The 72,089-nt window shown below is 42.0% G+C and overlaps 1 protein-coding gene across 1 annotated transcript; it reads left to right on the forward strand.

Annotated features, from left to right (window-relative positions):
* Nucleotides 1–6,562: 6,562 nt before the first annotated feature.
* Nucleotides 6,563–59,347, forward strand: LOC126188838 (ras-related protein Rab-24-like). Its single transcript, XM_049930454.1, has 5 exons — nucleotides 6,563–6,779; nucleotides 8,146–8,234; nucleotides 20,910–21,036; nucleotides 54,345–54,492; nucleotides 58,370–59,347. The coding sequence occupies exons 1-5, from the start codon at nucleotides 6,666–6,668 to the stop codon at nucleotides 58,480–58,482; spliced, it is 591 nt and encodes a 196-aa protein (XP_049786411.1). The 5' UTR covers nucleotides 6,563–6,665; the 3' UTR covers nucleotides 58,483–59,347.
* Nucleotides 59,348–72,089: the final 12,742 nt, after the last annotated feature.

Here is a 72,089-nt window from a genome sequence, read left to right on the forward strand (position 1 = left end):
GAAACACATGTCGAAAAGCACTAATAAACACAACAGGGTTCATCTTCTTACCTTCACTTGTAAATGTTGGAAACTGACGGTGTCTTAATAGACCTTCATGCACAAATATAGTGGACAAGCTGTTTGCATTTTGAGCTGTGTTTACAGATCTGTCATAATTATTTACACTTCTTGCAAGTACTGATTCTGGTGTTATGCCATGTAAACTTACACTTTGTGGTCTGTCATTTCTATTGGCACTGTTTTTAGGGTTTGCGGCCAGCCGTTGTGGCCTTGCGGTTCTAGGCGCTTCAGTCTGGAACCGAGTGACCGCTACGGTCGCAGGTTCAAATCCTGCCTCAGGCATGGATGTGTGTGATGTCCATAGGTTAGTTAGGTTTAAGTAGTTCTACGTTCTAGGGGACTGATGACCACAGATGTTGAGTCTCATAGTACTCAGAGTCATTTTTGTAGGGTTTGCAATGATTACTTTCGTTTGCTGTGGCTGGCACTTTGTTTATGTGTACAACTGGTGTCTCTGTATCAGTTTCACCGAAGTAGTTGCGTATCCTGTGCTCTGTAGACTGCAAATTGGTGTTCATTTTGGCAGTAATGTCATTTTCCTTTTGTTGAATAACCTTTTCAACTGCGGTACTGGTTTTGTCTAAAGTACCTGCTTCAGCTTGTGAAATTACGTCACATAAATTTTCATTAATTTTGTCTCTTTCCTTTTTGGCACAGCCTGATTCGATTTCTAGTGATGCTACTTTTAAAGTGAGTTCATCTATTGCTGCTGGTATATTTTCGCAATCCTTGTGCAGTTTGTTTACTACAGTAGATATGTTCTTTACTGTCAAAGTTAATTGTGTTTGTGTAGCTTCCAGGTTCGAGTGTGTGTCTTTCATCGCTTTTATTTCCTGCTCTACTGTATCATTCTGCTCGTTAAAAGTGCCTATTCTCTGTTTTATACCTGTAATGTCATTGTTTACTTTGGAAAGGACATCTTGTTTTAGCTGTTTTTCCATGTCTTTAAATTTTACATTCATCTCCTCGCGAAAAGTCTTTGTCAAATCACTGATCTGCTGTGTGACTGTATCCTAAATATCTCTTAAAACTTGTTTTTGCTCTTGTTTTATGTGGTTTATGTCGTGTGTGACTATGGTAAGGTTTTGCGACAAACTGTCAAATTTTGTATTTATGTCCATTCGCAAATTGGTGTTTGTATTTTGTATTTCGGTGCTCAAGCTATCAAGTTTTTGAAGTATCGCGGCAAGTGTGCTATTTTGGCTGCCATTTAATGTACCTTGGTTGTTAACAACTGTACTTTGTAAATTGACATTTGGATTTCGTACGATAGGTGACGGTAATGTATCATCAAAAATAATGTTATCTTCGCTTTCCATGTTTTCCTGTGCGAGCAGAATGTTGCTTGCGGAGATACGTGATGTTGTTTCATCTATTGTCATCAATGTATCATCAAAGTTTGAGCTCTGTGTAAGCTCACTAGCACTTTTCATTTCGGTCATGTTCACCTTCCGCCAGTACCTCGTCTCCTACATTCCAAATTTGCCTGCAGAGTGAAAATCTCATTCTGGAAACATCCGCCAGACTGCGGCTAAGCCATTTCTCCACAATATCCTTTCTTTCAGGAGTGATAGTCCTGCAAGGTTTGCAGGAGAGCTTCTGTAAAGTTTGGAAGGCAGAAGACGAGGTATGGGTGGAAGTAAAGCTGTAAGGACGGGGTGTGAGTCGTGCTTGAGTAGCTCAGTTGTCAGAGCACTTGCTCGCGAAAGGCAAAGCTCCAGAGATCGAGCCTCAGTCCAGCACGCAGTTTTAATCTGCCTGGAAGTTTCATATCAGCGCACACACCGCTGCAGAGTGAAAATCTGATTCTGGAAACATTCCCCAGGCTGTGGCTAGCCACGTCTCCACAATACCCTTTCTTTCAGGAGTGCTAGTCCTGCAAGGTTCGCAGGAGAGCTTCTGTAAAGTTTGGAAGGTAGGAAACGACGTATTGGAGGAAGTAAAGCTGTGAGGATGGGACGTGAGTTGTCCTTGTTAGAGCACTTGCCCACGAAACTCAAAGGTCCCGAGTTCGAGTCTCTGACCAGCACACCGTTTTAATCTGACAGAGAGTTTCATATCAAAACACACTATGCCGCAGAGTGAAAATCTCATTCTGGAAACATCCCCCGGGCTGTGGCTAAGCCATGTCTCTGCAATAGCCTTTCTTTCAGAAGAGCTAGTCCTGCAAGGCTCGCAGGAGAGTTTCTGTAAGGTTTGGAAGGTAGGAGACGAGGTACTGGAGGAAGTTAAGCTGTGAGGATGGAGCGTGAGTCGTGCTTGGGTATTTCAGTTATTAGAGCACTTGCCTGTGAATGGCAAAGGTCCCGAGTTCGAGCCTCGGTCTATCACACAGTTTTAATCTGCCTGGAAGTTTCATATCAGCGCACACTCCGCTGCAGAGTGAAAATCTCGTTCTGGAAACATCCCCCAGGCTGTGGCTAAGCCATGTTTCCACAATATCCTTTCTTTCAGGAGTGCTAGTCCTGCAAGGTTCGCTGGAGAGCTTCTGTAAAGTTTGGAAGGTAGGAGACGAGATACTGGCAGAAGTAAACCTGTGAGGACCGGGCGTGAGTCGTGCTTGCGTAGTTCAGTTGTTAGAGCACTTGCCCGCGAAAGGCAAAGGTCCCGAGTTCGGGTCTCGGTCCGGCACACAGTTTTAATCTGCCTGGAAGTTTCAAGCTTTTAGTACCTTGTTGGAAATGCCATCAATTTCATGTGAGCTTTTACTTTTGGCTTAATTTATTATTTTCCTAATTTCAGTAGGAGAGATGTGTGGAGTCTCACTTTTATCAAATTGCATGGGTATTGCCTCTCCATATATAGCCTTGCATTTTATTATGAATAGTTGGATCGTATTTTCTCCACAACATTTAAAAAGCGAATATTAAAATATTTTCTACTTCTGACTTTCTGTTAACAAACTTTTCATTGAGTTTCATAGAAATAGTCTTCCTGTGCTTTCGATTGCTTGTTTCCCTTTTATCAATGTTACAAATTGTATTAATTTTATTATGAGTGGTGCTTGTCTCAGACATAACACACATACTTCTGGAGTTTTTAATAACTTTCCTTAATACGGTGCAGTAGTTTTTATAATGTTTGATGTTTCTGTATCATTACCTCTTCTGTTTACAAGATAGTTTTATCTCTTTAGTAAGCCATGGCTTTTTGGATGGTTTCTTACAATTATTATCCTATCATTAACGTCGACATGTAGCAGGATTTTGGAGCATATATTGTGTTCAGACATTATGAATGACCTTGAAGAGAATGGTCTGTTGACACACAGTCAGTACATATTTAGAAAGCATCGTTCTTGTGAAACACGACTCCTCTTTACACAAACGAAGTGTTGACTGCTACTGACAAGGGATTTCAAATTTATTACGTATTTCTGGATTTCTGAAAGGCTTTTGATACTATACCACACAAGTAGCTTGTAGTGAAATTGCGAGCTTATGGAATATGGCCTCAGTTATGTGTCTGGATTCGTGATTTCCTGTCAGAGAGGTCACAGTTCGTGGAAATTGTTGGAAAGCCATCGAGTAAAACAGAAGTGATTTTTGGTGTTCCCCAAGTTAGTGTTATAGGCCCTCTGCTGTTCTTTATCTACATGAACGATTTAGGAGACAATGTGAGCAGCCACCTTAGGTTGTTTGCAGATGTGCATCATCTAGTAAACTCATCAGAAAATCAAAACAAATTTGCAAGATGATTTAGAAAAGATATCTGAATGGTGCGAAAATTGCAGTTGACCCTAAATAATGAAAAGTGTGAGGTCATCCACATGAGTGCTAAAAGTAATCCGTTAAACTTCGGATACACGTTAAATCAGTCTAACCCAAAGGAAGTATATTTAACTAAATACCTAGGAATTACAATCACAAACAGTTTAAATTCGAAAGAACACGTAGGAAATGTTGTGGGGAAGGCAAACCATAGACTGCATTATACTGACATGACACTTAGACAATGTAACGGAACTACTAAAGAGACTGCCGACACTATACTTTTCCATACTCTTGGAATACTGCTGCACGATCTGGGATCATATAGGATTAACGGAATACGTCAAGAAAGTTCAACGACGAGCAGCACATTTTGTATTGTCTCGAAACAGGGGAGAGAGTGTCATGGACTTGATACTGGTCTTGGGATGGACACCATTAAAACAAAGGCGTGTTTCGTTATGGCAAAATCTTTTTACGAAATTTCAATCACCAACTTCCTCTTGAATGCGAAAATATTTTGTTGACGCCGACCTACACAGGGAGAAAGGATCATCATAATAAAATAAGGGAAATCACAGCTCACACAGAAAGATATAGGTGTTCGTTTTTTTTTTTGCATGCTGTTTAAGAGAGGAATAAAAGAAAATTATTGTGAAGATGGTTTGTTGAACCCCCTGCCAGGCACTTTGCAGTGATTTGCAAAGTTTCCATGTGGATGTAGATGTGGATATCTTTTACTGTATTCTTAGGGACACACTTTCCAAAATTCTCACAGAGGTATCACGACATACGTTAAATTTTAAATTAGCATCAAGTTTCCTATTCACCTCATCCCAGTCTAACTGTTGCAAGATTTCCCTTAAATTTGCAATTGTCATATCGTTAACTGAATGCACTATTTTGGATGATTGTTTTGCTTTACTGTATGGAGCTATGTCATATAGTGTAACTAACTGTCCATCATTATGAAACAGACAATTCTTATCTGGAAAAGTTTTTATTTGATTACATTTATCTTGGTCTATAAAAACATTATCTATCATTGTGCTTCTTTCCTGTACCACACGAGTAGGATCTCAATAACTGTTGTCAAATTGAAAGAACCAAGTAATACTTTAAGGTGAAGCTTGCTATTGGATTCTTTCAGAAAATCTATATTGAAATCCCGACAAATAATAATTTGCTTACGTCTGTCTGACAGACAATGCAACAAAGAATCCAAGCCTTTTTTTTCCAAAAATAGCTGAAAATTTCTCAGTGGGGCCCTATACATGGCTACAATTACAAAAGTATCATTATTTAGTTTAAGCTCACATGCACATGTTGCTCTACACAAAATTTTTTAGTTTCTAAATGTTTCACACTATGATAAATTGTAACATTATGGCAGCTTCTCCCCTCTCCATAGTGCTTCTACTTACATGTGCCGAAAGTTCTTATCCATCTACATTTATCTTTTCCATATCTGTGACCAAATCATGTTCAGGCAGGCAAGAAAAAGAAAATAAATGAAATAAAAAGAAATGGTATAAACCCATGGCTGAAGTGAGCAAACAGTAAGCTCTAAAATAGCCCGCTCTGCCCCCTCAGGGCAGAGGGGGGGGGGGGGGGGGGGAAGTCAGGAGCGCAGTTCGTCAGCGCATCTGACGATGGCGACTTGTCTGATCGCCGAAATATTGTACCCATTGGACACTATGTACCAACAATACATCCGTGAATTCTTTGATTAAGATTAGACTACCAACAGCACACACAAAAGCATTTTGGCAATCGTTCTTGCTGTGCTCTAAAGGTGAATAGAATGGGAAAAAATCCTAAATCCTAATAACTAATACAATGGAACATACCCTTTGACACGCACTGTGTGAATGTAAATAAAGAACTTTTGTGATGGCTAAAAAGTTTGTATGGTAGAAGCCAATTAAAAAACAAAAAAAAACAATAAAGAACTCCTCTGTAATGCCAGAGAATTAAACTCTTATAAAATTTGCAAATTTTTGAGGATTTTCTATTACTCTACCTCCATATTTGATTCATATATTATTGTTCTTGTGCCTACCTTTTCTAATTTCATATTTTATGACATACCATACAACTTTGCTTTTATTCTCTGCAGTGTGTATTATTTTGTCATTGAAAGGGTTTTTTGCAATATAAATTACCCTCCTGTAGGTCTTTTCGCACTACTGATAGCGATCTAGGAAGTGCAAATCAGTATGATGTTTTTGCAAAGAATTGAGGAAGTTAAGTGTTTGTGAGGCCTTTTCTAATGTCTGCATTTATCCATCTATTTTCCTTTCCTAGATAAATCTTGTATCAGTACGCCGGCGACATGGATGCAAAATAAATACAAATATAGATTCTGCAAAACCCGACAGGTTTTTCACCCATTTTCACTACTCGCCGTAATATGTTCTTCTTTTATTATTCACTGAATTTGGTAACTTGAATTTTGTGTAACTTAGCACTTAAACGATTTAAACCCTCGTTTACAATTCTATGTTAAATTTCTTGGACCATTACTGCTACCTTCATGGAAGAAATGGGAACAGCCGTTACAAATAATACAAATTAATCTGAACGTTTACTTTTATGCTTATTGCTTTCATTTGTGGTAGCGCATTATATCTGTAATTTTAATGAGACGCAGTAAGTTGCTCTTTGAGATACTGTATGTAACTGTTTACAGAAATTTTATAATTTCTCGTAGCATTTTTTTTTTTTTATCTGTGTGGAAAACTAGAGGGAGTTCGATGAAGTAATTTTATCTTCAACGTATACGCTTTGTAACGTAATGGTAGTTCTGTGAGGTAAAGCCTTAGCATGAAGTGATTGGTGTGACTCATGTAATAGCAGCAAATATGAAAAGGGAGGACCGGGGAAGTGACTATGAGTAAAGTGGACGTGAAAGTTGTTCTTTTGGGCAGTGAATATGTAGGTAAAACAAGTCTTCTTGAAAGATATGTCCACGACCGATTTAGGAGTAATCTCCCATATCAAAATGTACGTGTGTTTCAATTTATTGTTTATACACAAATGTCATTTTACTTTTGCGTATACAGTATATACGAATGATGTTTTATTAGGCATATTTACTTGGTATATTGTGTGTCATATGATGATTGTTCATAGCTTGAGATGACAAGATGACATGTTGATAAATTTGTTTTGTTTCAAAAAATTTCTGCTGTTAAAGCTCTCCATAATGTTCAACTTCCAGTCTGGGGGCGATCTGCAATGTATGATAACCGAAGAAAACTTCATAAGCCAAGATCGCTAAAAAAAGTTTTACTGGTTGACCGGTTTCGACAGAGCTATGCTGTCATAAACGTGTTTGAAAGCATAATCTTCTTGGTTATCCGTTGATAGCATTATATTTGAAACCGATCATCCAAAAAAATACTTTTCTAATTTTTCGACATAGGATCCAATACTTTGCTTACGTTCGTTACATAATGTCATACGGGATTGTTTTTTTGGGGATCTCAAAAGGCGAAGCTTAAGCGTAATAAGAATTACCTGCTGTGTGAACTCGGGAAGGAACGCCTGCAAAAGCCAGTTAAGAAACTGGAAATGTTAACTCTTGCTTCTCCCAGTATATTTATTCGCTAATGAAATATTCATCTTTTTCAGACCGATAGCTCAGATCATGGAATCAGTGCTAGAAATAGGAACAATCTTTGTACACTCAGTCACTCGCTTTAGTTCAAAATGGTTTTCGTTATTCAGAAACACGCACGTTCAGTAAGTCGCCAGGCCCATAAAAAGTGTAACTGCTAATCAACTTAAGTTTGAGGATCCTAAAAGATTTATTGGTAGCCAATTCCCATTACATTGATCAAATTCTTATCAGAATGGTCTTGTCTGTATATGTTACTAATAATATCAAATAACTCGAGTATTATCTGACCTGAACTAACTCATTGCAGTAATGGGATCATTGTAAATTTATTATAAAATGATTTTTCGACCTGATGATACATGGCTACGATAGCCAAAAAATTGTGTGCAGTTGAGGGTAATGAACATTTGTTTTGTGACTTGATATGTCAAAGATACATTACCATGCAGGTTTTTCTTATAAATATTTTTATTTTTATCTTTCTGACATGTTCTACATCCTGGAGAATCTTCTCCCTATGAATCTTTTGGTACGAAAATTACAGCTGATCTAAGCCTAATCTAATCTCTGTTGGGTCTGTATGGAATTATCGCGATAGGTTTCTGAAGGGTTACATGTACCTATCAGGATTTTATTCCGCTATGTATAATTACACATAGGAGAAAAACCTTATGCTTAGCATAGTCATGATTTTGTTTCTTGCTGGATTGAGGCAGCTAGTACTAAAAGTGTGGTGATCTGTTATAGACCATTGGCGCCGCCTTTGCAGCCAAGATAGTGACTTTACGAGGGAAAAAATTTACTATTGGAGTGTGGGACACAGCAGGCAGTGAACGGTATGCTATAATTGGAGCCTTTTCTTTCTGGTAGTCATTATGTTAATGTGTTTTGTTAATTGAATGAAAGTTATCAAAATACTTCAGCTTTTGTATGTTGTGGCAGTATCAGAACTAGCCTATATGGTAAATTCTGCATGTGAGAAGATTCCATTGGTACGGACATAATATATGTACAGTTGAAAATAAGTATTAACATGAAAATAATTCAAATGTTGGCAGTTCTTTTAAAACCTAGACCTTAAGGTGAACACCACACAGCCAAGCTTTTGTGAAGAAACCTGTGTAGTAATTCAGAATATCAAAAATAACACACATATGTATTTGAAATTCTTATATCTTTGAGATTCTTCTGTGCAAAGAAATTTGTGGTACTAGATAACTCCTTGTTCCGCAGATCATTTACCCAGTAAATCTTAATGGTGTCGAACAAGTCATATAAATATGAAATACAAGGAACAGCTTGTCTGAAAATACTAGATATTGAATAAGTTTAAAACATCTATTATAAAATAAGACTAATGCTACAGATGTTACATATTAGTGGTAGAGGTGTAACACATTAATTCAACTTAGTCTCAAATTATGTACCTAACAATGTTAAAATCATTGTGTATTGATATATTTATAAATAAATGAAGAGCATTTAGGTAACACACCTCGAATTTAGTTTAAAAGGTTTAATTTCATTTCAGCAAAAATTAACCTTTCTCGAAAATCTGTGATAGGTTCTTGATAAACCAGACACCACTTGGGAAATGTCAATTTCATTAGTATCATGCTTTTCTAGCCATACAAATTTAGTTCTTACACCCTTACATAATTTATCTAATACTTCCTCTCCTCCCACCCCCCCCCCACCCCCCCACGGGCAACTCCTCAAAGTAATTTTTGCAAATGCCCTCATTCAGATTCTAGTTTGAGTAACCCACCAAACAAGAAGACAAGGAAAAGGTTTTATCACTGAACTGATTGTAAAAGAATTAGTGTTTATTCATCAAAACTATATCCTGCAATAGATGTGATATGGAAGAGTGTACCATCTTTCCCAGACATCACATTTTAACTCGCATATTCCTGTATGGTGTGGACACTGGAGTAGTTGTTTTGGTTTGAAGAGATCTGATATCGCTCCAATGCTGCTGTAACTGGTCAGCATGGCTTTTAACCTTCTCTGCCGGAACTGCTGTAATACTTTTGAGTTATTGATTTTGCACAAAAGATTATTGATCTGTAATGAGAGCTTGTCTACCTGTCACACCCATGTTGCTTCTGCATTCCTCCAATACCATCAATAGTGCCTTTTGCATGGAATGTACAAATGAAATCCCAATTTACCCAAGACCACAGTCTTCTTTGCTGAAAAGCTGTATCGGCTAATTTGGAATGTTCACTAGTTCATGAATATTTAAATCACTTTATTTTTAGGAAATTTATTTCTTTGGCTCTGAAGTATTTTCTGTTTAAAAGCTTGAGCAGCTAATTTATTGTCTTGCAGAGAATCAAATATTATAGCATATGAAAGAACTGGTAAAGTGTGAGGCACAGCTGTGTAAATAGTGGTTTGTTAATTACTCCAGTGTGGGCTCTGGACTTCATGCTAATAAACAATAGTGAAGGTCCCACTGAAATCAATGTGAATAACACTCGTGCTAACTGAACCATCTTCAGCTTTTGTAAGCTTGAAGAAGGCACTTTATTTTTGTTACAACAGTGAATATGAAACTTGGTTAATTTGTTCTCGAATGTTTTGTAAACATCTATAGATCTTCCTGCATCACTTTACGCACTCTTCCTTCTCATTATTCCATCGATAAACCACCCCGCTCCGAGGAACTCCAAGTAAAGAGGCAGTGAGTTTCGGAATTTTTCACACTTCTTTGTTTCTACGTTTCTAGACTGTGTCAAATGTCTTTGACAGTTGTTTTGGAATTACTTGTTTTTATGGGAGAAAAATAGTGATGTGGTAACAGCATTTCTGGCAACTATGATGTATAAAATTTTTGCACTGGAATTTTGCCTTTCATGGGTAATAAAGAGCGTGATGATTTTTCTCTCATTAGGTCTAAATATACAAGGTGTACAACTTTGCTTCTGCCATTTTTTTGCCAACATTTGAGGCTTAAATGAAACAAATTGGTTACACATGTATCGTTCAAAGTATTTTCCATCACTACTTTCTCCCACCTTTCGGACAGTGTACGAATCCCGCATCGAAAAATTGTTTATCGTGTCAAGCGATCCATGAATCAATCCAATTTGTGACTTCTTCATGAGATTAGAAGTGTTGGTCAGCCAGACCATGAGCCATTGATCTAAACAGGTGATAGTCAGAGGTAGCAATGTCTGGAGAATACGGCAGGTGGGGTAGGACTTCCCATTTGAACATTTCCAAGTACGTTTTGACCTCTTTTGCAATGTGGTGTCGAGCATTGTCGTGCTGCAAAATCAATTTATCGTGCCTCTCACTGTATTGCGGCCGTTTGTCTTTTAATGCTTTGCTCAAATGCATTAATTGTGTTCGATAATGAGCACCTGTGATTGTTTCACTTGGTTTTAACACCTAATAGTACACGATGCCGAGCTGGTCCTACCAACTGCAGAGCATGATCTTGGAGCTGTGAATATTCGGTTTGGCCGTCGACGCAGATGCATGGCCGGGATATCCCCCTGATTTTTTGCGTTTAGGGTTATCGTAATGAACCCATTTTTCGTCCTCGGTCACAATGTGATGCAGAAACCCCTTCCATTTTTGCCTCTGAAGCAACTGTTCAAACACACAGATGCCGTTCAGTATCTCTTGGTTTCAGCTCACATGGGACCCAAGTTCCTTCTTTCTGAATCGTGCCCATTGCTTTGATACGTTTTGAATTGGCTTGCTGTGTCACTCCCACTAATTGTGCCAATTTTTCTTGAGTTTGATGCTGAGTCTTCACTGAGCAATGTCACCAGTTCTGCATCTTCGAAAACATTCTCTCTTCCACCACTATGCCGGTGTAAAACATTAAAATCTCCGTTCTTGAAGCATTGAAACCAATCGCGGCACGTTCTTTCACTAACAGTGTCCTTACCATACATACTTGAAATCATTCAATGAGACTCAGATGTTGTTTTCTTCATATTGAAACAAAACAGTAACACCTCCCACAAATGATGAGAATTAGGCTAGTAAACAGACATTTTCAATCAAGAACAACTTTATGATGCAGACACAAATCAACTGATGTTTGAATGAGGTTATGTTGACAGAGGTCCAAACTAACTGCCTGACATCTGCGATCTGTTTCTTTCCACTGCCACTTACCACTGTTGCCACCTATCGGCAAATGGTGGAAGCAAGACAAACTTTTCCATTTAATTTGTGACTGCTATGACAGTAAACAGGACTGAGGAGTTAGGCTGATGTGTGGATGCCCAGTGGAAGTAAGTTTTAAAGAACAGAAAAATCTTTTAAATACATTGCCTAGTTTATTGCATAATTGGAAGTATATAAGATGAATCTGGGAAAGACATAGTGTTCGCAGGGAGCTAATACAGCTAAAAGATGTAGTGGATCAAGAAGATTCAGGAAGGTGTGTGTTGTAGCTGGTTGCAGAGGGTGCAATACCAATCCAGCCCAGCATTCTGCTCCCATCTACTGCGGCCGCACTTTGTCATCCTCCCACACTTCCACTATTTGAGGGCTGTAAATGAATATTTGTTAGATGTCTGTCAGCAGGCTTCCAATGTGGAAGCTCTGTTAAGCCAACTACATTGACCTGTACAGGGCAGTGAGCAATGGAAGCAGTCTAGTAACAAGCAGAATCTTTCCAGCCAAAAATTTGGAAGTACTTATTCCCTTTAAACTGTGGCCTCAAGCACATTCCTTTTCCTTTCTGTAGGAATGACTTTACAATGTGTTTCTGTTGAACTGTCCCTTGGACAGGTAGTGCACACTAGTAGGGACCTTACAGACTAAATGATGTTAAATGATTGCAACTATTTTGGAGTGTTAAGGGATGTAAATTTACATTGCTGGGTAGCAGTGGGTGACAGGGCTATTAACATTGCGTCCTGCCTTTACAAGCAAAGTTGTGAAGATGAGTGGAGAGGTACTGTGAGGCGAGGTGAGGGGGGTCTTATCAGAATAACTAAAAAATTGGGGAAACTGAGCTTAAGATTTGCTTCTGAAGTCGTGCAAAAGGAGGTCCATGTCACATGAGACAGAAGGAATAGCATGACAGACCTTACGTTCAGTGTAATCTTAATGACCAATGCAGTAGAACATGAGTTCAGTTTGTTCCACAAAATACATTAATAAAATTATCAAGTAAGGCTGATGGCAATCTAGTCTAAACTCTATCCTGTGATGTCAATAGGCATTTTGCCCCACATAATTGTTCTGTGTAAAGTAATGTTAACACATTACTCAACATCTAATAAATTTTATTACATTAAAATAGGGGACTAGTGTGCTACTAAACTGCGCTGTCATTAACAGAATGATTTGAGATTCATCCCATTTGCTTGAACATGTAATCAGATGCAGAGATATTGCAGCTTTTAAGACAACCTTTAATTTCTAAATTCTAGATAAATGTATGTGTGAGGTATGTGCAAGATCTTTTCTTGCCCTCTAAGGTATTCCCTCAAGATTTATTTTCCTATGGTTTGCGACCGTAGCCTGGTTTTAATTTTCTCAGTTAGTACCTGCAGCTATTCCACGAAATACCTAAATGTTGGTAAACAAATACAAAAAGGTAGGCTAATTAATAAGTGTGTATATGAGCCATGTGGGTAGTCAAATGAAAAGCAGAGCTATAGTAGTACAGGTGGAACTAGGTAAGATTACTGCCACCATATACCTTTGGTGAAGCCAGTCATTTGCATGTGCTGCTGTGCGAGCCACACCAGTGCCCCCATTCATGGACTATGGGCTGCTCATTTGCTGGTAGCATGGTTAATACCATATATGCAGAAGCCTATAGTTAAATGATCTGTAAGATTACACTACAGTGGTAATTATTGAATAATAGACCACTGTTGTTAAAGGGAACCTTCTAAGACTGAGAAACAAGGTGGTCATTAAAACAAATTAAGCTAAAAGTTAATTGTGCGGGTATGGAGTACAGACAGCTGTTGCTAACTAGATTACAGAATCCTGGGCTGTAGTTATCACTCCCGGGGAGGAAAGTGTTACAGTTTGAACCAAGAAGAGACTGATTTTACAGCTGGAGATATTGGTTCGGAAAGTTAAGTCGGAACACAAATAATTCATAATTTGAACAGTGTTGAAGGTCAGATAGTGACAAAGTGGAATGTGTTAGGCAGTCTTTGCTAATGATGTAGAGCTCATTAGTGTGCCTAGTAATATACATCTGCAAAGCGTCCCTTGCAATGGGGAAGTTGTGCAGTTGCTAACACCCATTCACAGGTAGCGCAGGTGATCGGTAAGCACATCTTCATGCTAAGGATACCAGAAAGTCAAGACATTTATACCTGCAGAGCTGCATAATAGGAATGTAGGGAAAAATCTTGTATTGGATAAAGTGTTTGCAAAGGTCCCACTACTGTGGTTCTGAAACACTGGAATTACCTGGCAGAAGGACTCCACAACCTGTCAGGTTCGTCCTATAAACCCTGCCACAGTGACCCCATTCCAGAAATCCAGAAGGATCTCCAGTCTCTCATCAAACCTGTAGGACCATCCCCGAACTTCTCCCCTGAATCTAACTTTTCCTCACACATACCATTCCTCACTTTACCAACTTCTATATATGAAGTCCATGAACCCAACCGCTCAGGATGCTCTGTTGTGGATGGTTACTGTGTGCTCACTGAGAGAATTTCTGCTCTTGTAGACCAACACTCAGTGTCTTACTCATAGCCTACCCTCCTATCTAAAACCTCCTTCCAGGTCAACTTGCCCAACTGTATCCTCGACCATAATTACTTCACCTTTGGAAGCATCACCTAAAAATAAATTCATGGTGTGGTAATGGGGCACCCACATTGCACCATCCTGTGCCAGCCTATTCAAGGGTGATGTAGAGGAATCCTTCCTAACTTGCACGAATCCACATCCCTCACCTGGTTCCAGATCATTGATCTGGACTGAGGGTGAAGACATCTTGGCCACATTCCTACAGATCCCCAACACCTTCTCCCCTTTTCATGTCACCTGGTCCTCGTCAGCCCAACAAGCCACCTTCGTCAGTGTTGACCGCCACCTCAAAGATGGGTACATCAGTACCTCCATCCATATGAAACCTATGAACAACAGCAGTACCACCACTTAAACAGCTGTCTACCATACCAAGAAGTCACTTTTATATGGCCTAGCCACATGTGGCAGTTGCATCTAGTGATCAGCAATTCCTCTCCAAATATACCAAGGGTCTCACTGCGGCCTTCACAGATCAGTTACCCTCCCAACCTTTTACAGAAACAATCTCCCATGCTTTATCTGTCCAGTCATCCACCACCTTCCAAAGTCCCACTGTCGGCCACAAAGGAGCATTCCCCTCTGACTCAGTACCATCCACAACTGGAGCAACTGAACTGCATTCTTTGCCAGGATTTTGACTACCTTTTGTCATGCCCTGAAATAAGAAATGTCCAGATAAGACTCACAACCTGTCCTCACACCTTTACTTGTCCTAGTACATCATCTCTTACCTTCCAAACTTCACCTTTCATCCTTGCATCTTCCCCAATACAGTCACACTTGCCACCTGTTGTGACCAAAGAAAGTTAATGGGGTTAACAGCTCTTACTGGGAACTGGGACGGATGATCGCACCTGTCCAATTGTCTCGCTAGTTTATTCTCCCACTGCCTCTGTAGTTCAGGGATCCGCCAGGACCATGATTTGCTCTGCTCCAAGACTGAGGGCAGTTAATACCCAAATGTCAAATTTTTGTACCATTAAAATGAGGAGCGCTACATATGTCGACACTGTAACCTGTCTGCAATTTGTGTCATTAGTAACTTGTGACACAGATCACTATTGTGCGAAGGTGTGGAGACGAATTGCCAGCTTCCTCTCACAGTATCACTAAATGGACTGCTTTATGAGGACTATGACACCACCGTGACTTTACTGCTAGTTTGTGGATTGATACCATCAATAATTATATCCAGTGCTGAGACAGCATTACATGCCCTTCCCTTCCTGAATTATAAGTACCACACACAATCATTCACACTGTCAGCAAATGCCTCAGTCATCTCCTCGCCTTTACCAGAGTGTGGACACCTTATCACAATAACTACTAATTCTTCTTTTATCAGAGTATTGTTCTGCTAAGTCCTGTGTCATGGTTTCAGATCTTTGTGTTCTTCATTGTGTAGACTGATTCGATGTGAGTGCCTGTGCAACCTTGTAACTTCAAACATGCCACTTTCAACACAAAATTGTCTGCTTGCAAGCAAATCTGACCAACATAAAAAATATTTTGCAAGAAAATCAATGCCTTTACAGTAGATCTCTTCATGATAGAAGGGATGAATGTAACTGCTGGAAAGCTGCTAACAATAGTGGATTGTGAGGCTTCAGCTTTTCTAGACCCCTCAAGTGTGGCCTGTGTGAATGTTCTGCCTCAGTGTGCAGCTGCCTGCATGCCCTGATGGGATCATCGCTAATGCTTTCAGCAGGGCCTTCCTGCTGGATGCATATCTTAGGCATAGTTACAAGCAAGGGGACCCAAAACTTAATGGCTAACGGTAAAATAAAAAAATATATAAAAAAACAGATGAGGAACAGTGCCTTTAAATGAAAAGCTATCTCTTCTTCTGTGCTATTATGCTTGAGACCATGTGCTGGCAGGTTGGTGACAAGAGGCAAAATGGTGAAGACTAGCGACACAGTATGTGCGGTGCTTTCAGACAGTGGTGTGACGAAGCGGAGAACCCGTAATCCTAGGGTAGATGGTGGCACAGCAACAACTAAGATGGAGACTGCAATGTCAAGGTAGTGACTACCCTAGTGTCAATGTTCGGATCAGCACTGGAATGAGAGCAGCAGGAAGTGGCAGCAGCAAGGACAGGCTTCACTTTCTATGGTATTACATATGGATAGTTGAAATATGGCTAGAAACTGCGGGAACAAATATTGTTGGTTGGTTAATTGGTAATGAAGTGATTCACTGCCTTCTCACTTGCAGTGGAGTTGATTAGTGTCTAATGTGTATTTGATGCTTTAAATAGTGAGAGATAAAATAAATCAAAACAAATGCTTGAAAAAAAGCTGCACCATTTGTGTGATACTGTACAAAGCTTATTTTGGTTGTGTTATGATATTATTGTTGCAAAGATTTTAAACATTAAAAAGCAGACTTCTTTTTAATTGAATGAAAAGTGATCATTTAACTCCACAGAGAGTATAAATCATTAAAAGAATTATCCCTTGAGTTTAATGATGAATTCATGAATGTCAATCTGTGGTCTCATTATATATAAAACTTTAGTTGGTTGTCGTACATGTTCTTCAGTTTAAGTGCTTCCATGGGTATCTCGTTTCAATCATAAGAGATAAAATCTTTGAAATTCGTAAGTGACTAATATGTGATCAACTGTGAAAATTAAATTTTGAAAACTCAGTATTTCAGAATGTTGAAAGCTGTCACCTTAAAAATACAAGCTTCAGCTCTAGTGATAGGTATTAATGCAGTAGTTGAGAATATGTCTGTGTGCACCTAATTATTTTTGTAAGCTAGCCATTGTTTAGCATTATTTTTCCATTTTGTGAGAGACGGGCTCTGTTGCTTTTCTTTGCCCCTTGTCCTCGTTTCTCTCTTTTTTAAAGGATTTAGAAAAAATAAAGGGATATGTAAGCAAAAGAGAAGCAACAACTCTCTGAGACTTAATGTGCTCTACAGTAAACAAACATTCTACTGTCTAATATGAGGGTGATTCAAATGGAAACCTTAAAAGTGCTATTGGTAACAATGAACAAAAAAACTTACATGTCATTTTTTGACATAGACTCCCTGACATTGAAAGAACATTTTCCACCACTTTGGAAGTGCATAGATACTGTGATGAAAGAATTCATCTGGTCACATGTGTAGCCTGTTGCGCACCATGGTTTTCACATCTTTGCCACTTCTGAAATGCCTGCTTCCCGTTGCTTCTTTGAGAGTACCAAACAGATGAGTCTCTAGGAGCTAGGTTTGGCTAATGAGGATGATATGTGTCCTTCGTTAGTACAGCAAGTTGGAATGCTAATAAAACTAAGTGCTTCTCTCTTCTTTCCTTTCAATGAATGACACACACACTGAAGAGCGAAAGAAACTGCGACACCTGTCTAATATCATGTAGAGCCCCCATGAGTACACAGAAGTGCCACAACATGATGTGGCATGGACTTCACTAATGTTTGCAGTACTGCTGGATGAATTGACACCATGAATCCTGCAGGGCTGTTCACAAATCCATGAGAGTATGAGGGGGTGGAGATCTCTTCTGAACAGCACGTTGCAAGGCGTCCCAGATATGCTCAATAATGTTCATGTCTGGGGAGTTTGGTGGCCAGCGGAAGAATTTAAAATCAGAAGAGTGTTCCTGGAGCCACTCTGTAGCAATTCTGGGCATGTGGGGTGTCGCATTGTCCTGCTGGAATTGCCCAAGTGTGTCGGAATGCACAGTGGACAGAAATAGATGCAGGTGATCAGGCAGGACCCTTCAGTATGTGTCACTTGTCAGCCATATCGAGATGTATCAGGGGATCCATATCACTCCCAATTACACAGGCCCCGCACCATTACTGAACCTCCGCTAGCTTAAACAGTCCCTTGCTGACATGCAGGGTCCATGGAGTAATGAGATTGCCTCCATACCTGTACATGCCCATTGTTTGATACAGTTTGAAACGAGACTTCTCGACCAGGCAACATGTTTCCAGTCGTCAAGTTCAATGTTGGTGTTGACGGACCCAGGTGGGGCGTGAAGCTTTGTGTCCTGCAGTTAAGGGCAGCTCCAAAAGCCCATATTGATGATGTTGCATTGAATGTCTCACATGCTGACACCTTTTGATGGCCCAGTAATGAAATTGGCAGCAATTTGTGGAAGAGTTGGACTTCTGTCGCTTTGAACGTTTCTCTTCAGTTGTTGTTGGTCCCGTTCTTGCAGAATCTTTCTGGAAACAACGATGTCGCAGATTTGATTTTTCACTGGATTCCTGATATTCACGATACACTCGTTAAATGGTTGTATGGGAAAATTCCACTTCATTGCTACCTCAAAGATCCTGTACCCCATCGCTCGTATGCTGACTGTAACACCTCGTTCAAACTCGCTTCAATCTTGATAACCTTCCACTGTAGCAGCAGTAACTGATCTAACAACTGCGCCAGACAGTTATCTTATATAGGCATTGCCAACCACAGCACTGTGTTTTGGCAGTTTACATCTCTGTATTTGAATACACATAGCTATACCATTTTCTTTGGTACTTCAATGTAGATGTATAAATGTAAACATTTACTAACTTTCAATATCGGGACTATTGTCCCATCCATTATTTTAACTATTAAATTATGCATTTTAGCAGTAAAGACTTTAAAAAGTACATTTTCATAAATGCTCAAATTTTGGGCATTTAAAACTGCTTTGGAAATGTCCTGTCCACTGGGCATTAGCCCGGCCCACATAACTGTGGCACTGTTCCTTCTTTACCTTTTCGTTTCTGCTTTGTTATAGTGGACCCAAGTCTCATTGTCTGCAAAGATTTTTGCCAGAAATCAATCACCTTCGACATGGAAACAGTGCAAAAGTTCTTAAGTCATTGGCACAACGGTATTTTATTTTGGCAATTAACTGACGTGGCACCCATCTTGCAGACACATTATTGGAGTGTGATACTGTGTTAACAATATCCTCCTCTGTACCGGTACTAATCTTAAAACCTGTGGCTACTTTGTTCAGAGTTAAGCATTTGTTTTCCTGTACATGCTCCTCCACTACCACTATGTTCTCATCAGTCATTATGCAATGAGCCTTCCCTGAATCTTGGGGCATCCTCCACAAGTTATATTGCTTTTAAACTTCCTACACCACTCATAAACTTGCTGCTATGACAAACACAATCACTGTACTGTGCTGTCATTCTGCTTGTTGTGGCTGCTTCTGCCTTTTCCTGCATTGCAGCACACTCTGCCACCTGTCGGTCACTTTCTGATCCTCAAGGAGCACTCCTGCCACCGACCAGCTCAATCATACAACTTTTCAAATTTTCATGGAACTTTTTAAGATTTTTATTTGAATGACCCTCATAGTATTGTGCTTGAGTCAGTTAAATTAGTATAAAGGCTATTATTTCAGAGAAAGCTACTACTTTCTTCGCTAAGTTAAGTAGCTGCCATCTATCAGCTTAATATTTACAGGAATAGACTGGTATTTCATGAAGAAAATTGCTACAGGCACCTCTGATAAGATAATTGTTTACAGTATGAGGTAATCGTATAATATATGGTGGTAGTACCCAATAAATGTTTGTAATTTTCTATAAAATTGATACAAATTCCCTATTTCTTGCTATATTTTAGATGATCCTTCTGCATCACAGTACATAACCCCTCTGAACCCCCGGCAAGTACAGTTTTTTTTTTAGTGTATGAATGTTGCCTGCTTCTGATGCCAGCAGATTATTTTAGCTTGTTTGAAAATTGATGAGTGCCAGACCATTTAATCCTGCAGTTGCCTGACTTACCACTAGTAGCAATAGAAACCAGAAAGTCATTTAAGTAAAACTGGTTTTAAAAGTGCTAAAGGGATGAGAAAAAAGTCTGACCATTCATGATATTCCCAGGCAGCCCTCAGCTGGACCTGGGCAGGTGTAGTCTGTACACAGGTTAACTGCCAAGTGACTCAATTGCACACACTGTGTGAGTGCAAAACTTTTGGCCATCCTGCTCATATGCACTCGGCTGGTGCAGTGGAGTTGCATATGCTCTGCCCCAGCTGCCTGGGTGCATGTGTCTGGCTGACAATCAACCAGGAAATTTCTAATCTTCAGCATTCACTTACTAATAGTAGACAAAGGAACTGAAGTCTGACATAATTCACATACATCTGCCATAGAGACTAGTGAACAAAAAAAATCTTTCATTAAATAATGCCAAGACTTTGTCATATAGAAAGGTACTGATAAATTCATTGTACTGTAGCACAGGATCAAATTTATGATCCACTGGATAATGTTACCAGTAGGCTACCTCAATTTTCTATGTTATATTCCTTGTTATAGACACTAAGAATTTATTCGTAACAAACTAGCTGTTGACTTACAGAACACATAAGTTATTAATAACTATTTATTTAACCTGGTACTGTTTAAGGAATCAGTTTTAAACAAGTGTCTTTAATAATGTAACCCATTTGAGGTAGTTAAAGGGACTGATACATATACATATTAAAACACAGTAACTATACTTATAAATTCATTGGCTTGCTCATACAGATCATGTTCAAATGAAAATTAGTATGTAGTGTTTTCAAGTATTCCGCATTTTTAACTCTGCCCAAGTGTTTTACAAATATTTAACTGAAAGTTTCTCTACTTTGACTACATCATATTGTCTTTTGCAAGTAAATCATCTGATTTGTATGTAAGACCCTAAGCACCTGTACCTAAAATAATCTGCATGCAAATGTAATATTTACTAACGATTTGATTTTTCTATGGTACACATTCAAGGTACGAGGCCATGAGTCGCATATATTACCGTGGAGCCAAAGCTGCTATTGTATGTTATGATATTACTAACCGTGCTTCATGGGATAGAGCCAAATTTTGGGTTAATGAGTTAAGAAGATTTGAAGAGGTGAGTGTTAATAAATGGCCACTGAACTCTATGCAACTAAAGCTAATCTGCTCTTTGTAGAAGTGTTAAAAAGGTAATTGATTTATAACATTAGACAGTATAATCCTTCTAGTTTGTTAGTTAAGTATAAGTGCAAGATAGATTCATGTGTGTTGAACAAATTGGTTAGAATAACAATTTCAAAAAACTGAAACCCCATGAAACAACACAAGACTGAAATGAGCTTTATATTATGGATTCGATAGATTAGATCCACGGCCATAAATAATTATGACTGCAGAACTGTACACTATCTCTGGCTTAAGGAATTCAGCAGTTTGTGAAGCTCCACTACATGCAATCAGACCATAAACATTGTAGTATGGAATCTGAGGATGAGGATGGGATGTGTTCTTGAAGAGTTCCATCCTAATTATTTCTCAGAAGTTAGCCACATATGAACAATGGTTGCTGCAAGACACTGAGGAACAAGTAAGTGTATCAGAAATGTTTGAGTGAGATGTTGGTGTACACAAAAACCAGACAAGCAGCAGTAGTCGTCATGGTTCTTCAGAGATGCTTTGCCCATCTCTTGTCACATATGGCCAGACATTTCCATTGTGAACTACCACATGTTTATAGTTGTAATTAAAGTGCAGCCCCTCCTGGAGGTCTACTGTAGCTCTAATTATCATATGGCAGTGAAACTTGGTCAGGATGATGGTTCTTTTGGAAAACATGAAATTCTCAGGAACTTAGATTTTTACCTGGAAAAATTGGGGAAATGTCGGGGAATTTGAGTAATTTCATAAAATCTCGAGGAATTCTGCATTTTATACCTAGCATTGAAATTGAGTTTTATAAAGCACAGATATTTAAATACTTAATATTTCAAAGTGCGTTAATTATGAGAGTATTATTCCATATACATTGATTTTTTAAAAACTGTGGTTTAATTACTGCTTATGGTTGTTATATAGCTCAGCTGAGAGTGAGAGGGAATGAGTCATTGTGGTATGTGGCTGCCCACCCCCTAAAAAAATTATCAAGAGCTTCTTGACAGTATCTCCCACTTCATGGATGTACACAAAAAAAGTTCCAATTTTAACCACCAGGTGCAAATCTGGCACTGTATACTGTTTGTATGACACTAAAGGTCATTCGATGAGCCATAACAAGAACAGGATGGCTCCAGATAAAAGACCATGAGTTGTTAGTGAAAATCTTTCATACAAAGGGCAGCAATTATAGTGCTGCAATGAGAGTATCATCAACCGAAAGTTCTGAGGAGAAGCCCAATATCATTAAATTATTTGATGATGATGATGATGATGATGATGATGATGATGATGATGATGTGGCATCCGAAAGAGAAAGGTGTCCTATCCCAGTGGAAGTTACTGAAGAAGTTGCTGACCATGTAATAATTTCCCAGGTAGTGCTAGTGCACATGCAGTGCCACAAGAATTGTCCATCCCGTGGTCAACTGTACGTAAAGTTTAGTGGTCTACAGCACACTGGTACACATACCAGATGCAAATGGTGCAGCAGTGGAAACCTCATGATCCACAGCAATGTTCTGAATTTGCTCTTTGGTTTCTGACAGATTGAAGTTGATGAAATGTGACCAGGCAATATTCTATGGAGTGACAAGACACATTTTGTACTAGAGGATGCAATGAATACGTAAAACTGCGAAATTTAGGGTACTGTTAAATTTTGTGTTGTGCACGAAGAGCCACTGCATTCGTCATATGTGACTGTGTTGTGTGGATTCCCAAGCACTTACATTCTCGATCTGTTCCTCTTTGAAGAAGATGCACCCCATGTCAGGGGTGTCATGATGCCCACACATTATCAAGATCTGATTCCTGCTTTGCAAAATCGCAACTGTGTGGGAATGGTTTTCATACAGAATGGAGCAATACCTCATGTCCCTCATCCAGTGGAAGATCTGCTTAATGGAACCTTTCATGAACGTATTATCCACAGAGGTTTTCCGGATGTATGGCATGCAGGATCACCTGATCTGAATCCATGTGACTTTTGGCTTTGGGATGTTTAAAAGAATGTGTTTACCCAGGATACCTTCAGTATCTACCTCATCTGAAGGCCAGTATAGGGGAACACATTGCTCAGATTCCATCAGAACTGCTGCAAGCAACTGTTGATCATGTCGTTTTACAGATGCAGCAACTCGATGTCTCTGGTGCTCGTATTGAACAAATTGGTTAAGCAGTGGTTAATAATAATGTTGACTGGAATACTCTCTTTCAAATTCTAAAGGTGGCAGGGGTAAAATACAGGGAGCGAAAGGCTATTTACAATTTGTACAGAAACCAGATGGCAGTTACAAGAGTCGAGGGGCATGAAAGGGAAGCAGTGGTTGGGAAGGGAGTAAGACAAGGTTGTAGCCTCTCCCCCATGTTATTCAATCTGTATATTGAGCAAGCAGTGAAGGAAACAAAAGAAAAATTTGGAGTAGGTATTAAAATCCAGGGAGAAGAAATAAAAACTTTGAGGTTCGCCGATGACATTGTAATTCTGTCAGAGACAGCAAAGGACTTGGAAGAGCAGTTGAACGGAATGGATAGTGTCTTAAAAGGGGGATATAAGATGAACATCAACAAAAGCAAAACGAGGATAATGCAGTGTAGCCGAATTAAGTCTGGTGATGCTGAGGGTATTAGATTAGGAAATGAGACACTTAAAGTAGTAAGGAAGTTTTGCTATTTGGGGAGCAAAATAACTGATGATTGTCGAAATAGAGAGGATATAAAATGTAGACTGGCAATGGCAAGGAAGGCGTTTCTGAAGAAGAGAAATTTGTTAACATCGAGTATAGATTGAAGTGTCAGGAAGTGGTTTCTGAAAGTATTTGTATGGAGTGTAGCCATGTATGGAAGTGAAACATGGACGGTAAATAGTTTGGACAAGAAGAGAATAGAAGCTTTTGAAATGTGGTGCTACAGAAGAATGCTGAAGATTAGATGGGTAGATCACATAACTAATGAGGAAGTATTGAATAGGATTGGGGAGAAGAGAAGTTTGTGGCACAACTTGACCAGAAGAAGGGATCGGTTGGTAGGACATGTTCTGAGGCATCAAGGGATCACCAGTTTAGTATTGGAAGGCAGCGTGGAGGGTAAAAATCGTAGGGGGAGACCAAGAGATGAATACACTAAGCAGATTCAGAAGGATGTAGGTTGCAGTAGGTACTGGGAGATGAAGAAGCTTGCACAGGATAGAGTAGCATGGAGAGCTGCATCAAACCAGTCTCAGGACTGAAGACAACAACAACAAGAACAACAACAACAACAACAATAATAGCATGAACGTTATGCCGTTCTGATTTGTTTGACTTTTTCTGCCAATGTCCCATTCCTAAACTATTACATATGGAAACATTTCTACACGTCTTTCTTGCATGAACAATGCCAGATTTGCAACTGGTGGTCAAAATCGGAACTATTTTTTCCAGTACAAATCCATTCCGCATTAATTTATTAGTATACGTGCCAAGTTTTTCTGTCATGATAATCGCAGTCCACACTGGACCTCTGTCAGTAGCAGCACTTTAATTATAACCAACCAGTACGGCATGTGAAAGTGACCGAAGGAGGTGCAGTACAACCAGTTATATAAAATTCGCTGCAGTGGAGCTGGTTGTTCATATGAGTTGTGATTGGAAAGTTTTAAGAATGGGCTTGTAATTATACAATGGTGGTACTTACATGCTACTGTGATTCATCTCCTTCAAAATAGTCCCCTTCGGACTGAACACATGGACTCTAACGGTGATTCCCCTTTTGGAAACATTCCTGGAAATATTTTCCTGAAGTGTGATTGTGATGGTGTAATACCCAACTACTGTCTTTACAGAATGCTGGCCTTTTCTTCAGCACCAGTGCTCAAGGACACATTTGTAGTATTCCTGGTTAATTGTCTGTGCTCCAGGGGTAAATTCATGATGCGCAATACTGGTAGAGTTGAAAAAAATCGCCAACATTGTCTTCACCTTCGACCAAATTTGCTGTGCTTTTTTCGGTCGTGGTGAACCTGGAGCCTTCCACTGCGAAGACTGCATTTTGATTTCAGGTTCATACCCATATACCCACGATTTGTCACCTGTAATTACCCTATTCAACAAATCTGGATCATTTTTAGTCAGATTAATCAAATCTTGGCACTCTTCAAAGTCGATATTGTCTCTGGTCACTTGACAACACTTTTGCAATGAATTTTGCGGACACTCAAGGCATGTTCCCATCTTCAGTTAAAATTCGCTTACTTGCATAGAATTAAATAAAGTTCATCAACCATCTCCCTAGTTGTAAGTATATGATAAGAGCGCAATGTCGCGAACATTCACAACATTTTCATTCATTTCTGATATCGAAGGACGGCTAGAGCGTGGTTCATCTTCAAATGATTTGCGGCCTTTTTAAATCTGTTGAACAGGACAAAAACATTTGACTGGCTCGTACAATTATCTCCGAAAGCTGTTTCTAATAGTTCATTAAGTCTGTTATTTTAAAAGCTCTCTGAAGCATCATGCTTTACATATATCTGGTATGTTGTTCAGAAATGCTGGCTACCAAACTGTGATCACAATGGTAGAATGAAGCACATATGTAGCCATAACTGTAGAACTGGCCGAGGTTGAAAATATCAGAAACACTGTCACTTTGAATGACAGACCACAGACAACCCTGTTGGAACGTGAGGTGTTTGTGTTTTCTGGGCAATGGATGCTGGCACAGTGTTATGTATAGTGTCCTAGTGCAGCCCTCAGAAAAAAGTGTTATGCTTTCAATGTGAGCACAGCTCCACACATCTTACACAGCCAAGTAAACAATTACAGTCAAATGGGCAAGATTACAGTTACCCTAAACTGTGGTCCAATACCTACTCAACACTGTCTTTTCTAACAATTTCTAACAATTGATTACACACTCACTCACTCGTACTATCCTGCCCTGTAAGAAATGAAATGGTACAGTATGACACCCGTTTCACTGGCAGTGGGCATTCAGACTTGCACTGTTCAATCCCAAGAAAGTATACTAGCACTGGCTTCGAAGTTTCCAGTTCTTCTAAGGGCATTTCAGTAATCTTTATGAAAAACATATCTTTCTGGTCATAATAGCGATTACTGCAAGGTGTATGCCATTTTTCTGCAGTCCAAAATTACTTATTGCTGGCTATTCTTCACAGCCTTAGCATTTGGATTCACTTGAGTGATTGTCAAGGTTCTGAAGTTTCCAAAATGTTTGTGTTTAGTTTTTTAAGCTCAATTTGCCTCCCCCCCCTCCCCCCATGGGGTCCACAATTCTTTTGTGGATACGTGCGTGGCGAGCACGGGGCCCTGAGCTATTGCAGCCTTCTTTCTCTCCAGTGCTGCATTTCCTTCCCCTTCCCCTCCTTTCCCCTCCTTGCTCCTTTCCCGTCACCCTCTCCTCTCCTCTCCCTCTCTTGGTGTCCTTGCTTATGTTGGCCCCCACTATCCTGGTTCTGTTGGTTTTACAATCTGGCTTTGTTGCGTAATCATCTCCTCCTTTTGGCATTCCTTGGTCCCCCTTTGGGGTTTGACCTCCATTACAAAATTTCTCCTCCTTAGTGTGAGCCATTTGGGGAAGAGCACCTTACCTAGTGTCTCCGACGTGCGCCCTCCTAGTACATTCCACCTTTTCTTTCACGTCGTTTTCTGATGCTAGGGTGCGTAGCCAGCATGGTAGCCAGCCCGTGTGGTGGGGTCGCTATGTACCCTTTTGGTTGAGCCCCCTGAACACACAGGGATCACACTTCTGATACCTGAGTTGTGACCTCCTCATGCGCGCCTTGGAGTGGTCGCTCGTCATCCTGGAGCGTCGGAACTCCCAGCAATGGCCGCCGTGCCAGACGGCCCTTGCTGTGGCTGGGTGGCGCCCGTGAGGAGAGCCCCTGATCGGAGTGGGTGGTATCAGGGCGGACGCTATGCAAATGAAACGCATACGGGTCCAGAACTCTGGCTGTTCTTCTGCGGCCGTCTCTGAGTGGAACTGATTCTTCAAGTACTTCTTCTCTTGCCCCTTCGGCCTTCCCTTCCATGGCTACCCCATGGGAGGAGGGTGAGGCCCGTCGGCTAGGGGCGAAACCTTTCCCCCGTTATCTAGTTCGCACCAGGACTGATGGAGATACTTTCACCAATACCAAACCTTTATTCTTTGTGGAACACATTGAAGACAAGTTTGGCGAAGTGGACTCCCTGAGCAAGATACGATCGGGTTCGTTGCTGATCAAAACTGCTTCAGCTGCCCAATCTGCGGCCCTTCGTGCCTGTACCCATCTTGGCACAATTCCTGTGTCCATTACCCCCCACCAGTCTCTAAATATGGTACAAGGTGTGATTTTTCACAGGGACCTCATCCTTCAGACTGATGAGGAATTTCGGGACAATCTCGGACGGCGGGGTGTTCACTTTGTTCGGTGTGTCCAGAAGAGTCCTAAAGACAATCGCATTGATACTGGTGCCTTTATACTGGCCTTTGAAGGGGATAACCTCCCTGAGAAAGTAAAGATTATGGTTTATCGATGTGATGTGAAGCCGTACATCCCACCTATGAGGTGTTTTAAGTGCTTGCGTTTTGGACACGTCTTCTTGCTGTTCACAGGCCCTTCTGTGGTGACTGTGGACGTCCACTCCATGAGGGGAGTCCTTGTGTTCCCCCTCCTGTGTGTGTAAATTGTCATGGTAGTCATTCTCCACGTTCACCAGATTGCCCAGTATATAAGAAGGAAAAAAAGATACAGGAGTATAAGTCCCTCGAGCGTTTAACCTACGCAGAGGCCCGCAAGAAATATACAGGTCTTCACCCTGTGTCCATGACATCTAGTTATGCCTTGGTTACATCTTCACCCCTTCCTCCACCTTCCTTACCCCCATCCCGGACCCCTCTCCTGCCCCCCTCCCCTGCCCCCCTCCCCTGCGGCTCCCACACCTTCTCCTCTGGGCGCTGCTCCCCATCCCCAGCCGGAGAAGTGTCCCACTCCTTCGGCGTCTGCCAGTCAAGGGCGCCTCTCCCGGGATGCCCCTTCCCGGCACCTTCCAGGCCAAAGGTCTGCTGCGAGAGCCGCGGTCTGTCGGCCCCCAGGTCGCCCGGTCTCTTTCTGTTCCTGATCTTGCTGCAGCTGGCTCCTTTATGCCACACAGCCCTCCTCAATCTCAGCCTGAAAAGAAGAAGAAACATAAGTCCCGGGACAAAGAGCCTCTGGTGTCACCAGAGGTCCCGTCCCCGATCTCACAACCGGATTCTGACCTGTCGTTCATGGATGTCGCCACCTCCTTTTCGGTGACGGGTGGGGATCCGGCGGTATGACTGGCTTTAGTGTGTTCAGCCCCCATTTAAATCATCGTGCTGTGGTTCTGCAATGGAACTGTAATGCATACTATCGTCACCTTCCGGAATTGAAATCCCTTCTTTCGTCTTACTCTGCAGCTTGTGTGGTTCTCCAGGAATCTCATTTTACTGATTCTCACTCACCGACCCTCCGTGGGTTCCGTGTTTTCTGTCAAAATCGGGTCGGACCCCTGCGGGCTTCTTGTGGTGTCTGTACGTTGGTCCGTACAGACATTGCTAGCACGTGGATTCCTCTTCAAACTACATTGGAAGCGGTTGCTGTTAGCCTCCACCTACACTCTGCGGTCACAGTTTGCAATCTTTATCTCCCTCCTGACAGGACTCTCACACCTGCTGCCTTAACTGCCCTTCTTCAGCAGCTTCCTCCTCCTTGGGGATTTTAATGCTCATCATCCCTTGTGGGGCAGTGCCTTTCCATCTAGACGAGCTCTTCTTATAGACCAGTTTATTGCAGACCACGACTTGTGCCTTCTTAATGATGGCTCCCCTATTCATTTCAGTGCCGGTCATGGTACCTTTTCTGCCATTGATCTTTCTTTTTCTTCTCCCTCTCTCCTCCCTTCATTACACTGGTCGCCACACGACGACCTTTGTGATAGTGACCATTTCCCGTTGATTATCTCGCTCCCCGATGGACAGGTTACCTCGTTGCTTTCCAACGCGCCGATTGGCCTCTATACACTGCACGGGTAGTGTTTTCTCCCTCTTTGTCAGGTTGTATTGATGACATCCTACGTGACATGTCTGACGCGATTGTTCGCGCTGCTAACCTTGCTGTCCCGTGCTCATCTGGACCATTTCGTCGCCGGCAAGTCCGGTGGAGTACAGCCATTGTCATTGCCATCCGTGATTGCCGTCGAGCTTTGCAACACTTTAAGAGGCACCCATCCGTAGCCAGCCTTACTACCTTTAAACGCCTCCGCGCTACAGCCCGTTATTTAATCAAACAGAGCAAGCGGATATGTTGGGAACGATTCTTTTCTTCCCTTGGTTCTACTGTCCCTCTGTCACGGGTATGGGCTACACTTCGCTCTCTCCAAGGTTGTCATCGGCCGTCCACCCTCCTAGGCCTTCACCTCCCTGATGGCCTTTGTACGGACCCATTAGTTTTTACAGAACATCTAGTGACCCATTTTGCAGTGGCCTCAGCATCGGCCTCCTATCCAGCTGCTTTCTTTCACCTGAAACAACGGGCTGAAGCTTCCGCCTTATGTTTTACCCCTTGTGAGTCAGAATCTTACAACGAACCTTTTACTGAATGGGAATTTCTTTCTGAACTTTCTTCTTCTCATGAAACAGCCCCCGGCCCAGATTCCATTCATAACCAACTTCTTAAACATCTCAGTGCTCCACAACGGCAACATCATCTTCAGGTGTTTAACCGTATCTGGCTCCAGGGAGCTATACGGCGTGCCTCTGCATGGACCCTCTCACATGGGTTCCAACTCTCTCCTCTAAAATCGCGAGTGGTCCACTTCTGTTGCCGTACTACGATCCATCCTGATCCAGAGCTCTATCTCGATGCCCACAGATTGCCTGTGGTCCACACAGTTTCGTTTCCTGGGTCTTTTTGACAACAAGCTCACTTGGCTGCCCCATATCAGACATCTGAAGGTAGGATGTTTCCGTAAACTCAATGTCCTTTGCTTCCTTGCCCACTCCTCATGGGGTGTGGACCGTTCCCTCCTTCTTCGTCTTTATCGTGCTCTAGTTCTGTCTCGCTTGGACTATGGTTGTCAAGTTTATGGTTCAGCTGCTCCTTCCACACTGCACGTGTTGGTTCCAGTCCACCGTTGTGGTATCCGTTTGGCCACCGGTGCCTTCCCTACTAGCCCTGTTGATAGTCTCCTGGTTGAAGCTGGGATACCCCCCCCCCCCTTTTCTTTTCGGCGGTCCCAGCTTCTTGTGTCTTATGCACTCAGTATCCGTTCCTCTCCCACTCATCCTTCCTATTCTATCCTGTTCCCAGACCATGGAAGTCGCCCACCCGACTCCCGCCCTTAGGCGGGTTTACCGGTTGGGCTGCGCCTTGCATCTCTTTGTCCTGATTTTCAGCTTCCTTCCTTGGCCTGCCTTCCCCGCTCCCTCCCCTCCACCCCCCCTTGGTTAGTTCCTCGGCCTCGAATTCGGATGGATCTCCGCCGAGATCCAAAAGATTCCATCCCCCCGGTGGTGTTCTGTTCCTTTTTCTGCCAAATTTTATGGGAGTTTTGGGATGCTGTTGTTTTTTACACTGATGGCTCTAAATCTGCTGATCATGTGGGGTATGCCTTCACGTCCTCTGTCGGAACGGAAAATAATCTGCTGCCACCTACATGTGGGGTGTTTACTGCGGAATTGATGGCAATTTCCCAGGTCCTTACCTTTATTAAACAGTCCCAACACAACCACGTTTTGTTATGTACGGACTCGATGCGTGGCCTTCTTGCTCTTGACCGGTGTTTTTCGCGCCATCCCTTGGTCTCTGCCATCCATGACCATCTTGCTGATACTCACCTTGCTGCTTGTTCCATTGACTTCCTTTGGGTCCCTGGCCATGTGGGTATCCGGGGTAATGAGCTCGCTGATCGTTTGGCTGGGGGAGCAGTCACTTACCCCCCGTTTTCTGTAACCCCTCCTGCAGCGGATTTACGGCTTCACATCAAATCCCACTTCGCACAGTCATGGGCCAATTCTTGGGAGGCTACTCCCCTGTCTAATAAACTTCGTGCGATTAAGGTGACACCAGGCCTGTGGCGTTCTTCTTTTCGCCTCTCCCGAAAGGACTTGACCACACTGTCGTCGTCTCCGCATTGGCCATAGCAGGCTGACCCATGGTTTTCTTTTGCGTGATGAGCCACCCCCACTTTGTGGTTGTGGAGCTTTCCAGTCGGTAGCCCACATTTTGGTGAATGCCTCCTTCTTTTGGCTCTGCGTGCTAAGTACAGACTCCCCCACACTTTACCTTTGATGTTGGCTGACGATTCCCGGATGGTCTCTCTGGTTCTTGGTTTCCTCTGGGAAAGTGGTTTTTATTCAGTTTTAAGGTTTTTAATCTCTCTGGTATTGGGGCAGGGCGGTGTTTGGGGTCTCCCACTGTAAGCAGTGTTCAGAGATTCCCGATTCACCTCCCTGACCGAAATCCTCTTTTCTTCCCCTTTTACTCTGTTTTTACCTTTTTTTAAGGCTTGGTTAGTCTCCTTTTCCCATACGTGCTTTCTACATTCTAGCGGTTGTACCTTTTATGTCACGGGTGGTCTTGCCTATGCTGCTTCAGCATAGCGTTGGGTTCGTTCTCTTGCTGACTTCCCTCGTTTTGTTTTTACCATTGACAACATGACTGCACCTTTACGTTTTTAGCCTTTTCCCTTTTATTGGTCTGACTTTCCTGAGATGTCACATTAGCGGAATGGATCACATGTGAAACAAGGGACTGATGACCTTGCTGTTTGGTCCCTTAAACCCCAACCAACCAACCAACCAACCAACCAACCAACCATCAATTTGCCTGACTTTGCTACACAATACAGATGAGGTCCTATGAAAATAACACACAGAAATTACAAAACTGTTCTCCTTTCTTGTGATTCTGTAGATTTCGTTCATTCACATATATTGTTCCGTAAATTCCATACAAAGGAGGCAAATGCAATGCTAACAATCAGAATATGTTGCTGGCTCCTCATGATAAATTTCCCAAAGGCTGTGATAATGAGTGACCAAATGAAATATGTTGGGTGCTCTTGGTACAGCACTTTAGAGATATTAAAGAGAGAACCTCCATTTGTTAATGGGTGTGGATCAGTGTTTTTTTGTGCTTCATTCCAGCTACCTGCATGACATGTGAGCACAGTCTGAAGAGTAAGATTCCAGTGTCCTACTATGCTGTTACTTTATCAGTGCTACTCTGTAGTCTGATTTTGTGTGCTGCTGCACAGGCAGCAGAGTGCATGAAAGAGGGCTGATTCAAATCATCATACTTGGTCAGTGATGATTGTGTTGGGGCAACCGAACCGTGACACCCACACCTCGATGAGGGCACAAGTGGTAGATTCCACTGTCGTAATCTTAACAGGTACGTCTTGGACCCAATGTGAGACACTATCGACGATTGACAGTATGTATTTGAAGCCCTCAAATTCCGGAAAAGTGCACATGCCAAAATCTGGCACGAAGTATATCAGAGAGTCACTGTTGTGCATGATGCCCAACCTTGTCCCCCCTGCAGGTCCGGGGTAAGAATAGGCCCGAGGTATTCCTGCCTGTCGTACGAGGCGACTAAAAGGAGTTTCGGCCTTCCATGTGATGGTCCCCCTTGGGGTTTGACCTCCATTTTTCTAAATTTCTACAGAGTTACAAGCCTTTTGGGGAAGGACACCTTACGTGGTGTACCACTGGTCCTAAGTGCACTCAGACCTTGGCACTCAGCATTGCACCGGCGTTGTAACCATACCCACTATTACTCAAATTGGGCCTAAACGCCTTTTGGGTTGTCCCAGTTACGCCCATAGTGCAGTCTCCTTCTGCACCAGCGATCATGATGGACTTTCCATGGCACCAGAAATCCAGCACGGTAGCCAGCCCGTTGTGGTGGGGTCGTCATGTACCCTCTAGGTTGTAGCCCCCTGACAACACAGGGATCGTACTGCCGATACCTGAGCTGCACCCTCCCCACGTCGGCCAAGGAATAGATGCCCGTCTCCTTGGGGCATCAGGACTCCCGGCAATGGTCATCCTGCCAGGTGGCCCTTGCTGCGGCTGGGTGGCGCCCGTGGGGAGAGCCCCTGGTCGGAGTGGGTGGTATCGGGGCGGACGTTTCGCAGATGAAACGTCACCATGTATCGGGTCGCTCTGCGGCCGAGTCTTTCAAAAGAAAAGGTACCGTTTCTAGTTCTGGTTCTCCTGCCCCTTCCCCCTTGGCCACTCCATGGGAGGAGGGACAGGCCCGCCGGCTTGGAGCGAAGTACTTCCCCCGCTATTTGGTCTGTTCTCGAACCGATGGGGGGACATTCGCCACCTCCAAGCCCATGTTCTTTGTTCAGCACATTGAGGACATCTTCGGGGAAATCGAGGCTCTCAGCAAGATGCGTTCAGGGTCCGTTCTTATGAAGACCACGTCCGCCACACAGTCGGCGGCGCTCCAGGCGTGCGACCGCCTAGGGGACATCCCAGTCTCCATTGTCCCACATCTGGCACTCAGTAGTACGCAGGGGGTTATTTTTCATCGTGACCTCCTGCTACAATCTGATGAGGAGCTCAGGGCCAACCTGGAGCGCCGAGGCATGCATTTCGTCCGGCGAGTCCAGCGCGGCCCCAAAGACCGTCGCATCGACACTAGGGCCTTTATCCTCGCCTTCGAGGGGGACGTTCTCCCAGAGAAGGTAAAGGTAATGTGCTACCGGTGTGACGTGCGACCCTACGTTCCGCCTCCTATGCGCTGTTTTAGGTGTTTGCGCTTTGGGCACATGTCGTCACGGTGTGAGGCTGAGCCCCTCTGTGGCGATTGTGGACGTCCTCTTCGTGAGGAACATACATGCACCCCACCACCTCGGTGCGTTAATTGTCCTGGCGTCCACTCGCCTAGATCCTCAGACTGCCCCGCATATCAGAAGGAGAAGAAGATACAAGAAATCAAAACTTTGGATCGGCTGTCTTATTCTGAGGCCAGGAAGAAGTACGACCGCCTCCATCCCGTGCCATTGACCACTTCGTTTGCCTCAGTTGTGTCCACTCCTTCCGCGGTATCCTCATCCCTCTCCTGTCCCCCCTCCGCCTCCTCCGCCCATCAGGGGGCTCTGCCTCCGCCTCCCAAATCCCTCCCTTCCAAATCCTCCTTCTAGTTACCGCCCCATTTCTCTTACAAGCTGTGTCTGTAAGGTGATGGAGCGCATGGTTAATGCTCGGTTAGTCTGGATTCTTGAATCTCGACGGCTACTTACTAATGTCCAATGCGGCTTTCGTCGCCGCCGCTCCGCTGTTGACCACCTCGTGACCTTGTCGACATTCATCATGAACAACTTTTTGCGAAGGCGCCAAACGGTAGCCGTGTTCTTCGACTTGGAGAAAGCTTATGACACCTGTTGGAGAGGAGGTATCCTCCGCACTATGCACAGGTGGGGCCTACGCGGTCGCCTGCCCCTTTTTATTGATTCCTTTTTAACGGATCGAAAGTTTAGGGTACGTGTGGGCTCCGTATTGTCAGACGTCTTCCTCCAGGAGAACGGAGTGCCTCAGGGCTCCGTCTTGAGCGTAGCCCTTTTTGCCATCGCGATCAATCCAATTATGGATTGCATTCCACCTAATGTCTCAGGCTCTCTCTTTGTCGATGACTTCGCGATCTACTGCAGTGCCCAGAGAACATGCCTCCTGGAGCGCTGCCTTCAGCGTTGTCTAGACAGCCTCTACTCATGGAGCGTGGCAAATGGCTTCCGGTTCTCTGAAGAAAAGACGGTTTGTATCAACTTTTGGCGATATAAAGCGTTCCTTCCGCCATCCTTACATCTCGGTCCCGTTGTTCTCCCATTCGTGGACACAACTAAGTTTCTAGGGCTCACGTTGGACAGGAAACTGTGTTGGTCTCCACATGTCTCTTATTTGGCAGCCCGTTGTACACATTCCCTTAATGTCCTCAGAGTTCTTAGCGGTTCATCTTGGAGAGCGGATCGCACTGTCCTGCTTCGCTTGTATCGGTCCATAGTCCGATCGAAGCTGGATTATGGGAGCTTCGTCTACTCGTCCACTCGGCCGTCCCTCTTACGCCGGCTCAACTCCATCCACCATCGGGGGATACGTCTTGCGACCGGAGCCTTCTACACTAGTCCTGTCGAGAGTCTTTATGCTGAAGCTGCCGAGTTACCGTTGACCTACCGGCGCGACGTACTGCTGTGTCGGTATGCCTGCCGGCTGTCGTCTATGCCCGACCACCCCTCTTAAAAGTCCTTCTTCGCCGATTCTCTCGACCGTCGGTACGGGTTGTATGTGTCTGCCCTGCTGCCCCCCGGAGTCCGCTTCCGTCGCCTGCTTCGACAATTGGATTTTGCCCTCCCTACCACCTTCAGAGAGGGTGAGAGCCCGACACCACCTTGGCTCCAGGCTCCGGTTCATATTTATCTCGACCTCAGCTCACTCCCGAAGGATGGTACTCCGGCTGCAATGTATTGCTCACGGTTTGCCGAACTTCGTGCTCGACTTGCCGGTCACACCTTTATTTACACCGATGGCTCCAAAACTGACGATGATGTCGGCTGTGCCTTTGTCGTCGGGGCTGCCACATTTAAATACCGGCTCCTCGACCAATGTTCCAGCTTTACGGCCGAGCTTTTTGCTCTCCATCAGGCCGTTCAGTATGCCCGCCGCCACCACCATTCATCATATGTACTCTGCTCTGACTCACTCAGTGCTCTTCAGAGCCTTGGAGCTCCCTATCCGGTCCATCCCTTGATTCAACGGATACAGCAGTCCCTCCATTCTTTCGCTGATAACGGTGGTTCTGTCAGCTTTCTGTGGGTTCCCGGACATGTGGGAGTGCCTGGGAATGAGGCTGCGGATGCTGCAGCCAAGGCTGCAGTCCTCCTGCCTCGGCCAGCCTCCCATTGTGTCCCGTCATCCGACGTTCGTGGGGATGTCTGTAAGAGGCTTGTGTCGTTGTGGTGGGATGCTTGGTCATCCCTCCAAGGAAACAAGCTCCGGGCAGTAAAACCGCTACCAACTGCTTGGACAACATCCTCCCGACCATCTCGGCGCAAGGAGGTCCTTCTGACCAGGTTGCGGATTGGGCATTGCCGGTTTAGCCACCGCTACCTGCTCTCCGGTGACCCAGCCCCACAGTGCCCTTGTGGTCAGGCATTAACAGTGCGCCATGTTTTATTGTCGTGTCCCCGTTTTAGTCAATTTCATGTTGTCCTGTCCCTGCCATCTACTTTACCGGATGTTTTAGCTGATGACGCTCGAGCAGCCGCTCGTATTCTGCGTCTTATAACTTTAACTGGCTTGTCCAAAGACATTTAATCTTTTTACTTATTTTGTCTGCATCTTTGTTGGGTCCTTCTGGTGTCCCCTCCATCCCCTTGAGTTTTACCAGATTCCATGTGCTCTAACAACAGTGACTGGGCGCTAATGACCTCAGCAGTTGAGCGCCCTTAAACCCAACCAAAAAAAAAACCCAACCTTGCAGCATTGAAAAGACATCAAAGTCTGTACCAAAGTAGGGTAGTACCATTTGACATTCAGCCATATGAATCATTTAGGCACAAGATTCACTGCAGGTCAGATATCTGGAGGGCTAGCTTGTGAATTTGATCAAAGATTGAGCAGCACATGGATGCTGAAATAAGTCAATGCCTGGCGTCATTCATTGCTAGAGTCTGTGATTGATGGGCAGAGCTCTTGCTCAAACGCAAGGGTAGTGTAGTCAAAGTGGAGTGGGATGGTGTTGATGCACGAGAGGTAGTCTGCAATGATATCAGCACCATGGATGTTGGCTGTGTACTAAGAGATTAAATCAAAGTGCAGAAGCATCAGGTGTTGAGGTCCTTAATGGGTGACGTATTATCTGCCAGTGGTTTGTGGTCCACATATATCACCAACCGTCTGCCTGCAGTGTCCTACCTGAAGGACTGTACCACTTAGTACACAGCGAAGAGATCACGTTCATATTCGAACAATTTTGACTGTGAAGTTGTAAGTTCCTTTGGGAAAAAGTGGAGAGATTGTGTTGCTGTACACTACTTGTTGAAGGACTGCACTAATGCCATAGTCACTAATGTCCAAGCAACAGTCAGTTGTGCATTTGGAATAGGGTGTACAAGTACAGCTACTTCCATTAAGCTGGCTTTTGCACGGTCAGATGCGGATTGCATGTGCGGTGTCCATACTAATTTCTTCTTGCTGTGTGTTTGGTTCAGAATGGCACCAGTGATTGGGAGTTTGTACTCTGCCACATGTGGCTGGTGTCGATGATAAAAACTGAGTATTCCTAGGAATTGCTGGAAATCGTGGTAAGAAGTTTGTGGAGGTTGCAACTGTTGGATGAATTCAGTCTGTTTCAGCATGGGTTTAATGCCATCACCATGTAGTCTGTATCTGAGGAAGGTTATTTCTGACTTATACAGTTGTAACAGCTCTTTGTTTATGACAACTCTTACATTGTAAAGGGCAGCGAGAGCTAGTTAGAGATTACATTTGTGTCATTGTTGGAGAAAATAAGATATCATTGAGATACGCATCGTAACATTCTAGTTCGAAGATGACACAATTGATGAATCTTTCCTAAGTTTGGGCACTATTTTTTCAGACCATTAGGAGTGAATAGGAATTCAAAAAGTCTGAAAGATGTAAAAATCGCCATCTTGGCAATTCCTGTGCATTGATATTTGAAGATGTACCTTTTTCTAGTCTGTCACACTGAAGACTGTTGTACCCACAAGAGAGTGTGTGAAATCTTGAATGTTAGAGATGGGATAACTATCATTTATAGTTCAAAAATAGAGCACTCTCCAGTCACCAGTCAAAGAGAGCTGTCCTTTTTTGGGACAAGTCTTACAGGTGAGGCCCAGAGGCTGTCTGAGAGGCAAATGGTGCCTGACTTTAGGTGGTCATCGATCAGTTTTGACTAGGACAGAACAGTTACAATGTAATGCGTTCTGCCATGGCAGATGGCACATTGGCGTGTGTTCACACATGAGATGGAAAGGTTGGGATGTGAGGTTAATGGGCTGAAAGTAGAGTCGGAAGGCGCCATATTAACATTTGATGGTGGTGCAGTGTTCAGATGTGTCGGCGGCACACTTGCCTGGTGACAGGTTGGGGAGGTACAGCTGACGTGTAGGTCGCTGTAAGCTTTTTGTACTGCTTAAGCATGTGCGCAAGATCTTTTGAAGTACTGTAAATATGGAGATGCAAATCATCTGATTCGTGAGAAGTGTTGAGGTAATGTTGTTGTCATGATCGTCTGTGATCGTCACATATTCTTGAATGATATATTTTATGGATTGCAAGATACTACGGTCTATAAGACACACCTTAATTTTTAAGTGGTTTTTAAAAATTATTATTATTAGTCGCGAAGCTCCCAGAATGGAAGGATCTTGAGGAATGATTGTTGATTTTCCATTCTTCTGGTTCTTTTTATTTGCACACCAGTTTTCATTGTTCGCAAGAATTTAGTTCTTCTTTCTTCGCTCCATTTTGTTCTGGTTCTTGGGGCTTTTGTCTCTAGTTTAACCTCCCATTTTTCTACTTTTATTCTAAAAGTGTTCCTTATATCTCTTTCTTCTTTAGTGATTTTGTCCAATTCCAAGTCTCTTAACGTTTTGGATCCATTCTCCTCTATTAGCAAGGGAATCTATGTATTTTACTATTCTTTTCATTATTAGATTGCAAAGCCAGACTTTAAACAAATTCTTAGTTCATATTACTTTAAATTTGTAACCCGTGTCGTATTAATAGCTTTCATTTTTTCCAGTATGAAACTGGCTACTAACAAAAATATTGTACTGTTGCTGATAACACAGATCACTTTCAGTGAATTTAACTGGTACCATAGATTGCAATGATGCATCTTAGGCTAGACAGTGTTGTGGGTTTGTGATGGCGGCCGGAGGAAGACAGTCTTAGCAGGCTTATGAATCCCTGCATCTCATGTTCGTCGTCTCAGTGCACTGCTGCTGCCAGTTGAATCCAATGTTGCCACAGAGACAGGTTTCCTGCAGCATTGAATATGTTGCCATTGTTAAGACTTTGGGAATTTTAAATCAAACACTGGAATTTTTAAATTTAGAGTATAAGATGCACCTGAAGTTTGGAGGCAACTTTTGAAAGAAAGAAGTGCATCTTATAGTCCGTAAAATACGGTAGCCAAGCATTCCTCTCTTTTTTATCAGAGTTAAGCTGGTCCAGTGGAACCCAAGGTGGTGTACACTGGTGGAGGCATTACTGGAGTGAAATCACCTGGGATGAAGTGTCAAGTCGTGTGGTCTGAGAGCTGCTTGCTGAAGTTCTGCTGGAAGACTAAAATGCTAGAGAAAGACACTCTAACACTGGCTCACTTAAGACTGTAGTGAAGATGGTCCATTGGCAGTGAAGTTTTTTGCCAAGTTGTAACACACGATCACCCTTTGCCTGTACAGAGATCTGAGTCGTTGGCGGCTCTGAGTTATATCAGTGATGTGTCGTTAAACTTTGTGAACATGCCCTTGGGAACTAATTAACATCTGAACCACTGTCCACAAGAAAATATCTGCATAAATTGCGATAAGGAATATAGACTGCCGTGATCGATGGTCAATCACCAAAGACTTGTATTTGACACGGTATGTGTGAAGGCATGCGTGCCAAAGCACCCATGGCAGTCCACTCTTGATGTTTGGGAACCTGCAGGAAAGCCAGCTGAATTTTGTGGCTGTCTCATAGTGGCCAGTGGGGTCAGGCGCCATAGTCTTTGGTGCCGCAAATGTGGTGGTGTGCGTAGCCTGCTGGTTTGCAGCATTGACGTCACTGTAGATTACTCTTAATAAAATAGTGTCCTAAAAGACAAACCATTGTAGTTAGTTTCTTACGTGGGTAATGTGGCTGAACAAAGTACATTGACAAAGATAAACAGTTTCATAATTGAGACGTGATTATAGACATTCCTCATTGATGGCATGTTTAATAGGTAACGAAAGCTTTTTGTCTAACTACAAAAAAGGTGGTTGTAAATTGAAATATTGAATGGCATAGTGTGTATTAAAATGATTTCCTGTAATTAGAAGTGACACACTTGTAAAAGGTTGAAATTACACCACAAGACTGAAAGTGTGCACAATTTGTAAAGATCTGTCCTGAATCTTCATGTACAACATATGTTTTTATTTCTGCGTGGTACATGATTTGGTTTCAGCAAGGAAAATGCGTAAATTATTACTAATCACAGACAGATAAGACATGTTTTTGCGCCTTCATTATCCACTTTGAATGCAAAGGAAAAACAAATTAGTAAGCAAAACAAAAATATTTTGCATGTGCTCCACAGATGAAAACAGCCATTGCCAGCTTGAATCAACATTATCAGTTACAAAACGTATCATTGTTCACCACATCTTACCTGCTTCTTTCTGGCCTGTCAGTCACTGGCTATGCATAGCATATGCTAAGATTATGAAGAGAGACCCTGGAGTTACAACCAATTGCAAGCATTTCCTGTAGGTGTGATTTTGCAGCTAATGACATGTGGATTTGCTAGGTGATGTAAAATACCAGTATTGGAAAATGTTAAATTTTAGATATTCATATGCAGAAAATAAAGCTTTCAGACTGGTATAATTCATTTGGATACAATTCACTATGAAATAGTTAGTTAGGTAATTTTTTTTTTTTAATTTTAGGCAGAGCATTCCTGGTCCTTAGCCATACAGTCTCCTTGTAAGTCATCCATTTGCTTTAGCTACTACTGGTTTCACATGTTTATCCCATTTTGTATTGCTTCATAACATTAACCAAAAAAATATTTAAACACTGTAACACACTCAAGCAGTATACAACTAATCTTTCAATTCAATAGCATTGTATACTTTCTCTTTGTAGGTACTATCTTGCATTCGTCTTCATTTAGAAAGAACAGTCATTCAGTACACCAGGTGGAAACATGAAGTCTTTAATTTTGTAACAATTTTTCAATAATGAAATTGAGGTTATCAGTGTAAGTGTGCTTAAGAGCTGTTAGATATCATCTATGGTAAATGTAATAAACATTGTGTGATCTGTTGTTTCGTTTCAGAAGTAAAAGATTTTTGATGGTATGGCTTTAGAAAAAAATAACATATGCTATTTTGGCTGACAGATTGGACATGAAACTAATAAAGATCTGATGTCATTTGAACATACACTTGGAATTATCTTTAATGTATTTCAGGAGTAAAACCAGTGAGACGAGACAACAAAAATCTATAAAAAGAATGGCTCTTCCATTCCTTTCGTGTGGCAGTACAACAAGGATGCCAAAACAATATTTAAGCAATGGGAAATCCAGGATGGAATGTAACAATAAGTATAGTTGCTACTCACCACGGTATAGCAGATATGCTTGCAGACTCATCACAGATAGTTACAGCAAAAGACTGTCATAGAATAAGCTTTCGGCCAACAAGGTCATTGTCAGAACACACACACACACACACACACACACACACACACACACACACACACACACACACACACACACACACACAGCTGAAGCAGACTACGAACAGCAGTGCATGATTGGAGAGGCAACCAGGTTTGGATGAAGGGGGTGGTTGGAGGGTGGAGACAGGGTAAAATAAAAAGGGAGAGAAGTAAAGAGAATTGGCATGTTGGTGGAGTAGAATGCTTGAGTAGTGCTGGAGTGAGAACAGGGCTGGAGCTAGATGGGTAGCAACAATGGCTAATGAAGGTTGAGACCAGGAGAGTTACAGGAACGTAGGAAATATTGCAGGGATAGTTCCATTCTGCACACTTCAGGAAAGGTGGTCTTAGTGGGAAGGATCCAGACGGCAAAGGGTATGAAGCAGTCATTCAAATGAAGAACATCATGTTGGACAGCATGCTCAGCAACAGGCTGCTCCAGTTGTTTTCTGGCCACAGTTTTTCGGTGGCTATTCATGCAGACTGACAGATGGTCGGTTGTCGTGCCCACGTAGAATGCAGCACAGTGGTTGCACCTTAGCTTATAGATGCACATGATTAGTGTCGCAGGTAGCCCTGCATTTGATGGGATGGGTGATGTTTGTGACCGGACTGGAGTAGTTGGTAGTGGTGGGAGTATGTATGGCACAGGTCTTGCATCTAGATATATCACAGGGATATGAGCCATTGTGACCAGTTACTGTGTCCCACTGAGGGACACTCTGCTCTCATAGACCAACACCTTCAGCATATTAACTGCAACCTACCCACCTATATAAAAGATACCAATCATTTCCTTCACTGACTTTCCAGTCACATGGTGCCCTGCTTGTCACTATTTGTCACCTCCCTTTATACTTACATCCCCAATTCCCAACAGATTCCAAACCATCAACCTCCTTCCTAGTCCCCATGAACAATTATCTTTACCCACAATTACTTCTCCTTTGAAGGCATTACCTACAAATAAATCCAGGGTATGGCTGTGGCACCCACATGGCACCATCCTATGCCACCCTATTCATGAACTGTCTAGAGGAATCCTAAACCCCTCACCTGGTTCATAGTCATTGATGACATATTTGTGAAATGGATCAAGGGAGTGGACACCCTATCCACATTCCTTCAGAACCTCAACACCTTCCCCCATTCACCTTGTCCTATTCAACCCAGCTTCTACAATGTTAACCTCTATCTCAAAGATATGTACATCAGTACCTCTGTCCATATCAGACCTACAAACTACCAGCAATACCTCCACTTCGTCAACTGCCACCCATTGCATACCAAAAGTGCCCTCCATACAGCCTAGCCACCTGTGGTCATCATTGCATATGCAGTTACCAGCAGTCGATTTCAAAATACACCAAGGGTCTCACTGAGGCCATTACGGACCATAACACCCCACCCCCCCCCAAAGCCTAGTACAAGAGTCAGATCTCCTGTGCCCTATTTTTCCAGTCGCCCAGTGTCCAGCCACCGAAGAGCATTCCCCTCGTGACACAGTACCACCCAGGATTGGAGAAACTGAATTACATTCTGTATTGGTTTAGACTACCTTTCGTCATGCCCTGAAATGAAAAAATGTCCTACCCCCTATCCTTCCAACCCTTCCAACAGTGATATTCTGCCGGCTACTGAACATAAACAATATTGTCATCTATTCCTACACAACCCCTGCTCCCAACCCCCTTGGTTCATGGCTCTTATCCCTGTAATAGTCCTAGATGCAAGACCTTCCCTACACATCCTCCCACTACCACCTACTCCAGTCCTGTCACAAACATCACCCATCCCATCAAAGGCAGGGCTATCTGTGAAACCAGTTGTGCGATGTAAAAGCTAAGCTGCAACCATTGTGCTGTATTCTACGTGAGCATGACAACAAACAAGTTGTCAGCACGAATGACCACTGAAAAACTGTGGCCAGAAAACAACTGGACTACCTGGATGCTAAGCATGCCTCCCAACACAATGTTCATTCCAATGACTGCTTCTTAGCCTGTGTCATCAGGATACTTCCCACCACCACCAGCTTTCGAACTGCAAGGGCGGGAACTGTCCCTGCAGTATATCCTACATTCCTGGTCTCACCCTCTGTTAGTCATTGTCCCTACCCATATAGCTCCTTCCCTTTTCCCATTCCAGTGCTACACAGCTCTCTATTCCACCAATGCACCCAGTCTCTTCACTTCTATCCCTGTTCTGATACCCTCTCCCCATCCTCCGTTTAACCTCCCAACTGCACGTAGCTGCCTTACCCTCTCCCCACTTCATCCCTGCATGTTCTCACAGCTGCACTTGACTGTCCCCCCCCAACCTTACCCTGCTATCTCTACCCCTTCCTACCCCAGCCTCTTCATCACCCCCACCTGGTTGCCTCTTCCATAATGCACTGCTCTGCTGTTCATAGTCAGGCTTCAGCTGCCAGAGACTGTGGTAGTGTGGGGGGGGGGGGAGAGAGAAAAAAAGAATATTTATGTAGAATACAGAGTGCAAAACTAAAAATTTTAAGGAGGATAACACTTTACTGTAGATCAGGTCACACAAGAATGAAACAATATGACAAGAACTAGAGGTGTAAACAGACCAGGAGCAAATAAATAAAAAAGAAGTTGGTGAGAATACGTGCAAAGGATGTGCAAAACGTCCTCACACACTAGCTTTAGATTATAAAATACAAGTGTGGAGAAACTTAGAAAGGCAGGAGAAGAGATGAAAGGAGTTTGTGAAGCTAAATCTGTGTAAAAGTGGTCATAATGTTACGGCTCATAAGTGGGTTATTCCGTGCCTAGTGGTCTAAAGGTTCACGCATGAACATCATGGATTTCATAAACTTTTGTGTGAACATTCACACATGTTCCAAATAAACACTGGTAAAGTTTCATGGTCACTAATTCAATACTTGTGAAGATGAGACACTTGACCCCATATCACACCTTTTAACAATGCATCCATGAGTTTCTGGCAGCTTTGAGACATAATATCTCCAGCAAAATTTTCTTCAGAGAAACAAAACTAGGTTATCTTGTGCATGTTTTTGCACTTTCTTAAGCAAAATAATGAAGATTTATTGAGCAATTTTCATGCTGATAATTTGAAGCAAAGTTGCCAGAAAAAATACATGTGAAAAAAGTGAAGTTCAGCCCTTCATATCCCCAGAAGTAACTGAAGAATAAAACGGGAAACTTTGCATACAAAAACTTGACGATAAAAGATCTTAGAATATCAAATTTAATTCTCCTATTGTTTTCCAGTAGTTGACAAACTGAGGGTTAAGTTGACAATTGTCAAAAGGCCAAACTCTTTTAAAATGTTTTATTAGAAAGGCCATGCTCTGAACCATCTAAAAACTAGATATGGTTTTGCAATGTGAGCATTTAAGTCCCTGACCTGAAAAACACAAAGGTGAAGACACATCGAAAATACACCTGTATATTCAGCTGGTACTCAAAATAAATTTGACACATTCTGTTGTGTTCTAAAATTATGTAGTACTATATACGGAAGGTAATACGAAAAGTCCTGATGACTAGGAAATAAAACTGAGGCGGAAGAACTCATAAAAATTATAAAAAAAAAGTGCCTGTCATGACTCATAATGACATATTATAGCCTATTTTTCTGCTGTAAGAACTACAGAATCAAACTGGTTATAAACTTCAAAATTTAACTGTGCTTTATCAAGGCACTGGACATAACAGTATTAAAATAGTTGCATCTCCGACACACACAAACTGCCTTCAAATGGAAATTTTGGTGAAGTTGCGCATCTTACCGTTAATGGGATCAGATACAAATGACAGATACCCTCAGTACAACAGCTATGGTTTGAGTTGCGCATTACACCACCTGTAATGTTCACTCTATATGACTGCACAAGTTCGGCAGTGTACAGTTACTGTAATTGTAGCCAATCCCATCCACCATGGCAAGGTCATAGTGTGGGTAAAATTGGTTTTTAGTTGTGTGGAGCCCAAAAACCAACTAAAAAAACAAAATTACATAAGTTTCTAATTGTCTTGAGACTGGTGCAAGACATCTTCAACATGTTACACACCACTTTCTGCCACCGGTTGAAATCAAGAAACAGTATGCCCCACAACAGATAGTGTCTCTAGGGACACAGTTGCTGGATTGTGCAAGGCATGCCTTCAATTTAGCTAAGTTTGTAATTGGAACACTAAACATAAAATCTTTCAGGTAAACCCACAACCATAGGTTATGCAGATGATCAGATGATGTGGATGGCCAGGGTGTAGGGAAAGGATGGCTGGTAATTCTAGCATCTCCTAAATGCCAATGATGCAGCAGCCAATTCACTGGGTGTGTCATGTTTGGAGTAGTCATCTTGCATAAAAATGATCCTACCAGCATATCCACACTGTGGAAGAGTTGGAATGATGTTGGTGCTCAGAAAACTCTCATAGCTTGTACCAGTGATGATACAGGTAACAGGACCCACAGGGCTCACCTCCTAGAAAAAATTCAGCCCTGCAATAAACAGTGCCCACAGTGTGCACCATAGTCAGCATTTTCAGAATGAAATGGTACTGGTGCTGTGGTGTCTATTACCTGTTGCCCATATTTTGCAAGTCTGCATGTTGACATGTTCTTGGAGATGGAAATTGGCATCTGTCCACAGAATTGTCCATTGCAATTGATGTCCACTTCCAAACGAGGAAGTAGTTCCAGAGCAAATGTTTGTCATCTAGAATGAGATTTTCACGCTGCAGCAGTGTGTGCGCTGATATGAAACTTCCTTGCAGATTAAAACTGTGTGCCGGACCGGAACTCGCAGAAGAGCTTCTGTAAAGTTTGGAAGGTAGGAGACGAGGTACTGGCAAAACTGAAGCTGTGAGGATGGGTTGTGAGTCTTGCTTGGGTAGCTCAGATGGTAGAGTATTTGTCTTGCTGGCAGGTTAGCAGAAAGCAACTCCAGAACAATGGTGATTTGTACAGATAACAATGCAGGATGTTTCATAGGATTTTATGCATTGTGCTCGCACAACACTCTACAGCAAATTAATAAAATGTTTAAAAACTTTAAAGTAGCTTGAAGTAAACATAAGGGCTCTTCTAACTTCAACTTTTATCACTTACAGATGTATCATTAGGCTTGGGATCTTGTGTAAAGAAACCCACCTATGGTTTTTGTTCCACAGCTATTGGGCATTGCTCCTGTGGCAATGGGGATGCTATAATCCACTCATCATAAGAACAAACCTGATGTAAACACACACAAACATGATGATTGATCAGAAGCCATAGCACACCTACACTGGTATTGTTATGCTCTTGGAAGTAGGTCCTACTTATGTATTAGATATATTATTAAGAGGTTGCGTTAAATGAGACTTTAAGGTATTTAAATGTATTAACAGCCATCAACTTTTTTTCTTGATCATGCTTTAGCTACGTAGGTCTTATTTCAAACATTGTGTACAGTCACAGCCTCTGAAACATTGTGCTCTGATTGTCACGCTGTTAATGTGCAGTTTGAAGTTTTCCCAGTTATGTATATATTGCAGTTGATACAAAAACCCACAGTGAATGTGTAGCACATTCGGTAGCATAATGGAATGTGAACTAAATGCAGTTATCCGTGCGTTGGTTCAGATCTCCCCAATGACTGTAAGTAATACCTTCAGTGACTTCAATATTTAACTATACAGTGAAATCCTTCAATACTCTCTGACGTTACTCACAGCATATGCAGAAAAATTACCGTGTGGTTAAGTCAGGAATTTTCATAATTCTTGTCTTTAATTACAGTAGTACGTTAGCTAAAAATAATGTTGTGGTCTTCGTCTAGTCATCTGAGTGTATTGTGGGAGATTTGCAGTGTATTATTTCATTCTGCTGAAAAATTGACATTCGAAGCTGTATTGCTCCTCTGCTTGTCTCTGTGTGAACTGTAGCTGGCCACGTCACTGCAGGCTAGCTATACCAGCTAACCGGCCAGTGCTGTCAATGTTCAATGCGCCAGTAAAGCTGTTGTCCCGTATTATCGCTAAGTTGATGTGCGTGTAACACACAGCACAAAACGTACCCTTATTATTGTACTTGACACTACTAGAGACAGCTTGGCTGCAGTCCCAAGTGAAAAGGAAATCTAATGAGGTTCCAGCAAATGTGGAAGAATACATAGTGCAATGTTTACATCAGGTTTATTCGTATTTTTCTCACTTCGAAAGAAACTAGCAATGGTTAAGCCACCAGGGACCACAGCAAAAAATCATACAGTTTTTCATCACTGTGCTACTGTTCCATATAAAGCACAAACTATCTGAAAGCAAAATATGCTGTACTTTAAAACCATAATCAAACTAGCACATCAGCAGCATTGAAAAAATAGTCATTCTCAAAACACCTTCTAGTTTCAAAACCAAATCTAATTTCTTAGGTGGTTTAGAGCATGATCGTTATAATAAAAACAGTTTGAGAGTTTTCAGGATGCTTTTTTCTAAAAGTGGGCAAAAATCAATTTGTAAACTACAGAAAAGCAGTAGAAGGAAATTTTATGTTCTGAGACCTATGATTTGTAAGTTATGTGCAAAGTTGATAGTTTATTCTGCAGTTACAAAAAGCTAAATTTCATTTATTCGAGCATCTATTTTTTGGCAGACTTTGCTGCAACTTATCCACGTGAAAGTTTCACAGCAAATCTTTATCATCTCACTTAAGAGAGCCCAAAAAGTTGTAAAAGAAGCCTAATTATATTTCTTGCAAGGAAATATTGTTGGAGAAATTATCACTCAAAGTTGGTGAGAATTCAGTGGTGTGCATTTCATAGCTGCAGGATTAAGTCAAATAAATAACTGTATCTCTGCAAGTATCACAGTGGTCAAAGTAAAACTTTACCAATCTTCACAGAAATGTGTGTGAATGCTCACACACTATTTCAGCAAAATCTGTGCTGATCATGTGGGAGCTTTTTCCATAATTAGAGCACTTGGCATGGAATGGACTGAGTGTATAATCTAGAAGTGACTCCCATTATTATCAGTGAGAGGAGATTAGCACAAATCAGAATTTGTTAATCTAGCCTGTAATGAAGCAGTCATCAGGCATATAGGTACCAGTCATTTTAAATAGTAACTGGAAGAAACTGTCACTGCAGGTTGATTCTGTAAATAAACTTAACAATAAACATTCATATATCTGTAGAGTGATGTGACAAATTTGCAGAGGCCTGGGTTTGAACACAGGTCCCACTTTCACTAGGCAGATGTGTAATAACCTCTGTGCCACCCTGGCAGAGTGGCTTCATAAAACTGCACACGCTACCTAACACGCTTCCCTCCTCAGTCCAAATTCCCATTCATGCCTCAGCCCATTGCCCACTTTGAATCCCGACCTTAGTACAAATTTTCATTCATAACTTCAGTCTGCATACATATGTCAGACATTTGGGACTTGAAAATGTCTCTGGAACCATATAGTTTCATTTGAATTAATATTTGATGATACTCTAATAACTTTTTTGTTATGGGAGTCACTTGTAGATTATGTTGTACATTGGTGAACTAAAATTTTATGATGTGATTTATAGTGTGTCAATCCACCATTGGAACCCAATACCACAGCAAAGAGCATGTGATGTATTCATGAAGTCGTAGTTAAGTTTTAGACATAGATGCAGGTTATGCAATTCTCATAAATCACGGGTTGATGGTTTGTTAGCACACAGCCGGTACACAGTAGCTTCCCAGATGTGTGCTATTAGATTCAGATTGAGCAAATATTCTGACAAACATTTCAGCACAAGTTCACTGTCATGATTGTCAAATGACTTTAGCATAACTATGGCCTTGACACAGATAGTTATCCGGCTGCAAGATGCCATCACTGTCAAGGAAGACATTGAGCTTGAAGGGATATAGGTGGACCATAGTAATTTTCATGTAGCCCACAGATGGCATTGTGCCTTTTAGAAAATTACAGCAAATCACTTGAAAACCCGGGTGAATATCCCCTATAGCATAATACCACACCCACCAGCCTGCCTCTGTGGCACTGTGACAGGTGTATCTGGACACGACAGTTGACCTGGTGTAACAAGAAATGTGGCCCATCTGACCAGGCAGCACATTTCCATTGATCCACATTCTGATTTAGGTTTGCGCGCGTGGGCCCCCCCCCCCCCCCCCCCCCCCACACACACACACACACACACACACACACACACAGGGAGGGGGAGGAATAGCAGGGTAGGAGTTTGGGACAGTACTGCTGCTAGTGGGAGCATGCAGTGAGGTGAAGAGAGGCTAGGCCAGCTAGGTGCTGTCAGGAAGTTAGACGGAGGGTGGGGGTAGCAGAAAATGAGAGAAGTAAAAACACTGGGTGTGTTCATGGAATAGACGGTTGTGTAGTGCTAGAGAGGGAACAGGGAAGGAGATAGATGGGTAAGGACAATGACAAAGATTGAGACCAGAAGGGTTAAGAGAGTTCCCACCTGAAAAATTCAGAAAAGCTAGTGTAGGTGGGAAGGGGATAGATGGCACTGGCTGTGAAGCAGTCATTGAAATTAAGAACGTCGTGTTGGATGTTGTGCTGAGCAACAGGATGGTCCAGTGGTTTTTTGGCCACCGTTTGTTAGTGGCTTTCATGCAGACTGACAGCTTGTGTATCATCCCCATGTAGAATGCAGCACAGTGATTGCAGCTTAGCTTATAGCTCACATGACTGGTTTCACAGGTAGCCCTGCCTTTGATGGGATAGGTAATGTTTGTGACTGGACTGGAGTGGGTGGTGGTGGGAGGATATATGGGACAGATCTTGCATTTAGGTCTAATACAAGGATATGAGCCCTGCGGCGAGGGGGGGGGGGGTTGGGAGCAGGGGATGTGTAGGGATGGACAAGGATATTGTGTAGGTTCGGTTGGCGGTGGAATACGACTGGGGGAGGGGTGGAAGGATAGTGGGTAGGACATTTCTCATTACAGGGCACAAGAGGTAGTCGTAAACCTGATGGAGAATGTAATTCAGTTGCTCCAGTCCTGGATGGTACTGAGTCACAATGGGAATGCTTCTCTATGGTCGGACAGTGTGACTTCGGGAGGTGGTGGGTGACTGGAAAGATAAGGCACAGGAGATTTGTTTTTGTACAAGGTTGGGAGGATAATTATAATCTGTAAAGGCATCAGTGAGACTGTCGGTGTATTTTGAGAGGGACCGCACATCAGTGCAGATGCGACAACCACGGTTGGATAGACTGTATGGAAGGGACTTCATGGTATGGAATGGGTGGCAGCTGTTGAAGTGAAGGTATTGCTAGTGGTTAGTAGGTGTGATATGGACAGAGCTACGTGTGATATGGACAGAGCTACTGGTGTAGCCATCTTTGAGGTGGGGGTAAATATCTGGGAAGGTAGTATGGTGGGTTGAGTAGCACCAGGTGAAGCGAATGGGGAGAAGGTGTTGAGGTTCTGGAGGAATGTGGATATGGTGTCATTGCTCTCAGTTGAGATCATGGAGATGTCATCAGTGAATCTGAACCAGGTAAGGGGTTCAGGATTCTGGATGTTTCAGAAGGATTCCTCTAGGTGGCCCATCAGTGGGTTTGAATGGGACTGTCCATACTAGTGCCCATAGCTGTATCCTGGATTTGTTTGTAATTAATGCCTTCAAAGGAGAAATAATTGTAGGTGAGGACATAGTTGTTCGTGGCAACTAGGAAGGAGCTTGTTGGTTTGGAATTCGTCGGGCTTTGGAAAAGATAGTGTTCAATAGTGGTAAGGCCATGGGCATTAGGGATGTTAGTGTAACTGTAGGTGGTGTTAATAGTGACAAGCAGGGCACTGAGTGGTGAAAGAACAGGAACTGTGGAGTCAGTGGAGGAAATTGTTGGTATCTTCTATATAGGAGGGTAGGTTTTGTCTATTAGACTGAAGGTGTTGGTCTAAGAGCAGAGATTTTCAGTGGGGGCACAGTAATCAGCCACAATGAGGTGTCCTGGGTGATTGGGTTTATAACTTAAGGAAGCATGTAGAAAGTAGGGAGTGGTAGGGTTGAGGAGAGAAATGGACTGTGGGTACAGATGCTGGGGTGGGCCTAATGATTTTAGGAGAGACTGGCGATGATGCTGGCAGGATCCTTCTGCCAAGTAATCTTTGCAGTTCAAGACAATAGTGGTGTAGCCTTTGTCAGCATGTAGGATTCTAAGGGTAGGATCAGTTTTTAGGTGGTAGATTGCGGTTCTTTCTGTGGGTGTAAGATTAGTTTGCATGTTAAGGGTTTTGGGGAATGACGGTGAAGTGAGATTAAAAGTAAAGAAATTCTGTTAACAGGGGTTGTTTTGAGGGCAGTGTAGGTAGATCACAGTTGGATGGGGTTGTGAACTGAGTTAGGCAGGGTTCAACATTGGTTTCTGGTTAAGTCTGATTGGTAGAGTTAGTGGCGAAAGTGTTTCTGCTATACGGACTGGGAGGAGAGATGGTCTTTACCAAGTCCTAAATGATGGAATTTTGGAGTGGGGCAAAAGGTGGCACCTTTGAAAAGCACCAATATTCCTGTGGGGCTAAGGCTTTTGGAATAAAGGTTCATAACTGTGTTTTGGATGCTGTGTGGTGGTGGGAGCGAGTTGTGGAGGGTGAGGGTTAACCATGCAGAAAGAACCTCAATCCACCGTCTAAACTCTGATTCTTACATTATCTTTACATGCTGACAAAGGCTACGCCATTATTGTTTTGAACCACAAGTCCTTTCTCGCCAAAAGGACTCCACCAGCCATAGATTCATCCTCCCACAAAACCTGCCACAGTGACCCCATTCCAGAAATCCAGCAGGATCTCTAGTCTCTCCTCAAATCCTTAGGCCAACACCGACCTCTCCCCAGAGTTCATCTCTCTATTCATCCCTATCACTCCCTGTGCTCCAACCTCCTACATGCTTCCTAAAGTCCATAAACTTAACTGCCCAGGACACCCCATTGTGATTGGTTACCATGCCACCACTGACGGGAATCTCTCCTCCCGTAGACCAACTCCTTTCATCTGTTACCTGGAATCAACCCTCCTATATAAAACATACCAATCATATGCTGCACAGACTCCACAGTTCCTTTTCCTTTATCACACAGTGTCCTGCTCATCACTCTTGATGCCGCCTCCCTTTACACTAACATCCCTAATGCCCTTGACCTTACAGCTATTGAACAGTACTTTTCCTAACACCCAATGGATTCAAACCAACCACCTCCTTTCTAGTAAACATGAACAACTATACCTCACCACAGTTACTTCTCCTTTGAAGGTATTACCTACAAACAAATCCAGGATACAGCTATTGGGACCCATATGGCACCACCTATTCATGGGCCATCTAGATGAATCCTTCCTAAACATACAGAATCCTAAACCCCTCACTTGATTTAGATTCATTGACATCTTTGTGATCTGGCTGTAGGGTGAGGACACCTTATCCACATTACTCCAGAACCTCAACAGCTTCTCCCCATTTGCTTCACCTTGTCCTGCTCAACCCAACAAGCCACGTTCCTCAATGTTTACCTCCATCTGAGATGGCTGCATCAGTAGCTCTGTCCATATTAGACCTACAAACTACCAGCAATACCTCCACTTCGACGATGCTACTCATTCCATACCAAGAAGTCCTTTCCAGACAGCCTAGTCACCCATGGCCATCACATCTGCAGTGACAATCAAGCAGTCACTCTCAAAATACACAATGGATCTCACTGAGGTCTTTACAGACTGTAGTTCCCCTTCTCCCCCCCTCCCAAACCTTATCTTTCCAGTTACCCACCACCTCAGAGTCCCACTGTCCATCCACGGAGGAGCTTTCCCATCTTGACTCAGTAGCAACCAGAATTGGAGCAAATGAATTAAATTCCGTACCAGGGTTTCGGCTAAATCTCGTCATGCCCTGAGATGAGAAATGTTCTGCCTACTATACTGCCCACCCCTCCCACAGTGGTATTCTGCAGCATTCCAAACCTACACGATATCCATGTCCATCCCTACACATCCCTTGCTCACGTCCTCACACCACCACCCACTCCATTCCAGTCACAAACATCACCTATCTTATCAAAGGCGGGGCTATCTGTGAAACCAATCGTGTGATCTAAAAGCTAAGCTGCAACCACTGTGCTGCATTCTACATGGTCATGGCAACCAACAAGCTGTCAATCTGCATGATTGGCTGCTGACAAACTGTGGCCAAAAAACTGTATCACCCTGAGGCTGAGCACGCTGCCCAACACTGTTCTTCATTTCAATAACTGCTTCACAGCCTGTGCCATGAGGATCCTTCCCACCAACACAAGCTTTTTGAATTGTACAGTTGGGGAACTCTCCCTATGTTCCTGGCCTCAGCCTTCGTTAATCATTGTCCTTACCCATCTAGCCCCTGCCCTGTTTCCATTCGAGGACTATGCAGCCCCCTATTCCACCAGCACACACAGTCTTTCTCCGTTGCCCCCACCCCCACCTTCTCTTCCCCATCCTCCATCCACCTCCTGGCTGCACTGTGTGTGTGTGTGTGTGTGTGTGTGTGTGTGTGTGTGTGTGTGTGTTTTCAATGAAGGACTTGACTCAGCATCTCTGCTATATAGTGAGTAGCAGCTACCCTTTCCATAATATGGTTTGTAGGTGGATTTTTGTTTTATTTTGTATGGCTTGTGCTTTTGTTTGTTTAAAAAAGTCTTATTACAAATAAAGTCTTATTTATGTACTGATCAGTAAGTAGTCACTCACTCCTAAAACGCAGAGATTTTCCTCCTCGTTGCTGTTGATCTAAATTACTTTTGTCATTTTATGTATATATTTTTTTGTGTTTGCTTAGGACTGCAAAGTATATTTGTGTGGTACCAAATATGACACTGTTTCGGAAGGCACACCCCGACAAGTTGAAATCGGGATGGCTGAAAAATATGCAGAGGGCCTGCAAGCAAATTTTATAGAAACATCAAGCAAAACTGGGCATAATGTTGGTATGTAATACTAGTGGTGTACTTGGGAATTATGAAATTTATGATTAATACTCATCATAAGTCATGTTTCCCCACATAAAAAGTTCATTCTGTCCTGTTTACCATTTGTAGGTGGATTTTTGTTTTATTTTGTATGGCTTGTGCTTTTGTTTGTTTAAAAAAGTCTTATTACAAATAAAGTCTTATTTATGTACTGATCCAAAAAGCATCAGAATTAATCAGTAAGTAAATAAAATCAGCCAGACCTATATCGTTATTTGTAGAGAAACTATTTATTCCTACACTCATATAAAGGGCGCATTTAAGAAAATTCCAAAATACTGTAAACAGGGAAACAGAAATAATGTGTAAACTGAACAATTAATATGTTGTTTGGACATTGAATTTTTGCCAAATACAAACATAGATGGAATCGGTTTTGGAATAATTTTGACAAAAGAAATAATTTGGAACCAGAAGGTAGGTAGGTATACTCACTAACTAAACAGTGTGAAATTCATAAAAGCCTCACTGATTCTGTTAGGGAATTTTGAAATGGTATCAATACTTACATTGCCACCTTGATCAAAGTGTAACATGATTGAAGATAACATTGAAGTACAAACATCAATAAGAAGTTTAGCATCACCCCAGTTCTCAGAACTCCTGAAGACAGATGTTGACTGTGGATATTGTATCACAGACATAGTCCCTTTCCTTTGACTGTTCAGAGATGTCACTAAACCTGCCCAAAGATGTAAGCAACCATGCATGAGCGGGGGGTGGGGGGGGGGGGGGGGGGTGAGGGAGGGTGCAAACTGGGCAACTGCCTAGGGTTGCAATATTCATGGAAAATTATTCCTAAAATTTAAATCTCCCTCTCACTAGGAAAAATTTGTTCATGCAAAATGCATAAGTGTTTTATATAGTGTCATTTACTCTTGATATTATTAGCAAAGATAAGAAATAGTTCAATATACTAGTAATGGAGTTTATTAGTTCTTTGTTTTTCGATTGATGATTGCTACAAAGTGGTTAAAATGGTGTTAGTTTATTAACTCCAATGAAAATATTCGTGTATATTATTTTTTCCTCTTCATAAACAAGACATATTTCCTGAAATTTTCATAGTGTTTGTTGCTAGAATAGTAAAGTGTAGCAGATGCTCTCTATATGATTTTCATACAGACAACTGAATATAGTTTGTGTTTGTTGGTTAAATGAAGTGGCAAGTGACTTATGCAATTTCTGCTCTGTCATTAATGGATGCTACTTAGCAGTATTTTGATAATCACTGAAGAAAATGGTAGGAAGAAAGCAACTAAGTGGATCTTGGATAGAAGAAAAAGAGAAGCAACACTGAAGAAAGTTTCACACCTTGATGTTTTAGTAAAATCTTCAAAGAATTCTTATAGAGAAGAAATGCACTAGAAGTGAAATTGTAGAAGACAAGGAAGAAGTGCTTATCCCGAATAAGCCCGAAGATGAATGAGCACTTCCAAGCAAACTTTTAGTTTTATTTTTTACCACCACCATCACCACCACCAATATCTGAGAAATCTGGCAGGTAATGAAATTGTTGAGAGATTTAGTGTATTTGAAGAGTCAGGGAAATCAATCATATCCCAGTGTATTTTGTGCCTTTCTGTACTCTGTATTAGAGAATAAGCCATTATGGCATACAAACCAAAAAGACTGGTATGACATTCCAGTTTCATTTGCCATCATCAGTCTCAGATGTTTATATGAATAAATGTGTGTTTAAGTCAATAAATAAACTGCAAAAGAGGATAGAGGCAATAATAAAGTAACTTCCTGAAATTTATTCCACTCTTCTACTTATGCACCCTGTCATTTAGACTCTCTACCATCTCTTTACATGTTATTGATGACCAGAAGTAAAGAATTCTTTTGGTTGCAGTTACAGCCAATGTGTGTGTGTGTAACCTTTTCAGCTGCACCACACTTTCAAAATGATAGGAACCCAAATTATATATATTTTAGGAACCTGAATAGATGAGTCACTGGATGCTAAGTTGGAACAGTAGGATGGATGTTCCAAGTATTTCTAATGAAGTGTTCGTAACAACTACCACATTTGCTTCACTGTAAGGGCAGGCATTGCCATCAAGAACAATACTCCCTTCGTTAGGTGGCTAGGTCACTTGTAGTGAATGGCCTGTCGGAGTTCCCAGTGTTGCAGTACAACGCACCTTCAGTCTCACCATGTGGCTGAAATTTCATCTGTATGACCCATTGCATGTCCCAAACTGTGATGCACACAGCCCTGTTGTCTGATGGAATGTTTCCATTCCACGGACAGTTGTTCATTTTTGGTTGAAAGTTGTGAACATCACCCACCCTGTATAAATTCATATCTCGAAGTCCTCTACTTCCTCAGAGTACCAAGTAAGGTGCTGCAAAGCAGAACAATCCTGTTCATGCAGTCAACATGCAGGTCACCCAGTTAATGAAACTTGCACTGCTTGTGCACAGTGTTAAATGGTTTCATGTGAACAGCCTACAGCACCCATGAACTCATAATGATACGTTCCGTATACCTTTTGTGGTTTCAGTTGTCACTGCCACAAGATGGCCATGACACTCTTGGTCTAATGGTTTCCCTTTCCCTGCTAAACTCCTATATCCAGTCTGAACACTGTTTTCCATGATAAACAGTCACTATATGTGGGATGCATTTCGCTATGCATTTTGATGGACATTCTTCTGGCTCACAAATACCACACAACCGAACTCTGTACTGCTCATATACACTTAAGCTTTGTACTGACTGTCACATGATGTCCCGCATCCTCCTATGACAAGCATACCATATGCTACTTATTATTAACAAAACCTATATACATAACTTAAAACATGCTATAAGGTAAATTGATATTTGCAATGTTGTGACTTGCCCTCGTAACAATACGACTGTAGTTCACTTTGTCATAGCTAAAGAGTGCAGTTGCACTTGGAGTGAGGGAGGGCATTGAGTGAGTGGTGGTGAAAGGCCAGTTGCCACAATGGAAACATTTTTGACAGTAAAGAATATACTGTTCCAATTCAGTACACAATTTACACAGTTGAGTGGGGCAAATAAACCTTACTCCGTTGTCCCTGGCTGACACTGACACATAGGCAATGGCTTCAGCACTGGGTGTTGCATAGGTGCCTTGTGATGCTGACAGAAAGCCTGTGGCAGGCCAGTGGTCTCCAGAGGCCATAGCCATGACATCAGCGCCATCCAATATCTCTTGGCGGCATGGAATCGTGGTGGTCCCTTGGCTCACCACGCATGTGCTGCAGTGGTGCATGGAGATGACAGTGTGTGGGCTTCAACTTGCTGCCCTCTATTAGGAATCAGTGGCTGGCACTTTATACCACTCTGCAGTGCATTTGCTTTGCTAAAACCAGACCCTAAGTCATGTCACCCACAAGAAGACACATCCCCTGGTGTGATGCCATTAACCTGCCTGCTGTGGCTATTACTGCTGTGTGGTGCAGTTTTCTGCTGAGTTCGGCGAGTCCCGTCTTGCAGTCACCTTATGTGTGTGTTATTCTGACCCATGTTGCCACACTTGCGGCTACCGGCCTGCCCCCGCTAATGCAATGTTTCCCTGCAGCTTTCTCACATCTTATGATTTTTTAATCCAAAAACTGGGTAGTGGTATTACATAGCCTTAATTATACTTCCCATGTTGCTATGCATGCTTTGAGTTTTTATTTATGTTGAGTAACCTATCCTTGTTTGTAAATTGTTCCCCACAAAAACTACTGATATGTCTCTTTAATAAGTGGATGTGCTGTATCAACAGCTAAAAATTATTGTAACTATATCTAATGTTTTGTTAATAGTAAATGCTTAACATATGTTCATTCTGTTTTAAATTTTCAGATAAGCTTTTTCAGATGATCGCTGAGGATTATTTAGACAGTCCGGAACCCAATAAAATTGAGGAGACAATTACACTCACTCAACTGAACAAGCGAAGAAACTGTTGTCCCTAAGTGTCAACAAGTTTTTCAAATCCTCTGTCAGAAGAATCCGTCTGTTTTTATCATAAAGGCTGTGAAAAATTACATATTTTATTACTGTATATGGAAGAGACATTTTATGTACTGCATTATGCAATATTTCTTCTAAAAGAGACTAATGTGGATGGTATTTCAGAAGTTTTTTGCTTTAAATAGTATTTTTAACAATTGTTATTCACATGTTATTTATAAAGATATTTATTAAAATTATTTTGCACATTATACTTGAAACATTATTCCTTATTGTTCATTCCTATTCCATCTTTCAATGATTGTCATAATCCAGATTCTGCTGGGTGTATCTCCTATGAGCCTTGAGACAAATTTTTCTGTTGGTTCACCAGATATTCGCAGCTGAATTTCTGCAAAATGTAGGTGAATTCAGCCCAAACAAATAGTGCTTATGCAACACCCAGTGTTGGGAAATATTAGGTGGTTTATCCATAGCAACTGAAATAGCTTTTAAAATGAAATTGTGTGTTGATTATGTAGTGGTACCAAATTAGTATAGTACAATAGTCAGCTTAATGATGTCTAGAGAGATATGGCACAATGCAAATAATATCCATAATTCAGACAGTGACTGACTAGGGTTGGTGCATGAGGTTGCAAACTCATTGCAGCACGAGACAGGACAAGTTGAGGAAGGAAGGTGTGGTTAACAAGTGTTCACTGAGCTTTTGCTGTCTATTGTAGTAATAAAATGATAAAGAATACACTATCCTCTTGTCAACTAAACTTCCAGGTATTATGAGAATTGATAGATCTTATCTAAAAAGAGATGTACAAAAAGAAAGATTAACAAATGTGTGTATTCTGTTTTCTTAAGCTGATATCAAATTTTCACTTTCAATTATTTGTATGTTGGGCAACAGTATATATTTGTGTAAAAATTTTTAAAATATATCTTACGGAAATCTAGGCAGTTTCTTTTGTTTCTGAATTACTTCATTCTGAAAATCTCTGGATACACCATAGCCTGCAAACTTTGGAACACATGATGTCATTATTTATGAGTGTATTATACTGCATTCTTTGTCTTGCAGCCAGACGCTGCATCTTCCTCTTCTTTGAGAAAGAAGAGGTAAATATCACTCTGCTCAAAGAAGAGTTAATACATCTATCAATTTATACTTATATTGGTAGTCGTAGCGTGAGACTGTAGAGTCGCAAACTTAACATTTGTGAACTGCTGCTGGAGACAGTACCTGCCAGCCATTCACATCAAAATAATAAACATTATTCGCAATTCCTTAAAGCACCAGTACTTGAACACCAGTGTAAAAGGATAGATTGCTATTAAACATGTAAACTTCCAGCCAGAAGGCCTTCTTCTGAAACAGATAACATACACCCACACCTTTGCGCAAATGCAGCTCACACATGCGACCAGTCTGGCTGCTGAGGCCAGACTGCACGTAATGGGGGAAGGAAGGTTTGGGGGGGGGGGGGGTGGAGGAGGAGGAGGAGGAGGAGGAGGAGGAGAGTAGGGTAGGGTACTAGTGGGTGTCGGTAGGGTGCTGTTTGTGGGAGCATACAGGGAAGATGTGGAGAGAGGGGGGGGGGGGCTAGGTGCAGTCAGGATGTTAGACAGAGAGCAGTATGGGGGCGGAAAAAGAGAGAAATGAAGACTGTGGATGTGTTTGAGGAATAGAAGGCCATGGAGTGGGAAGAGCAAAGGGATAGATAGGTGAAGGACAATGAGTAACGAAGGTTGAGGCCAGGAGGATTACGGGAATGTAGGATAAATTGCAGGGAGAGTTCCCATCCATGCAGTTCAGAAAAGCTGGTGTAAGTAGAAAGGGCCTGATGCACAGGCTGTGAAAGTCATTAAAATAAACATTGTGATGGACAGTGTGCTCAGCAACTGGATGGTCCAACTGTTTCTTGGCCACTTTGGTGCCATTCATGTGGACAGACAGCTTGTTGGTTGTCATGCCCATGTAGAATGAAGTGCAGAGATTGCAGCTTTGCATGTAGATCACATGACTTGTTCCATAGATAACCCTGCCTTTGGTGGGATAGGTGCTCGTGGTGGTGGTGGTGGTGGTGGTGGTGGTGGTGGTGGTGGTAGTAGATGTGTGGGACATACCTTGCCTCTAGGTCTATTACAGGGATAATATGCCATAGGCAAGGGGTTGCCAGCAGGGGTTGTGGAGGGATGGAAGAGGATATTGTGTAGATTTGGTGGGCTCTATAATACCTCTGTGGGAGAGGTGGGAAGGATAGTGGGTAGGATGTTGCTCATTCCAAGACACAACAAGAGATAGTTGAAACCCTGACAGAGAATGTGATTCAGTTGCTCCAGTCCTGGATGGTACGAGTCACAACAGGAATGCTTATCTATGGCCGGACAGTGAGACTTCGGGAGGTGGTGGGCAACTGGAAAGATAAGGCACAGGTGATTTGTTTTTGTACAAGGTTGAGGGGGATAATTACAATCTGTCAAGGCCTCAATGAGACTGCCAGCGTATTTAGAGAGGGACTGCTCGTCACTGCAGATGTGACAACCATGTGTGGATAGGCTGTATGGAAGGGACCTCTTGGTATGGAAAATGGGTGCAGCTGTTGAATTGGAGGTATTGCTGATGGTTGGTAGGTGTGATATGGACAGAGGTACTGGTGTAGCCGCCCTAGAGGTGGGGGTCAACATCTAGGAAGGTAGTATGTTGGGTTGAGGAGCACCAGGTGAAGCGAATGGGGAGGTGTTGAGGTTCCGGAGAAATGTGGATATGATGTCATCACCCTCAATCGAGATCATGGAGATGTCGTCAGTGAATCTGAACAAAGTGAGGGTTCGAGATTCTGGATGTTTCAGGAGGATTCCTGTAGATGGCCCATCAGTGGGTTGGAATGGGACTGTCCATACTAGTGCCCATAGCTGTATCCTGGATTTGTTTGTAGGTAATGACTTCAAAAGAGGAGTAATTGTAGGTGAGAACATAGTTGTTCATGGCAACTAGGAAGGAGGTTGTTGTTTTGGAATCCATTGGGCATTTGGAACTTTATTGTTCAATAGTAGCTAGGCCATGGGTGTTAGTGATGTTAATTGTAGTGTGTCGGTGGAGGAAATGGTTGTATCTTTTATGTTGGAGGGTAAGTAGCATATAATAGGCAGAAGCTGTATGTCTATGAGAGCAGAGATTCTCTGTGGGGGCACAGTAAATAGTCACAATGGGGCGTTCTAGGTGGTTGTGTTTTTTTAAAAGAAGCATGTAGAAAGTTGGAGTGCAGGTAGTGATAGTGGCGGGGAGAGAGATGGACTGTGGGGAAAGGTTTTGGAATGGGCCTAAGAATTTGAGGAGAGATTGGTGATGCTGGATTTCTGGAAAGAGGTCACTGGTGGGGTTTGTTGGTGGACTAATGTGCTAGCTGTTGGACTCCTTGTGCCTGGTAGTCCTTGCAATTCAAAACAGTGGTGGAGCCTTTCTTAGCAGGTAGGCTAATAACATCAGAATCCGGTTTTAGATGGTGCATTGTAGTTCTTTCTGAAGATGTAAAGTTAGCTTGCATGTGAAGGTATTTGGGGAATTATGATGAGGCAAGGTTTGAGATTAAGAAATTCTGGTATGTTAACAGGGAGTGATTTTGGGTGTAGTGCAGGTGGATCAGAGTTGGATGGAGAAGTGAACAGTCAGGCAGGGTTCAATATAGGTTTTGGGTTGAGTCTGATTGGGAGGGTTGGTGGCAAAAGTGTTCAGACAGTAGGGACAGGGAGAAACCAAGGAGGAGGTCTTTACCAAGTCCCTCATGATTGAATTTGGGATTGGGGCAAAAGGTAAGGCCTTTGGAAAGACTGATACTTCTGTGGCAATAAGTCTTGTGGTGGGAAGGTTCATAACTGTTTCAGGTCTCTTTCGGTTCTGGATTCGGTACGGCGCTGGGAGGAAGTTTCTGAAGGTGTGGCAAATGTAGCAGGTCTGCAACACCGGATTTGTCAGCTATGAAGAAATGTGGGGAGGTTTGGAGGTTGTTGTATTTTATTTATTTGCTTGTCAAGTTCCATAGGACCTAATTGAGGAGCAACTCTCAAAGGTCATGGAATGTATCAGTACATGGAATTACAACATAAAAGTAATAACAGATAAAAATAAATGTTCATGAACCTGAAAAAATTAGTCCACAAGTTTAAGTAAACGCTATCAGCAATTCAATAAGAATCAGCTTAATTCTTCAAGGAACTCCTCGACATAATAAGAGTGATCCATGAGGAAACTTCAGTTTCGATTTGAAAGTGTGTGGATTACTGCAAAGATTTTTGAATTTGAGTGGCAGCTTATTGTAAATGGTTGCAGCAGTATACTGCACACCTTTTCGCACTTGAGTTAACACTTTGAGGACTGAGCGAGAGTGTGGACGCTCAACCGGCTAGCACTGAGCGATTTCACAGTTTTCCTGAATTTTCTACAGCAGATTCTGTACCACAGAAAATAGATTGCTCTTTTGCATTTAAAAACTACGTCCATTCCCTTTAGAGTACTGCAAATAAATAAACATTTACGATAGTGACAAGGGTTGTATATTAATTTGAGAGTATGCTGTTTCCACAGTGAAAATTTTTTTTTAGGTTTTAGGACCTCTAAGGGACACAGGATTAAAGTTATCAGTTTTAAATGAATAACTGTTGAAAAATGAACTTTTATTAATAATCACACAGTTACATTGGCTTTTGTATGAAATATTTCGTGACATTTTGGAAAACAAAGCCCTACGTCACAGGTTTCACAATAATAATGCGTGTCTTTCCTTGAAACTTAACCATATCTGGCCTTGCTTGTTTCTGCGTATACTTTGCACCTTCTCTGAGGCCACTTAGACAATTATGTGGGTGGAATTAATTTTGGAAAATGTCTTCCGCTTAGTCTGTTGATGGGTGAACTATTCTGAGAAGTGCACGAGTATAAGAGGCCACCTTTGTGAACCAAGTTCTCTGCTAACTCTGTAATGTATTCAACCAGATGTTTGCTTGTATTTCGTGACGTTTTGTACAAAATGTATGAATTTACAGTCATGAGCATCAAAACGTGAAAGAAAACTTTTTTCCACCAGTTTGTTTTCGTTCAAAAGGATAGTACGCCATTAGCTGGTCGCTATGATCAACACCAGCTTTTTTTTACTATAGTCCAAAACACAGTTTGGCTTCATTTTTTTCCACTGTTCCAAATTTAGTTTTTACACTGACATTTGTTGCCGTCATTTTATGCTTTGCTGTGAAAAGAAAAACGTCTCTGTGGTGCTTCCATTTTACAAGCAGTAAGTGATCTCGTCTGCGAAACGAAAGTTCATTTTTTTTTTTTTTAATTTCTGGCCAACAAGATCCCTTGGTAGACCTTTTCTATTTTTCTGCACAGTACCAACTGCCTTAGTTCTTTTCCCCCACAAATAATCCAGTAAATCAGGGCTGGTGTAAAATCGGTCCATGTATAATGTTACCTTTATTATGAAACGAATGACACAATCTGTCTACAATGTGTAAAATGCTGTTGTCGGCATTAGACTGTTTCCCAGAACAAATTTCACAATTCAGGACGTACCCACTTTCACATAGCATAAAAAAAATTTACGCCATATTTATTGGGCTTATTTTTCATATACACTCTAACACTGTCTACCACGAAAAGGGGAAATTCCTTCAGCTATAGTAATATTTTCGCCTGGCTTGTAAGACTTTCCACTTTGGGTCATACATCTGTCGAATATAGGTCTTACCTTATGAATAGGATCGTGAGCTACCTGGTTTTTAGGAATATATGTTGCGTTATCTACGAGATGTAACATTCGTAGAATTGACAAAAACCTATCTCTTGGCAGACACTTTGCCGCAAATGAGGACTGCAACACGGGATTTGTTGACCACTAGTCAGACAGTTTTGGTTGCTTGACCAGGCACATATGCAAAATAATACCAAAAAATTTATACAGTTCAGAGTTTCACTGTTGTCCACTTACACCACACTGCCTGAGGCTTCAGTTTTCCTGAAGCACTTAGTGTCTCTATTGTCATTCTAGCGTAGCGGTTTGTCTCTCATTCGATCAGTCTCACCAGTTCTTCATCGAAAAAGTACGTGAAACAATCAAACACTGAAGAATGTTGGTCAATCCCATCTTGAAATCCACAGGATTCAGAAAAAACAGGAAGCTGGGGAGAGATTGTATTGCCATCTGTCCACTGGCCAGAAGAATATGGCAAATTGCAATGACCAGTTGTGTTTGTTGAGACAACAATGTCAACAGCCTCATCGTCAGGTCTTCCTGACGGTTCGCCGTCCGAGGGATTGTTTTCATCTATAAGAAAATTCGTAAAAATTATCTTTTTTCAGACCAGGAATCAAACCACAGAATTACAGAAAATTCGTACAAAAAATAGCTTACCATCACTAATGTCAAAATCTGCAATTTCTTTCTGTAATTCTGAACCACTATTGTTCAATAAAAACTCTATTTCTTCATCTCGCAAGGCCATGACGAAAATAAAGTGCAAAGCTATCAGCCGACAACAATCTAAAGTTTCGAACTGCCGCGCGCCTGTTGTAAGTCGAGCGTGAGCGCGGCAAAGCAAATGACTTAAAATATACTACTGTACCACCTCCAACAGGTGCAAGGTCGCAGAGCAGGGAGGGAGAGGAAATGTGCGCGCACGTTTCAATGTGATCTCGCGTTCTTAGCAGATTTAACTAGCCATCTGAATGCTTTGAACATTATATTAAAAGGTAAAGATCTGCTAATTACTCATTTCGTAGATCGAATACGAGCTTTTAAAATGAAATTGACACTTTGGGTGAGTCAGCTGGAAACAGGAAACCTAGCTCATTTTCCTAAATTATCATCCATGCAAGATGTTCACAAAGACTGTTTATTTCCAGAATGACATGAATTATTTGAAAGCCCTCATTTCACTCTATCAGGAAACATATCATTATTTGTGAAAAGTCACTAACTAAAATGTTATTCATAGTTAAAGTTTCCACACCCAGGAAACAATATTATTATTTGGACTTTTAAGTATGTTTAAAAAATCACAGGTGTAGTTATAATTTTCTTGCTGTAATTTTTCTGAACTAGAAAATAGCTCTGGTTATCACAGTTATTTGACACTTAAGAAATGGAGACAACTGCTATCCTGTTAAATTTACAAGAGGCTTGGTAAATTCCCATGGCAGTGCGCATGATGTGAATAAAATAATCCACCCAACTTTTTTTATTTCCCAATCATCTATCACATGTTGTTGTTGTTGTCTTCAGTCCTGAGACGGGTTTCATGCAGCTCTCCATGCTACTCTATCCTGTGCAAGGTTCATCATCTCCCAGTACCCACTGCAACCTACATCCTTCTGAATCTGCTTAGTGTATTCATCTCTTGGTCTCCCTCTACGATTTTTACCCTCCACGCTGCCCTCCAATCCTAAATTTGTGATCCCTTGATGCCTCAGAACATGTCCTACCAACTGATCCCTTCTTCTAGTCAAGTTGTGCCACAAACTTTTCTTCTCCCCAATCCTATTCAATACCTCCTCATTAGTTACGTGATCTACCCACCTAATCTTAAACATTCTTCTGTAGCACCACATTTCGAAAGCTTCTATTCTCTTCTTGTCCAAACTATTTATCGTCCATGTTTCACTTCCATACATGGCTACACTCCATACAAATACTTTCAGAAACCACTTCCTGACACTTCAATCTATACTCGATGTTAACAAATTTCTCTTCTTCAGAAATGCTTTCCTTGCCATTGCCAGTCTACATTTTATATCCTCTCTACTTCGACCATCATCAGTTATTTTGCTCCCCAAATAGCAAAACTCCTTTACTACTTTAAGTGTCTCATTTCCTAATCTAATACCCTCAGCATCACCAGACTTAATTCGACTACATTCCATTATCTTTGTTTTGCTTTTGTTGATGTTCATCTTATATCCTCCTTTCAAGACACTGTCCATTCCGTTCAACTGCTCTTCCAAGTCCTTTGCTGTCTCTGACAGAATTACAATGTCATTGGCGAACCTAAAGTTTTTATTTCTTCTCCCTGGATTTTAACACCTACTACAAATTTTTCTTTTGTTTCCTTTACTGCTTGCTCAATATACAGATTGAATAACATCGGGGATAGGCTACAACCTTGTCTCATTCCCTTCCCAACCACTATTTCCCTTTCATGTCCCTCAGGCTACAACCCTGTCTCACTCCCTTCCCAACCACTACTTCCCTTTCATGTCCCTCAACTGTTATAACTGACATCTGGTTTCTGTACAAATTGTAAATATAGCCTTTCGCTCCCTGTATTTTACCCCTGCCACCTTCAGAATTTGAAAGAGAGTATTCCAGTCAACATTGTCAAAAGCTTTCTTTAAGTCTACAAATGCTAGAAACATAAGTTTGCCTTTCCTTAATCTTTCTTCTAAGATAAGTCGTAGGGTCAGTATTGCCTCACGCGTTCCAACATTTCTACAGAATCCAAACTGATCTTCCCCGAGGTCAGCTTCTACAAGTTTTTCCATTCGTCTGTAAAGAATTCGCTTTAGTATTTTGCAGCTGTGACTTATTAAATTGATAGTTTGGTAATTTTCACATCTGTCAACACCTGCTTTCTTTGGGATTGGAATTATTATATTCTTCTTGAAGTCTGAGGGTATTTTGCCTGTCTCATACATCTTGCTCACCAGACGGTAGAGTTTTGTCAGGACTGGCTCTCCCAAGGCTATCAGTAGTCCTAATGGAATGTTGTCTACTCCCGGGGCCTTGTATCGACTCAGGTCTTTCAGTGCTCTGTCAAACTCTTCACGCAGTATTGTATCTCCCATTTCATCTTCATCTACATCCTCTTCCATTTCCGTAATATTGTCCTCAAGTACATCGCCCTTGTATAGACCCTCTAAATACTCCTTCCACCTTTCTGCTGTCCCTTCTTTGCTTAGAACTGGGTTTCAATCTGAGCTCTTGATATTCATACAAGTGGCTCTCTTTTCTCCAAAGGTCTTTTTAATTTTTTTGTAGGCAGTATCTATCTTACCCCTAGTGAGATAAGCCTCTACATCCTTACATTTGTCCTCTAGCCATGCCTGCTTAGCCATTTTCACTTCCTGTCGATCTCGTTTTTGAGACGTTTGTATTCCTTTTTGCCTGCTTCATTTACGGCATTTTTATATTTTCTCCTTTCATCAGTAAGGTATAATGATCCATTTGTAACACACTCAGCCAATGATACACAGCTTCTTATTAGTCGTGTGTTCAGTTCTTTTCCTTTGATTCTTTCCACACATCACCTCTCCTCTGCATGTAACTTCAGATTGATCAGTCTGTGAGAGTACATAATGGGCTCTGAAAATGAACATTTAGTTCTTCTAGATATGTTGTTTTGTTTGTCATTTTGGATATGAAATGATCTTGAAGAAATAGAACAAGCAGAAGTAGCAACCATTATGACCAGTGCTTGATTTGTAAAAAAGTAGTAGTACCAGTGCAGTGACCTACCATGGACTGCTTTTTGTTAATGTCTTAAAACATTATTTTAATGGTTTCATATCAGTAAGGTATACCACCACAAATCAAGCACTGGTTATAACAACAAAAGCAATTGTATAATTTAAAATAGCCACACTGACTGTACCTGGGCTTTGTCATTTCTCAGCAATAAAAAAGGAGGATTGTTTGACAATATTATAAAAAGGATAGGTGCTACTCATTATATAGTGGAGATATTGATTCACAGTTAGGCACAACAAAGAGATTGTCAAACAAAGCTTTCAGCCAAACACATTCATCACAGTTAGACAACATATATTCAGTATCTCCGTTATGTGGCGAGTAGCAACTACCCTTTTCATAGCATTGTCATTATTACGTAATGGATTTTCCATTGTGTGAAGAGTAGTGTTTAATGTACCATTGACCACAGCAGAAAGAACAGACTATCAGGTTTCTACCAACAGACAGAGCTTATCTCTTACTATGTGGTCTCCATCAAGATGGACACAATCTTCCTCAAGGCTTTTCGCATCAGATCTGTGGCTGGGTAGCAGCCAACTGAATGTTGCCTCAGACTGAATTAGTGATAAGCAAAAAATAAACAGAGAAGAAATTTGTTCAGTGCATAAACTTGAAACTGATATTAAATTGACAGATTCTTTGACCAAAAGTTGGCTTACACTACACAAAGTGTTTTCTCAGTAAAGTTTTCTTCTTAATTGAAATTCATGACAGTTTCTGTTCTTCAGTATGTTTGAGAATTATTCCCAAACTTAATTTATATATAAAAAAGATTTTAGTGGCAACTGAAGTATAGTAAGTTTGATTTCTTGGCTATGATTTATTTCTGTTTATCTGCTTTCCTTTCCTGATTTTCTTCAGCTGCCACATGTGGCACAGCTGTTTCTGCCAGAATGATGGATTTTGATTCCCTTACAATGCAAGTGAAGGTGGAAAATATACTGCTTAAGTCAAACAAGGTAAAAAAAATGGAAATTCCATGTAATACAAAAAGAATGAAATACTGTGTAACTGGAGCTTCAGTAGTTATGCAAGGCTATTTGTCTGTATGGAGGCTGAGAAGCTGGAAGACTGCAGCGAAGTGCAGGAAGGATTGCAGAGAATCAACAATTGGTGGCGTGTCTTGCACTGTGAATAACTGTCAAGACAGATCTCCATGTTGATGCACCACTTTCTAGTGAACAACAGTTTGTCACTGAAGAGATCATTCCAATTTCCATCAGCTGAAGTCTTTGTACAAGAACTGCTCTCCACACAACAATGACCTGTGCCTGTGCATATTTTTGCATTTATATAAAAGCAAAGTCAATTATGTTGTATTTGTTTCTTCAGTGACAGTACGTCTATAGGTAATAAGTTTCCAGTAACATTACAGTGAGAGAGTTACAGAAGATGAAATGGGTTGTTGCTAAGACTGTGAATTCGTTTGTTTATCAGGTGCATAGTAAAATGAGGTAAATTCTTTATCAGAGGCCATCAACTGATTTGGACATAAACTTACAAGAATGAAGTCACTTCTTTTGTCTTGGATGAATACCGTTTAAAATAATGTAACATATCATACAGCTATGTAACTTACCTGGTTTATGCTTCAGGAGCAAAGGTTGTGAGAATTTCAGGTCTTCTGATGCAATAAATCCATCATTTTAGGATGATCTGGGCAATAATTTATTTACTCCTGCAAACATGTTTGGGAAAAATAACATCTTAATAGAGACTCTGCTTCTGTGTGTGTAACAAGATAATATTAATGACAAAATTTCTGTGATTGAAACGGAAATGTTTAGTTGGGGGCACTGACTTGATTGTGTAACTTAAGCTATAGCTAATGTGAATGATGTGGTTGAGAGATTGTTATGACAGTTCACTTCATGGTGTATGGCTGATGAGTGCCATGTCTAGACTTTTTTTTTGGTGGGGGTTGGAGGGTCTCGTGTGAAAGTTTACACTGTCATTTCATATTTGTAGCTGAGTAGGCTGATGGCAAAACAAAAAGATAGCACCACTGTAGTTTATTTTTTGCAGTAAACATGATGCAGCCACAGGGTTTCAATGTCTGACTGATAGCTCTCCTGGTATGCAGTGCTGTGCTGGGAGACCTCAGCAACATCTTTTGACACGCATCTGGCTGCTGGTGTTAGGCACTTTTCCGGATCACTGAACCCCATTCACAAGAGTTTCACTAAGATATTGATGGCAATGATACAATTAATGTGGAAACACACATTGCCTGAGAAAGCAGAGAAATGTAATGATTTTTGCAGAAAAGTTACTGAACATATCAACAATGTTTTGTGTTCAGTAGCTACAGAAGACTGTTATCATCAAGACTGCTATGCTAAATTAGTGTTAAAACCCTCCTCTGTTTGAAACGGGGGCCACACTCTTGATACCAATTTTGATGCCACTTTGCAAGAAGTATGCAATTTTCTAGAGTCTTCAGAGAAATCCCAATTTTCACTGTAGGATTTATTGCAGAAAGCCGATGAATGACTCCCAGACTGAGATACAATTACTATAAAAAAGCTTAAATACAAACTGACTGAACACTACAGTTATGGAGTCATTCCACAAATATTCAATGATCCATCTCCCAACCCCCAGTCTGGTTACGGTTCATTGATGATATATCCGAACTCAGGGCAGAGGCAACCTATCCACATTCCTTCAGAACCTCAACACAATTTCTCCTATCTGCTTCACCTGGTCCTCCTCTACGCAATGTGCCACCTTCCTGGAAGTTGACCTCCACCTCTCTGATGACTCCATCCACACCTCAGTCAACATCAAACTCACTAACCACCAACAGTACCTGCATTTCAACAGCTGCCATCCCTTCCACACAATAATAATTCCCCCACATACAGCTTTAGCTACCTGTGGACAACATATCTGCTCTGAGGAGAACACTCTTGCCCTGTGTGCTGAAGGGCTCACAAAGGCCTTCGCAGGCAGCAACATTCCCTCAATGTAGTCCACAATCAAATTTCCAATGCCCTATCCTCACACACTTGCAATCCTCCCACCATACCCAAGAATCACTTAAAAGCAGCGCCCCCTCATCACCCAGGACTGGAACAAGTCAACCATATTGTCACCAGTGCTTTATCCCTCTTCCTGCCCTGAAAGAGGGACATCCTACCCCAAGATCCTTTGCACCCCCCCCCCCCCCCCTAAAGTGGTGTTTCATTGCCCACCCAACCTACACATCATCCTAGTGTATCTCCGTGTCCTTCCTACTCTCATCTGCTTATTACAGAGATCATATACATGTGGCAGACGAAAGTACAAGCTCTGCCTAATCCAGGGACGGCCAAGAACGCTGCACGTGTGCATGCATGCGTGCCGAGCTTTTACACGCGTGCAGATCGCTCACTTCTGACGTCACACGTCCCCCACTACCACACCAGCTTACTGCGCGCGCATGCGCGGAACTACAAACATGCCACATGCGACAGTACATTCGCGTAAAGGCCGGTTCCCACTAGGGCTGCCGCGCGTCAAAACCGCGCGTCAGCGGCGTGGTTGCCATGGAAACGGCGTCAGCGGCACGGCGCGGCGGGCTCTGCGTCGCGGTTTGACCATGTCGAACCGCTTCCGCTGCCGCGTGACGCGCCAATCACAGACCGCGCTGAGCGTGACGTCAGGTACGCAACCCCGGGCCACAAGAACTTTCGCCGAACCGCTGGCGCGGACGCGGCGGCAGCTATGAAATACTTATCATCCGATTCCAAGGAAACTATTCGGTAGAAAAATTTGATTCTTGGGCATGTTACAGCCTGATATATTCTCTCGATAAAGAACCGAATTTCTTTTCATTATTCGTGGTGGTTACTTGCTGTATTGCATTTACGTAAACCTTTACACGAAATTTTAATGAGTGTGCAGAGGTAAAAACGCATTGCGTGGACTTTGCGTACAGTTCATTTTAGGTAATACATTATTGCGTATGAAATTTAGTCAACATATCGAAATTGTTTTTAAAGCTGAGAGCAGATCGATAGCTATCACCGTTCTCGAGATATTGACTGATACACTCCTGGAAATGGAAAAAAGAACACATTGACACCGGTGTGTCAGACCCACCATACTTG

Source organism: Schistocerca cancellata, chromosome 5, assembly GCF_023864275.1.
Source record: "Schistocerca cancellata isolate TAMUIC-IGC-003103 chromosome 5, iqSchCanc2.1, whole genome shotgun sequence".
Lineage (NCBI taxonomy): Eukaryota > Metazoa > Arthropoda > Insecta > Orthoptera > Acrididae > Schistocerca > Schistocerca cancellata.

What these genes read in the sequence shown, in the direction of transcription:
- LOC126188838 (XM_049930454.1), top strand. Translation starts at nt 6,666, where the DNA reads ATGAGTAAAGTGGACGTGAAAGTTGTTCTTTTGGGCAGTGAATATGTA. An exon ending in GACACAGCAGGCAGTGAACG is followed by an intron (nt 8,235 to 20,909) that starts GTATGCTATAAT and finishes TACACATTCAAG; the next exon opens with GTACGAGGCCATGAGTCGCA. An exon ending in AGTTAAGAAGATTTGAAGAG is followed by an intron (nt 21,037 to 54,344) that starts GTGAGTGTTAAT and finishes GTGTTTGCTTAG; the next exon opens with GACTGCAAAGTATATTTGTG.